Source organism: Helianthus annuus, chromosome 3, assembly GCF_002127325.2.
Source record: "Helianthus annuus cultivar XRQ/B chromosome 3, HanXRQr2.0-SUNRISE, whole genome shotgun sequence".
Taxonomy (NCBI): Eukaryota; Viridiplantae; Streptophyta; class Magnoliopsida; order Asterales; family Asteraceae; genus Helianthus; species Helianthus annuus.
Genome location: NC_035435.2, coordinates 162,967,891 through 163,039,643, shown reverse-complemented (window position 1 = coordinate 163,039,643; position 71,753 = coordinate 162,967,891). Strand labels below are relative to the sequence as shown.

Below are 71,753 nucleotides of genomic sequence, written 5' to 3'. Positions count from 1 at the left end.
AATACCAAAGAATCTAAGTTTACGTCTAACATCTTCTCTTTGTTTGAAATATGTACTCGCATTCTAAATGCCTGAAATTCTCAAAACAAAAGTCAGCGACTCACACGAAAGTGATGCCGAAAGTGTGTATCATCATACCAAGGGTTTTGAGCAAAATAATCAGCCATCAAACGTTGATGAGCACCCAACCAATCCCGTTCAAGGGGTCCTTGCCGTGTGCGTGGCTGGGACGATTCATCTTTGTCTCTTAAAAGTCGAACCGCCTCCTTAGCCGTTGTGATAATCAAGCCGTCGAACATTCCCACGTCAGAGCTTGATGAGTCTGATGACGAGTCAAAAGACATTTTTTTACAAAAAAAGTAGAGAAGATTTAAGCGTTTGATGGTTTAAAATGTTTTGTGAGTTGTGATTGGGTTATATGTGATTTGGTTGAATGATTTTAAGGTTTGTTTTTTTTTTTTCTTTTATAAAAATGAATGTTGCCAATGATCAAATTCATAATCAATCCATCTTTCCCATGCATGGTGCTTGCTAACATCACAATGATTTCAACGTTGACGCCCTGGGAGTAGTGTTGGGGGCGCCATTGTGCTTACTTGGCATGAGACGATAACCCACACAACCCGGTCTAAGTGGTCATAGAGTAAATTTAAAAACATCAAATTATCCTTATATTAAAAAACCAACGAAATAAACAGTAATAAATAATAATAAATATTAAAAAGAGGAATGAATTAACACTAATAAAAATAGAAATGAATTAATAGTATCGGGTACCGGTATCGGTATCAAATTTACCAACCTGAATGTATTTTCGGTATCCGTTCGGCACTGGTATTCATCGGGTTATACCCTTAAATACCGGTGCCGTACCAGTACCGACCGTATCAAGCCGTACTGTACCAGGTATATTCGGTACCGGTACCCACTTTTGGGGATTTCGGTAATGGTATTTTCGGTACCGGTTGGTACCGAGCTCATCAAATCCTGTAGCAACGTAGCAATGCAAGTAATTGCACATTTTAGATTATTTTTCATACACACAGTAAGTAAACTGTGTTTCGTTTGAATGAGGTTCTATATACACAACAACTTATTTTGCCTTTATTTTTTGTCTTTTTACGTAATTAATGAATTGTAGCATGTAAAATAAACTTGGATATTTAGGTAGCGTTTGGTACGAAGGAATAGAAGATGGAATGGAATGGTTCATTCTCATGGAATGAAAAGAAACATGTTTGGTTATCATAGGGTAATGGAATGGAGCATTCCAAAGGAATGTAACTCCTTCCAAATATAACAATTTTCATTCCTTGGTAAGGGGATGTTTTTTTTTCATTCCTTCAAGGAATGGAATGAAATATAAATTTATTATTATTATTATTATTATTATTAGTATTATTATATTTATGTTTATATTTATATTAATAGTAATATTAATATATATAAAAAATGTTAGTATTAATTATTTTACCATTATTATTATTATTATTATTATTATTATTATTATTAAGGCAATTATATTTTTGTCGTTTTTAATACAACTGTATTTTGTTAGTTCTTTTTTTATCAAAATGTACAAAGTAGTGATTCATTCGATTCACATATGTATAACCAAACATCACAATGGAATGGAATGATCCATTTCATTCCATTGTCCATTCCATTACCTCGTCCATTCCATTCCCTCATACATTCCATTACCCCATACCAAACAGACCCTTAGATTATTAATGAGCAAATCGTATCAAATCCTGTAATCAAATCGGTATCGTATCGGTACCACATTTACTATACCAAATCATTTTCGGTACCAATTTGGTACCCACCTTTTGGCGTTTTCAGAATCGTTACTTTCGGTTCGACACCGGTCTAGCACCATACCTATATTTATTGATTTTTACCTTCAAATACCACACCGTATTGTCCGAGCATTTTCAGTGCCGGTACCTAATTTCGATGATTTTCCGGATCGGTACTTTCGGTGCCATTACCGGTACCGAGCTCATCTATATTTTAACGTGTTAGCACCGTAATAACTGAACTGAAAACAACCGAATTTCCAACGTGTAGGACGTGTGGGTCCTATTATTATTATTATTATTATTATTATTATATATTAGGTTATTTAAAATCGCTTTTTTTTGGACGGATTGACTATATCCTTTTCACGACATTTTTATTTATGTTTTGATATTCAGTATCTGCTTGCCATTACTGACACGCATTTTGCAGTCATTGGGTCCCCGCCGCAACACGCGGACGAAAATTTAACTAGTGTTATTAATTTTAAATTGAAATATATTAAAAGTATTCATTTTATGAGATAAATATTAGAGTAATTACTAAATAATTACGAAACAAATCTGCTACCAAATTATTCATTAAATTTGGATTTTATAACTAGTGGGTAAAGTTGTAATACAAAGTCTTCTAAATCTAAAAAGTGTACAAATACACAATGGATCACAAAATATAACACAATATCGATCAATATATAATACAATGCTGTAAAATATAACACAATGTCGAGGAAAGACACCATGAGTCGCAAAAAAGACACAATACCACAAATATTGAAAAGACACAATGATATAAACAAAAATTCTAAAATCTAGAAGCTATAAATCCAAAAGTGAAAATCAAAAATCTCATATCGTAGTCGTAGAGTTCCATGAGACGATTTCAATGCCACTTGATCCTAACTTTATATTTCCTTAGTTATTCATAAAACTAATTAGGTTACTTAATTACACAATTGTAATATTCTGAATCCAAGTTAAATTAATCTCTCTATTAAGACTATACGTTGTGGGATGACATGAAGAGTGGGCATGAAGCGTCATGTGGTAGCTACGTCAGTAGTGGGCGTGGTAAAAAAGAAAGACGGGGTGGAAGAGGCTTGAAAGTGGCGTTTTAAAAAGTTAAAAAAAAATAAACATCAACCAATCAAAACCAACCTAAACAATACCCACCAATCAAGAGCCACCACGTCACCCCCTTTTTCCCCTCCATGCCGGTGAAAATCTAGGTGCCTTCCTCTCTACACCACCACCATGCCATAGCACGAGACGGTGTGCCGGCGTGATGAAGGCCTCCACGCCACTTCACACCGTGTGGTGTAAGAGATACGGATTCTTAAATAACATTCTTCTTGCAATTATATGAAAACAAAAATGAGGAAAAATAATCTTATGCGCACTAATGAATGTACGCAATCTTATTTGTAAAGATTATAATATAATTTAAACATACATCAAATGGTGTCTATTATCATTTGTAAGCAAAAATCAATCAAGGTTCAAAGCATCATTTTATATAAATTAATATTGGTTAAATTCTGACCAATTTCTAAAAATCTAACCATAGGTAGGCACTCTTATAAAACATCTACTTTAATGTTTCTAACTAATTATAGGATGCCACCAATAGGTTCAAAACCAAAATTCTGATTTGTTTGGTTAACAAAACTAACATAAAACTCCAGAAGTTGGATTTTTAATTATGAGAGTGAATGACCTAGCTGGTTTTGTTATATGTGTAAGAAACTTGGATTGATCATCAATTTTTCAGAAGTAGTTCTCTTTCTGAAGCCATCTATCTTTAAACTATTTTCTTTCTCTCCAGCCTCTGGATGTATTTTTGCAAATGCAAAATAACGTTGACAATAGTAAAAATAAAATTTTTGTACCTCTCATCCAAGTTGAACCGGCGCCACCCGTATTCGCTCTTCACCTGGATGCCGCAGAAAATAATGATGAGAGTGGGAATCCAACCTGGGTCACAAAAAACACTAAGGTAGCGTTCGTTTCATGGAATGGAATGGAATGGAATTAGGAAGTTTTTCTTTGTAAAATTGATGTTGGTTGAGGGAGGGAGGAATTTGAAATCCCATGAATTTCTTTAATCAATAAAATTTGTGTTATTTCAACATTCCTTAGAAATCCTTCACTCTAATGAAGGAATGGAATGGAATGTTGAAATAGTCACAAATTTCATTGATTAAAGAAATTCACGGGATTTCAAATTCATCCCTCCTCCAACCAAGATCAATTTTACAAAGAAAAACTTCATAATTCCATTCCATTCCATTCCATGAAACGAACGCTACCTAATTCTTTTCCCAACCACTCCACCACTGTCTCATTTCCTTGTAAAATTAAACTTATATACGAACTTTGCGACATATATTCTAAAATAACATGCATCACTTTGACAAATTGCCCACCACCAAAGCATTTGATTAATCAAAGAAACAAGACCAACCAACCAACAATCCCCACCTTGACATAAGCAAATGCACAAAAATAGGTCTAAAAAGTGGTGTGTAAACATTTATATATTAATCAAATAAAATCAAGCTGAAATATGATTAAAATTATGACAGAGAGGCATCATGACTCTCATACAGTTTCTATATATAGAGAGAGAGATATCCAAGACTTTTAGGGATAGGTATTGATGATGAATAGAAGGAACAGCTCTGGTGGAGGACAAAGTTCTTTAGGGTACTTGTTTGGTTCTGATGACTTAGGGCAACAGCAAAATGACCAATCTAAAGTCTCCTCACCGCCGGTTCTTACGCCGCCATATGGCATCGATAATGTAGACATGAAGTTGCCGGAAAAAGCCGAAACTCCTCCTACCAAGCAAGATGACACCACCTCCAAGAAATATATCTATCTCCATGGTGATAAGTCTAAAGATTTTCTGGTGACAGTAAGTTTTTGTGTTATTATCTAATTTTAAACATATTTTCTTCTCTCTCTTTTTTTTTTTTTTTGAGAATAATTAATTTTTTCGAGGATCATAGGGCCGGCCATCAACAAAAGTCAAGTCAGTTCCTGGTGGAGATTCATCTCTTGGCTACTTGTTTGGAGATAAGTAATGATCTCTATAGACTATAATCATAAACTTAACTATTTGCATCTATAAAATAAAGATACAATTAATAATGGATAGAGCTTGGAATCAATCCCAATGGATATTGATGTCACTTCCAGCAAGACTGTTGAATGGAATTGCCCAAACATATAATATCTTATTGTAGCAACTATGAGAAGGATGTGTTTGATATAATTTCATGTTTTATTTACAGGTGTTTAGGGTTTTAAGGGTGTGCTTCTTGTTATTTGTGTACTATTATCATCCAATGTGTTGCAATTTCTTGGATTTTGGAACTGTTCTTATGTTGCTTCATCAGAGTGCACTTTTATTTGATGCAGTGATAATTTTTACCGAAATATTAATACTGACTCCGACAAGAAGTGTTTAGTAATATTCCATGCTTATGGGTTGAAAGACTCGAAATGAAATTATGTCTTCATGATATAGTATATGTTACACACTCATATGTGAAAAGTTTGCATCTTGTACTGATTAAATATGTATCGGCCAGTACCATTAATATGGATGAAAAGGAGATCGTTGATGATGATCAAACATATATCTTCCTAGCTAGGCCCCTTCCCTTAATTCTACTATTGCATTCACGCAAATTAAGAAGAACTAAATTACACCAAAGTGTCCAAAAGATACCATAAAATTGTACAATAAAATTGGGGCTAATTAGCCCCATCCGTCTTCTGGCCCGATGATTTAATGAGTGCTATTACTACGTTCTTATCATGAATGGCTCTAGACATATCCAAAAGCCATTAATTTCTTATATATGTGGATATATGATCATACTAATTAGCTATAGAAAGATTTTAACTAACTTTCAATATTGGACGTAATTCAATCTCAAAGTGACCGTTGCCTAGTAGCCGTTTGAAGTTGTTATCGGATGAGAATAAATTGCACAGTCAAGCTTCATTCCTGATAATGTGGCTTGATCCACTTTTTACGTATTAGTTGTTATCTTTTGTTTGTTTACGTTTACTAGCCGTTGCATGTATTCCCCTTTATAAAGGGTTGATGAATGATCAATAAAATCATCCGAATTTGTGCAATCAACGATTAGATTTCCTGTTTTGCTCTATCATTTGGTATCAGAGCCAACCAGGTTCTGATCAATACTCTCAATTATCTTTCTCTCTTTCAATTCGCTTTTCATCCAATGGCCTGGAACAACACAAACCCTAATTCCATGAATGCAACGCTTCCGATCTTCAAAGGTGAAGGTTACGAATTTTGGAAGATCCGAATGAAGACTATTCTTATGTCACAAGATCTCTGGGAATTTGTGGAAACCGGTTTCAATGCAGCAGACACTGATCGAATGAGACTCCGAGATAATAAGAGAAAAGATGCACGTACACTTTCTCTTATTCAATCTGGTGTCCATGATGAATTGTTCTCTCGAATTGCAGGTGCAACGACAGCCAAACAAGCATGGACTCTGTTACAGAATGAGTATGAAGGAGACACAAAGGTCCAGATGGTGAAGCTACAGGGGCTGCGGAGAGATTTTGAAACCATACATATGAAAGAAGGGGAACCAGTGGGAGATTTTCTATCAAAGGTAATGAAGATTGTCAATCAACAAAGGGCTTATGGTGAAACTGTATCCGATCAGAAAGTTGTAGAGAAAGTATTGAGGAGTTTGCCAGTCAAGTGGGATCACATTGTGGCTGCCATTGAAGAATCAAAGGATCTAAGTGTGCTGACCTTTGATCAGTTGATGGGGTCGTTGCAGTCACATGAAGCAAGAGTTAATAGAGGAACTGAAAATGTTGCTGAAGAACAGGTGTTACAAGCCAAAGAGGATGATGCTGCTGGCCTGTTTATGAGAGGCAGAGGACGAGGACCTCCAAGAGGTAGAGGCCGTGGTCGAGGAAGAACAAATGGTCGAGGAAAAGCAGGTATTCAATGTTATAACTGCAACAAATTTGGCCATCTCAGTAGAGATTGCTGGAATGAACCACAAGCATCTCCTGCCATAGGAGACAACACTGACGAAGAAGAAGGGCAACTGTTTATGGCTGTGGAAGATGATGAAGAAGTTGTATTGGTAACAACAAAAGATGATGTCAATCCTTCTCACATCTGGTTTCTTGATAGTGGTTGCTCAAACCATATGACAGGTCAGTTATCATTATTTAAGAAACTAGATAAAACTAAAACCGTAGCTGTGAGAATGGGAAATGGTAAGAGAATTATGGTTGAAGGGAAAGGCACTATAAGGCTTGAAGTAGCAGGTGGTAAGTTTAAGACATTAGATGATGTTTATTATGCGCCTGATCTTGGTTATAACTTGCTGAGTGTTGGGCAACTGATGAAAACAAGGCATAAGTTAGTATTTGATGAAGGTGCATGCACAATTACTAAGAAACAAACTGGTGAAACGGTGTGTATGATCCCTGTTGCCAGCAATAATACGTTTCCCCTTGATGTTTCCAATGCTAATAATGTAGCCTTTGCCACCATTGTTGATGAGTCATACATGTGGCATTTAAGATTTGGGCACCTTAATGAACGAAGCTTGCAAAGCTTGAGCACCAATCAACTAGTTTATGGACTGCCCAAAATCAGAAGCTGGAATGTTTGTGAAAGTTGTGTTAGTGGAAAAATAACAAGAGCCCCCTTCTCGTCGCAAGGAACTAGAACCTCTGAACTGCTTGACTTAATCCATGCGGATATATGTGGGCCTATGTCAACAAAATCCTTGGGTGGAAGCCGGTATTTCTTATTGTTCATTGACGATGTAAGCAGGATGACTTGGGTTTACTTTTTGCACAGAAAAGATGAAGTGTTTGACAAGTTTAAAGTCTTCAAGGCCAAAGTTGAAAATGAAACAAATCGGAAGATCAAGGCATTCCGAAGTGATCGAGGTGGAGAATTTTGTTCAAATGAGTTTATGGCGTTTTGTGAGCAAGAAGGAATAAGGAGGGATTTGACACCTCCCTACACACCTGAACATAATGGAGTTTCTGAGAGAAAGAACAGAACTATAGGAGAAATGGCTCTAAGCATGCTGCATGAGAAGAATCTGAGTAATGTATTCTGGAGTGAAGCCGTTGCTACAGCCGTTTATCTCAGAAACTTGTCACCTACGAAGGCCCTTGATGAAGCTACACCCTTTCAGGTATGGTATAATCGAATTCCTTCAGTTCATCACTTAAAGGTGTTTGGGTGTGTTGCATACAGCCAAGTTCCCAAGCAGCAAAGAAGAAAGATGGAAGAAAAGGCGTGCAAATGTATTTTCATTGGTTACTCCCCAAACTCTAAAGCCTACAGGCTGTATGATCCAGTAAAAAGAAGAGTTGTGACAAGCAGAAATGTAGTATTTGATGAACATGCAAAGTGGACTGATAATCAAGAAGATAAGCATGGATTGCCAGCTGAATTAGTTACCATTTGGGAGCCTGAAGACAATGAAGACACTAATGAAGGTAGCAGTAACAGTTCAGTTCATGAAGATGGTGAAGTCAACAATGATCAAAGTGAGGCCAACTCCAGCAACAACAACAACAATCCAAGAATCAAGTCATTGAACCAGGTTTATCAAGAAACAGTTCCGCTTAATAGTGATCAAGTGCAGCAGCTGTATGAATGTCAATTAGTTTTATCATCAATGGAGCCAAGATCATATGAAGAAGCCGCTAAAAATCAGCAGTGGAGAATGGCTATGGTACAAGAATTGAAGTCTTTGGAAGAACATAAGACCTGGTCTCTAGTTGAACTGCCTCGTGATCAACAGGCCATTGGTCTCAAGTGGGTGTTTAGGGTAAAGATGGATGCAAGTGGTGAAATCAAGAAGTATAAAGCCAGGATTGTAGCAAAGGGGTATGCCCAGGAATATGGCATCAACTATGAGGAGACTTTTGCTCCTGTGGCAAGATTCGAAACAATTAGAATGATTCTTTCATTGGCAGCTCAACAAAAGTGGGCTATCTTTCAACTTGATGTCAAGTCTGCATTTTTGAATGGGCCATTACAAGAGGAAGTTTATGTGACACAACCACCAGGATTTGAAGTTAAAGGAGAAGAGCATAAGGTTTACCGGCTGCACAAGGCCCTCTATGGTCTGAAACAATCGCCAAGGGCCTGGTATGAATGTATCAACTCGTATCTGAATGATAATTCATATTTGAGACTCACAAGTGAGCCTACTGTTTATACAAAGAAAACTGATGAAGGCAATATTATTATCATTTGCATTTATGTTGATGATATAATATACACCAGCTCCTCTCAACATTTGATAGAAGAATTCAGAATGAAGATGATTCAGGAATTTGATATGACTGATTTAGGGAAGTTAGCTTACTTCCTTGGGTTAGAAATCAGTTAAACAGTGAACGGTGTCTTCGTGTCACAAAAGAAATATGCTACAGATCTTCTCAAGAAATTTGGCATGTGGGGATGCAAGGGTGTTGTAACACCGATGAATAAAGGCGAAAAATTACAAGGAAGTGATTCAGGCAAGGTTAATGGGACTGAGTTCAGAAGCTTAGTGGGAGGATTGCTATACTTGACACACACAAGGCCTGAATTGGCATTTGCAGTTGGGTTTATTGCAAGATACATGCAATGTCCAACTTCAATACACTATGGAGCTGCAAGAAGAATTCTAAGGTATGTGGCAGCAACACTTGAGTACGGCATATGGTATGAAGGAGGTGTAGCTGTCAAGGTAATTGGCTATTCATATAGTGATTGGGCTAGGTCTGATGATGATAGAAAAAGTATATCGGCCTATGTGTTTTCAATTGGTAGTAGTGTAGTATCCTGGAGCTCAAAGAAACAGCAAGTTGTGGCCCTTTCATCAACCGAAGCTGAGTATATCTCAGCAACTGGAGCAGCATGTCAAGCAGTCTGGATGAGGCAACTACTAAATGAGCTGGGCTATAAACAAGAAGAGGCAACTGAGATCTATTGTGACAATGAATCAGCCATCTTCATGTCTAAGAATGTAGCATTCCATAGCCGGAGTAAACACATTGATATCAAGTTTCATTACATTAAAAGTATGGTGGATTCAAAACAGATAAAGCTAAAGCCCTGCAAGACTGAGGATCAAATTGCTGACTTGCTGACAAAGCCTCTTGGACCGGACCAGTTCAGTTATTTTAGGGAAGCTCTCGGAGTCAGAAAGATTGAATTAAAGGAGGGTATTGGACGTAATTCAATCTCAAAGTGACCGTTGCCTAGTAGCCGTTTGAAGTTGTTATCGGATGAGAATAAATTGCACAGTCAAGCTTCATTCCTAATAATGTGGCTTGATCCACTTTTTACGTATTAGTTGTTATCTTTTGTTTGTTTACGTTTACTAGCCGTTGCATGTATTCCCCTTTATAAAGGGTTGATGAATGATCAATAAAATCATCCGAATTTGTGCAATCAACGATTAGATTTCCTGTTTTGCTCTATGATTCAATAGTTACTACTTACTAGAGCTACAAAGGAACCGAACGAACACGAACGAAACCTAGTTTGTGTCCATTAATCGTTAAGGAAATAAATATACCAAACACGTACCGATTGAGATTTTTTATTCGTGTCCATTCATTGAGGAAATGAACGTGTTGTTCGTTAATTTTAGCTAACAAACACAAACAAGCGCCTATGATCACAAATGAACATATATTAAAAGGCGTGTAATATACGATACACTAATAATTATTATATATTAAGTAAATTGTCATTTTAGTCCCCGAGGTTTGTCTCGAATTGCCACTTCAGTCCAAATAGGTTTTTTCTCCTCTGCGTCCATGAGTTTTCATTTTTTTGCCATTTTGGTCCAACCCATTAACTTGGTTAAAAATGTCAATTAACTCACACTAAATAGTTTGGTAGTTGCCATTTTCATCCAAAAACTTTTTTTAACTGAAAAAAAGGGTTTTGGATGAAAATGGCAACTATCAAGCTATTTATTGTGAGTTAACTGCCATTTTTTTCATGAAGTTAATGCATTGGGCCAAAATGGCAAAAAATGAAAAAGTCAGAGACCTAGAGGAGAAAAAAACTATTTGGACTAAAGTGATAATTTGGGACAAACCTTAGGGACTAAAATGACAATTTACTCTTATATATTTTATTAGTGGAAATTTTGAAGTCTAGCTTTAAATAAAATGAAATAAATAAAAACGCTAATGAACTATCAAATACAAACAAAAACGAACACAAACGCACATGTTACCGAACGTCCCCAACATAAATGAACGAACATGGCCTCCGTTCATGTTCGCTCATTCAACTAAACGAATGAATACTTTCATCCATTATCAAACGAATGAACGCAAATGAACTTCAAACCAAACGATTTACGAACTATTAGCTGAACGTTCGATTTGTTTGCAGCCCTAGTTACTACATATGCAATCATATATGAATCATATATAATTGTTTGCCACCCATTTAATAATGTATTCCTGCCATGGTAATTTACTGGCCACATCTGTATCAACATGGGTGTATTAGCAAATGTGTCCCGAACTACATTATATAATATGATTATAATGTAATTCGGGACACATATGTCGACGCTAAAACCAATAGCGGCGATGAAAATGGCTTTTAGCGGCGACATATGGCGCCGCTAAAGGTACCCGTTTGATTGCTTATTGGCCGTTGGATGAAGACCTGATAGTTTCTCTTTACAATTAGAATTAAATGCTTTCTCTTCAATTATACACATGTTTATGAAAAATATGTACAATAACAGTGTATCTTGGTTGTTGTGTATAAAAACAAACAGTCACAATACACATGTGTATAAAAACAATTACTCAACTAACAATAATTATACACATGTGTATAAAAAACAAACACTCACTATACACATGTGTATAAAACCCAAATTGTTTAGTCATCAACAAAAAGTCTTTATACACATGTGCATAAAACACAAATTGCTAAGCGAACAACAATTATACACATGTGTATAAAATATAAACAATCATTATACACCATCGACACCTTTAATTTTTTAAATAAAGAAAACTATAGCAAGACCATAAAATGTTACGGTCATTAAAAAATATAAACGCATGAGAAGGTTATGTTCATTACAAAAGTATGGGGTAGTTTATTTAAAAGTCAAAAAACAATTAAGAAACTAATATTTTTTACTTCCTGAAATACCCTTTTGAATAAAAAAATAAAAAGAAAAGGTCAACAAGATGAGTGGTTAAAATTGGTTCATTTAATTCACAAATAGGGGTTCACAAATGAACATAATCCTGTATATATTTGCTTATTAGTGAATTTTGTTCGTAAAAATATCGAAGAATTTAAGCAAATGCTTATTTGTGTTAGGGGTGAGCAGAAAACAGAAATAACCGAAAAAACCGAACCGAAACAAAAACCGACGGTTCGGTTTTCGGATTTTTAATAACCGAAAATTTCGGTTCGGTTTTCGGATAATTATTTTCAATAACCGAAAATAACCGACCGAATCGATAAGTTTTAATAGTATACCAAATCTATATATTTTTATGTTTGAGTTGTTTAAGTGTTTACCCATGTTACTAAGAATTATTAATTTTATTCTTGTTTGTTAAATATTTATAATAAGAACATTACCATGTTTATGTATCATTAAAATTATCCATTGTTTACAAGACTAACAAAGTTTAATATAAAAATTAAATGGTTTTCAAAGTGTTATAAAAGAAAACGTCTTAACAAAACTTTAGAGAAACATTAAAATAGATTACAAGGTTATGTTTATGTGAATAATATTAATTTAAAAGACTAATTATATTAACTTAAATGTAAACATTTAAAAAAGATTCTTAAAATTTTGAATTATACTTTTAAGTTTTGAATCTTACATAATTTGTTTCAAAAACCGAAAAACCGAACCAAACCGTTGCTAAAACCGAAATAACCGAAACCGAAAAAACCAAAACCGAATTGAACCGAACCATGCATACCCCTAATTTGTTCAGTACCTAGTGTTATATATAACTTTACCTAAATTACATGTGATCCATTATAATATGGTCAAACCAAACTAGCATGGTACAACCTAATAATAAACAATTCTTTAATTATCCTTTAAAACAACATCCATAATCTTGGCACAATGTCCACCACCAAAACACTTAAACCAAAGAAGCAAAAGCAGCCAACCAACAAATCCCCACCACCAACTAAACAAACACAAAAATGGAGTAAAAGTAGAAAGCATTGATAAATATGAAATATTTCCGCATTATAAATTTCCAACATTCTTCTACATAAAGTAGTTGTATTAGAGACTTAGGGGAGTTTTCAAAATAATTTTAATATTATACTTATATATTGTTATGCATAAAGGAGTTGTACTAAAGGCTTAGAGAAGTTTTCAAAATAAATTTGATATTATTCTTTTAACTAAAAAATATTTGGTTTTTTTTACTTTTAATCCAACAGTACTCATCTTTTGCAAATTTAATCTCACAACTTTTTTACTTTCACCTTTGGCCCTTCTACTTTTCATGTTTTGCAAATTTTTTGTTTATGTTTCGCTTGAAATTTTGCGAGTTCACACGACGTAACATGCGTATATGGTTCATCGTTTTTACGTTTTCTTCTAAATTTTGCGACTTAACACGATGCAACGTGCGTATATGGTTCAACGTTTTTACGTTTTCTTCTAAATTTTGCGACTTAACACGACGCAACGTGCGTGTGTGTGTAGTTCAACGTTTTTACGTCGTCTTTTTTTTCCTGTTTGACAAGTTCGTTGCAATGCGCGGGTTCTAAATTGACTTAGTTATTACTTTCCATACTTTACATTTCGGTCTAATTTCTTCATATTAACATGCGGTAACTTCAGTGTTGGTGGTCGTTGTCGGTGGTGTGGCATTGGTGCTATTTCTCACGGTTTTACACCCCCACTGGAACGCCGGGTGCTTAATACTAGCTTAAAATTAAAAAATAATCAAAATAAATAAAAAGGACAATTTGTAGAAGGTGAGTCCCTCATCTATAGCTTCTATATATGACTCACTAGGTTAGAACCCCGTGTATTACACGGGTTGAATAAATGTAATTTTATATACCAAATAATATAAAAATATATATATCTCTAAAAATCTCGTTTATTACACGGGTTGAATAAATGTAATTTTTTATATCAAATAATAAAACAATATATATTTAAAAATCTCGTTTATTAAATGGGTTGAATAAATGTAATTTTATATATTAAATAATAAAAAATGTTGTATTTTTAAGAAACTCATGTGTTATACGGGTTGAGCACATGTAATTTTATATACCAAACAATTAAAATTTAGCGTACATCTTTTGTTAATTTCAGGATAAATAATTTTGAAATCTGATAAATATTTTAAAATATTAGATTATCTTCTATACGAATTGTTTAAATTTATATTAAATTTAATTTTATAATTATCTTTTAATTGATATTAATTATCTATAAAAAATAGATGGCTTCAATGAATGACATGTGTCCTCCCAATGGTTTCTTTTATTATATAGTATAGATGTATAGTATAGATGAACCGTACAACAGGAAATATTCTAGGGTACTTAGTTTGGTTTTGAAGATTTAGGACAACATGGCAAAATGATTAATATAAAGTAGAGAATATGTCGGTTTGTATGCCACCATTAGGCACCGATGACTTAGGATAGAGGTCACCAGAAAAGCCCCAATTTCGCCTAGAAAGATGACTCCGACTCTCTCAAGATATATAGATATATATCATGGAGATGGTGATGCATAGATTTTCTGTAAGTCTCCTTTTCGATGATTATAAGGTCGACTATCAACTAGGGTAGAGATTCATCTCTTGGCTACTTGTTTGGGGATACTTGATGATCTTTTTATAATTTATAACCTAACTATACACATTTTCATGAATATAAAGGGGAGAGAATTTGTATCCAATCAAAGCTTAGATCAAATTAGCCTAAACGATGTACTGACTTACAGTTCTTCAAAGGGGTAGGATAGTTCTTCACCTAAGGGGTCTTTGGAAGGTTATGATAGTTCATATGTGCTAGTAGTCACTAATCAAAGTTCTAATGATGAGTCACCTAAGGGGTCTTTGGAAGGTTATGATAGTCCAGATGTGCTAGTAGTCATTAATCAAAGTTCTAATGATGAGTGGATACTACACTCTCGATGCTCTTATCATATGATTCCTCGTTAGGAGTTCTTTAAAGATTTGAAGTAAAGAATAGTGTTATCTCATTTAAGCTGGAGAATGAAAAAAAGTATCAGATTGGATAAGGTAAAATACATTCCTGACTAATCTAAGAATATTATCTCTTTGGGTACATTTGAGAGTAAGGTTACAATGTTAATTTAAAAAATGGAAGGGTCGAGGTTGTTAAGGGTTCCATGGTAGTTATATCAGGAACAAGAAAGGGTAACAATACTTATGTTCTAAATTGTAAAATAGAACAGGAAAATGTGGATGTGGTTGTGGCTCTTGGGGTAAAGGAAAATAGTGCAATAATGTGGCATAAAAGACTAGGGCATATAAGTAGTCAAAGATTGGCAGTTTATGTAAAACGACAAGTTATAGTTGACCTAGTAGATGGTGTTATGGATTTATGCAAAAATTAAATTATGGGAAAGTCACACATGGTGAAGTTTGCCAAGGGGGTTCATGTCACAAAAGGGTTCTTAGAGTACATTTATGCAAACTTGTGTGTGTGGGGGGGGGGGGGGGGGGCGCTCCAAGACCACAACCTCATGTGGAGCTCTATACTTCTATCTATAGTGGATGATTATTCAAGGAGTGTCTAGGTATATGTTCTTAAACATAAACATGACACATTTGCTAAGTTTCGGGAATGGAAGATTATGGTTTAAAATCAGACATGTAAAAAAGTTAGGAAGTTGAGAAGAGACACTGAACTAAAGTTTTGTACTAGAGAGTTTGATCAATTTTGTAAAGCAAATGGGATTTTGAGGTAGTTGATTGTACCAGAGACACCTCAACAAAATGGGTTGGTAGAGAGGATACTCTACTCAATTAGGTGAGATGTATGTTACATAGTTTAGGACTGCCTTAAAAGCTTTTGAGGTTCAAGGGCAGAAGTAGAAAGTGTGTTTGTTGCTAAGATCTCTATATGGCTTAAAGGCGTCACTAAGACAATGGTGTCTCTGGTTTGATGAGTACTTTGTTTCTCATGGGTTTTAGGGGAGCAAGTTTGATATTTGTGTTTATTTTATGGAGTCTGGAAGTAAACAATATGTCTATCTACTATTAAATGTAGATGATGGAGTTTAATATGAAAGAAATTGGTAACTAGGCACAAAGAAGAGGTTCTTTAAAAGTTGACTTAGGGTGCCCATGTTAGAAAAGTTCTTCATAACTATGTTATGTTATGGATAAGAGTAAAATATTTTCTACTCCATTAGCACAACACTTTAAACTATCTGATAAGGATTTTGCTCAATCAGAGAAAGATATAGCTTGTATGCAGAAGGTACCATATGCAAATGTTGTAGAGAGTTGATTTATCTTATGGAGTGTACCAGACCTGATATAGGGTATGATGTAAGTCTGGTAAGTAGGTACATTGTTTGTCACACCCCAACCAATCGCGGAAACATCAAGGCGAGACGTAATAGATTGTTCAAAAGCATCATAACACTAGATTGCGACAATAATTAAAATTCAAAATTTCATTTCCATATTATTGAATAGTACAATACATTGTTTGGAAAAGAAAATACGACAATTTGCAAGTTTCAAGACTAAAACATAAAGAAATGCATAAATAACTTTGGTGAGTATCTATGTAACGCTTCACGTTTCTGTACTTTCCTTATTTAGAAAGTTGTATTTACATTTCCATTTTTTAGAAACTTGTATTCGTATTTCATTTCCAAATTTGTAATCCGAGGTCTTGATCATAATGGGAATACAATTATTATCCACATTTGTTTATGCATACATACACAATGTTAATCAATCACAATTGTGCATCTCAACGAATCATGCTTGGCGTCTTATAAACGCAACTGAATCACACTTAGTATATATATGTATATACGCTCGGAATATTATTTATACACATCATACATACATCATGCTCATTATATGGCCATTCATACCCTAAAATGTCCCAAAAACACTTAACATGTAAGTTTATTAAATAATATAACCAAACCACCAACAATTAAGGTTTAAGAATAAAAAATTTTCTTCTGACATGTCTTACGGACCGCAAGTCAATAGGTCTTACGGTCTGCAAGAGGCTTCAGCACGGCAGAATCATGACCAGCTCGCGATTTCAGCCATTAAACTCACTTTTCAACCACTTAACCCCCACCTAACTCTATAATAACTCAAACCCTAATTACCCAACTATATATAGGCCTCATCCCCAACTCATAAACACTTTCCCACACTTAAAAACACTCTCAAATCCCTCTAATTCTCTCAAGAAATGCCAAATTTGGGCAGAATACCTTTGAGCATAAAAATTGAGTTCTAACTCACTTCTCTTCATCTCCTTGGACAACCCTTGAGGATGTTACCCAAGGTTTACCATGATAAAACAAGCTTGGTACATCACTCATATGAGGCTCCAAAGTGGATTTTATTTTTTATTTTATAAAACTTTTACAAACTTGTCTTTGTTCATGCTTATCTTATGGAATTCCTGCACCACACTTGGTCCCAACTAAACTCATGTTGTGGAGCTTGTGTCACACCCCGATATTTACAGCTCAGCTTGGTGGGCCCGGTGGGGAGTATTGTAACGTAAGATTGGTATTGTCATAGTCAAACATACACAGAATAGCACATCGGAAGTCTTGGAATATAAAATATTATTACAAACCCAAATGTCTGAAAATACCGAAAGGATAATTACATACGAGTTTGCAAAATTAAATCCACAGGCGGATCTTTATAAAATGTACAAAATGAAGTTTAGCAGACTTTAGGGCATCCTAAGGATTTGCAAGATCCTTTATTAACACCAAGAAGCTCCCAGCCAATTACGAGTAGTACCTACCACTTAGCCTTTTTAAAATACGTCAGTTTACACTGGTAAAAACAATTAACTGACTCTTTTGAAAACATTTATGAAAATTGATTTAAATGCACAAGGCACAAAGAATCTTTTATAACTTGGGGTAATTATATAAAATAATCTTGTATACAGATTTACATATTTGTCGTACGTTCAGGGCCTGGGATAGAAGCCGAGTCATGATTAATAGACACACCACTAATATAATCCCACAAGGAGTTATCCTCACGAGTGGTTATATCTTATATCTTAATTCCCTTTTTGGGGAAAAGAAACAATATCGCAACTGTCAGGTGTATGCCTAGACCCCGTGCTTAGGTCATGGCCATTTGCATTTAAATGATGCCAAGGATATCCAGGACACGGTCGTTAACCCCCAAATGTTTATATATAAAAAAAACAGATTAAAACGGGTTATCTTAATGATTTAACCACTAATCGATTAAAAATACCCGACCAAGTGGTAATAATTTACCGTATCCCAAGCCCGTATAAGGGAAAATAAGTTAAAAGTATTTACCTGAGCTTAAAATGCAAGTTTTGTACACTCAGTCGTATAATCTACTCAAACAAGTGCAAGTAGCTTTTACCAGGGCTCCTAATCTGGAGCGAAGGTTTTATTAACCTACTAGATTACTAACGGGTCTTATTCAAGTTACAAACTTTGACCGATTAGTTTAAAGAAAGCTTTACGGCACGAAACGCTGGATTAAGCGATGACCGGATTGGAATGTAATTTAGACCCGACAAGTATGGAGACTTGTATTATATGGGTAAACTAATTACATTCTGGAATTTGAAGTTAAAATGATAAGGTTTGACCCGTTTCGGCTAATTTATGCAAACTAGTTACATAAACCGTACCGAACGCGTATATGCATAACGGGTAACCGGATGAGTCATGTACAAGTTCCATAAGTTATTATGCTTCAAATATGTAATGATATCAGTAGGATATCAACAATTATGCCCAAAAAGATTTTAAAACCAATTTAAGTCCCGTAAGGGTATTTTGGTCATTTCAAAGTTTATAAAAGAGGTTTAATAGTAAACTGAGGTTCTGGTCTGAAACCTTTAGTAAAAATATTTATTTTACCATGTTACATTAGTAAGATATCATACATATGTGAGGTTTACCATTTATGGCCAAACTATGCACCGTAGGGGCATTTTGGTCATTTCACATATGCTTTTAAGGTCAAATTTGGAAGTCTGAGTTCAAGACTTATACTTACTGTTAAAGTATTAAAATTTATTTTTAAAATCAGTAGGTAACAAGTCTTAGGTGTTAAATATGGTTTTAAATCATATTATGCACCTAATTATCGTAAAAGTCGGTAATTGACGATATTTGAGATGTTCATGAAATCCTGAGATTTTGATCAGCCTTTAATGTTTCAAATATTTTATTTAACATATATTATCAGTAGGAAAAGGTTTGACATGTTAATCATATGTTAAACTCATTTTATTAGCAAAAAGGGTATTATCGTTATTTATCGAATTATACGAGAACTCAATGATATGGTCAGTTTATAATCTAAACCAAAAATCCCTAAAAATAATATCAAAATAGTAGGTAATGAGTTTGGTGCCAAAATTTGGGTTTAAACATGATTTATGCACAAAAGCGTAATTTAATTAATAAAAAGCTAAGTTTTACGATATCTTGTATAACTTTAGTTTGAGAACAGAAAATGATGTCAAATTTATTTGACATGCTTATATATCAGTAACAAAGCTATTTGTATACTCATATATCCAAAAATCTCGTTTTTATACTATAAGGGCATAATGGTCAAAGTTAAGCATAATAACGGAACATGTGCAAAAGCTCAGATTTCTAATATGATCGTGTAATATAACCTTATAGGGTTATGCTACATTAAATTACGATCATATTGGAACCTTAAATCAACAACAAACTAATCTAATTCGGTTCATAATCAAAAGTCAACGCAGAAGTCAAACTTCGCGACTTTCGGTTGCGAACCGACCCTAAAACTGGAATTGACGAGCCAAACACGTTTGCACATGTTCTAATAATTATTACCAAGTTGTTTAAGTGATAAAACGTATTTTAGAACATTTCTAAACTCATATTGCAATTATTTTGAAAACTGACCCGTTGACTTTTTAAAACAATATTACGTAGACTCGTCAATTGACCAAGCAAACGTGATTCTTAGGAGGTGCCCTTTTGAGGGTTTATCACCTACCTAATTACGATCACGTAACCATGTTCGTTGCGAACAATGGCTTGACCATTTATGGTCTAGCTAAAAGTCAAAGTGTTTATCATAAACGCTTGACTTTTCGGCTTTAAAAGCCAAACACAATAACTAGTCACAAAAGGACACTTACAAATGGTCCTATGGACTGAATAGAACTCAAAAGAGGTTCCAAAATGTTCAGGATCCTCTAGGATTGAGAGAGAGAGAAAGAAAGGAATGAGATGCAAGATGATCAAATGAATTCTATGGCCTATTTATAGTTTTTGTGATTAAAAAGGATCTTGCCATGTGTTTAGGAAATTGATGAGATCATTCCATGTGTCTCTACAGCTGTTATATCCAGTATACCAGCACAAGGTTTGCTAAAAAATGGTTTTTAGAATACAACAAGAGCTGAAACCATCAAATAAAAACAATATGCTGCTGTCTTGCTCGCTGGCGGCCCGCGAAGAGCACAGGTCCAGCGGTCGCGGCCCGCGACCTAGGTCGGGCCCAGTTTCAAAGTTTGGCAGATTTGCATGATTGGTCCCTGTCTTCATCTATGTGCTTATTTAACTTATATAAACGACATAAACTGTCCCTCTAACTTCTAAATCAGATGTATTCATGTTAGAACAACTTTTGAAGGTTGACAAGAACAGTCCTTTACACCTTTACTTGTTATTTAACTTTCAAACTTTACATTATTGACACAATATTTTCTAGTTTATTATGTCATGTTAATACAAGGTACAAAGACCTCTAGTGATCATTCTTAGGCATCTCGAGAGCTCGACCGAGCATTGCGAAGTTCTCGGTTTGTTTAAAAAGATCCTCCAAGGCGTAGTTTCGCTTATTGTCGCTTTTAGTCCTCTAATCGCACAAAGTAGTGCGTAATATCGTTTAATGATATTACGACGCTCTCGTTCGCTTAAATGGTCACCCAAAGGCATAGATTTAAAAGTTGACGCTTTTGGTCCCTTTAACGCGCAAATTTGCGCGCATTATCATTCTATTGCGTCAAGGCCCTATGTTATCCATAAGGCATTCTCAAGAGTATTATCAAATATCACGATTCTTCGGGTTCGTTAGAAGGTCACTCGGAGGTATAATTAAACATGTTGACGCTTTTAACCCCTTTAACTTGTAAACTTGCGCGTAATTTCACTTATTGGTGTAAAAGCCCTTAATGGCCAATATTAGGCATTCTCGAGAGTGTAACCAATAATCATGAAGCTCTCGGTTTGTTAAAAGGTCACTCAGAGGTAAGAATTAACATGTTGACGCTTTTAACCCTTCGACGCGCAAACTTTCAAATAATTACACAAACGGCTCCTCTCGACCAACAAGTGGCTCATTTGTGAATATGAATACCGTGTATTGTTATTCAGAGGCTTAGTTTAAGCATGTTAACACTTTTAGTCCTTCTATATTCAAAGTTTTTGATTTTTCGCAAAATTAGTCCCTCATAGTCAACATTTGACTTCATTAGGGTTTAGTACACGTGTCAACACATCGTTGGTCACGATTTTACGAGGTGTTACATCCTCACCCCCTTAAAAGAAATCTCGACCTCGAGATTTGCTCAAAAAGATGGAAGTACTTTCTGTCGTATAATGGACTTAACTTCCACAATATATTTGGGACCTCTATGGGCACCCCAGTCGACCTTTATAATAGGTACATGTTTTCTTTCGGAGCTTCTAATCCTGTCGATCCTTAATCGATACTGGTTTCTCAACAAACCATAAGTTTTCATTAATTTGCATGTCATTATGTGGTAATGCTATTGACCTATTGGCGAGACATATCCTTAAATCACCAGTGTGAAACACATTGTGATTACCATCTAGCTCCTTAGGTAAGTTTCAGCTTATAGGCTACCAATCCTGACATATTCGATTTTCTCGAATGGTCCAATATATTTAGAGTCTAACTTGTCCGTTATATCAAAATGCAGTACAACTTTCTAGGGTGGTACTTTCTGTTGAATCTTGTTCCTTATTGAGAACTCAAAAGGTTTGCGACTCTTATTATCATGGATTTTCTGTCAATTACTGGCAGCTTTCAGATAATCACGGATTCGTGTGATCTTATCCGTAGTCTCCAAGGTAATTTCCGATCCTGATAATTGGATTTACTAAACTTATGTCCATCAAACGGACGTTTGACATCTTATCTATACAAGGTCTCCAAAGGAGCATCCTTGATGCTTATATACTAATTATTAGTTATAGGAAAGCTTATTTAAGGCGAGATAGTCATTCCAACTACTGCTTAATCCAATCTTTAAAGCATAGCTAACCTCACGGTTAGTCGAACAAGTCGACGATCCTGGGTAGCTGATAGCGATTCTTAATTGTTGCCTAATTAAGGTTGCGGAGCTCTCAGAATGATGAGTTAGGCTTTATGAACCTTTCTCTTAATACTCATTTGATTGGGGTTTCAATCCTTTTATTACTGTCGGTACTTAACCAATATGGAGATTTTTCAATAGATGCAGCCCTAAGTGGGATATTAATCTTTAACTCTACTTGTCTCTCAGGAGGTAAACATGGTAGTTCTACGGAGAAGACAATCGAGATACACAGAGATGACAGAGATATTCTAAATCTCAGGTTTCAGTTCATCTATAGTTATCCGTGCCACATAAATGATACATTTTCCTTACTAGTGCAAGGATGCCTTAAGTAGTAACACTTAATTGGACCTTTCTATACTGGATACCTTCTTTGAATATCATTAGCTGACTTTAGTACAATATAACCATTGGGATATCTTAGTGGTTCCATGCATTAAACCTCCATACTGATAAGGCATGTAAGCAATCTATGGGACACACTAGGATACGCCAATCCTCATATGGCGCTTTTATCAAGCATAGTCTGGCATTCGCAGTTGATAGAAATCAATGAGATAACAAAATAAAATAACATATATTGTCATACTCTATCTGGAGATAGAGTACTCCAGATTTTTTGAATGAAGATTTCCGACAAGAATAGAAGAAATGGTTCCTATGATTTTCGTCGGTAAGTTTTACCTTATACTTAATATCCGGAGTTCTTATGGGAAAAAAATTTCTAAAAGTTTGCTAAGCTTATGATATATGGAAGACTTAGTAGTACCTGGATCAAAACAGAAATTCTTAGTAATAGAATTATTGATAAATGATAAGGGACGTACCTGGTGTCTTTATTGATACGAACCGCCTCTGGCATTTATCGGGAGGGTTTAAGCGCCTCCATTCTTAGTCCCTTTATACTTAGCTATACCATATTTGACAGTTTTACGGCAGCTAGTCCTGATGTGGCCCTTCTCGCCACAGCCAAAACATACTGCATTCTCTAAGTTTCTACATTCATGGGACTGATGACCAGTTCTTTTACAGACGCCACGCCGCTTTAGCCTTTGTTCCAATCGATTTTGTATAGCTCGAAAGCTCGCCACAAGGACTTTTAAATATGGAACATAAGTCCGTCAAGAAGGACATAAAAATGTAGTACATAGGCTTGTCACAAAGGACATATAATAGCCATATGGCACGAAGGCCTTGTGGTAGAGGACATATAGGATATGGCATAAAACGCTTGTCACAGAGGACATATAGGATATGGCACAAAGGGCCTGTCACACAGGACATTAATATATAAGCCGCAATCTTATTTACTCAGGGATTTTAAGGTTTAAACTTAGTTCTTTAATTTTGGGCAGAGAGTCATAGGCTACATCTGTCATTTCTTTTTAAAGACGATTTATTTTGCCACATAGGCAAATCATTGGACATCACTAATGGATGTTTATACATATATTTATATAATTATTGTAATTAAGGACATTAGTCATGATCTTATCGATCTTATAGACTATAAGGCTTGGGCATTGCCTATCACCTTGGATGGTAAACCATAACGGTCACATTTGTCAATGTCACTAAAGAACAATATAGTATATAGCCCGCAGGCGAAACATCACTAAAGGATGTTAAATAATGTGATCATCATATTAGATGATATTAGTCATGATCATATTGATCTTTTAGACTTTGAGAATTGAACATAGTCCAGCATTTTTAGACAGGGGGCCGTAGACCACAACTGTCGTTGTCTTATTGGACAACAAGTTTAGCCCGTAGGCACTTCATCACTTAACGGATGTTTATATTATGATCATCACATTGATGATACTTGCCATGATCTAACTCGATCATATAAGCTTTAAGGCTTGGACATAGTCTAAATACCTTGACGGCTGGTGTGGTTTCTTAAGTCACACTGCCAGAAGTGTTAACATGTTCATAGATGTTAACAAGGATTAATTGTCTTAAGAGGGTTTTACAAGTGATAGAACCATCCAAGCTTTCAACCTTCAATGTTGAAAGACTTGTGTTTTGGTTAGGTGTGAACAATGGAAGCCTTGGCTTTCCAACTATGATTCCACAACCTCACTTAGTTAGTTAGTCCGTTTTCTTTACCCCTTAAGTCATCAAGTAAACTTTCTAGCAACAAAGTGTCCAAACTACGCCAAGTCTCCAAACATTTGCCATGATTGGAATGCAGTAGTCTAGTTTGAGTTTCACTTGGTTTCTTGATGATTTCGATGATTAGTTACTTGTTCATTCTTTATTTACTTCATGACCAACCGAAATCATCAACTAAGTTGATGATTTTGTGCTTCGGTGAATCATATAATGAGGTTTAATGGATGAATATCATCCTACCTCCTTGCTTGACATACTTGATAATACTTGACTATGAGACAAATATATGTATGTATATATATATATATAAGATACTTCTAACAACCAAATCCTAAACGCTAACCGATTCATGGATAGATGTCAAGGGTTATGGTTATAATATCTTGAATTAAATTCCTCATATTTGGACTTCCAATAGGCGAACTTGTGCCTATGAAAAACACCTAATCATGGTGTTCAAATTTGGATATTTGTCAAGATAGTTTTTATGTATTTTCATACTAAGTAATCATCTTGTATTTTCATTCTGACTCCAAAATCCGTCGAACTCATACGCCTCGTTTATCCTTGTAGGATAATCTGACGGTTCCTCTAAACACTCCGACGCATCAACTCACGTACGTGGGATTTACTATGCAAACTATGGGTATACTCGATCCCATTTTCCTTTTTACACACTTTGGGTGCAACATGTACAATATATTACAAAACGCCTACTGACGACTAAACTTGTTTACATATGCACTTTATCCTTAAAAACATGATATTTGTTACATTCTTGTTATTACATGCCATGCTTATACTTGTGTTCTATATGCTCATTAACTTTGCAAGCCTATCTTAACAATTATAGCGCTATAAGATTAAAGCACCTCCCGTTTTCTTATGGTATTGTTAAGTAAACTATTTTACGGCCTTGTCGTCTCGGCGACAAGGATATGCACGATTGCGGTACACTTTGGTTTGACTTATAGTTAACAAGTGCTAGTATGTTAAATAACAATGTATGCAAATTGCCATGTTGGATATGAGATAACTTTTAGACACGATTATACTCGCCAACTTTTGTTGATTTTATTTTAATATATGTTGTATGAAACTAGTTGATGACGATTGAAGAAACGATATTTAGGGTGGACTAGAAACACACCTAAACCTTTAATTTATGTTATTGTTTCATGTTGTTTTGCTTATATGCGTCATGTTGTACTTTCCTTTCACAAAACGATGTATTTTCCATTTTAGTATGAATGAAATTTGAATTATTTAATTATTGTCACAAATAGCAAGTTATGATGTCTCGAGCAATCATGTTTTCGTCTCACTCAAATGTTTCCACCATCGGTTAGGGTGTGACAATCTAATCTATCCTAAGTAGTTTTCTTGTAAATGCATCATTAACATGTCTGCAACATGCATAATATATTCGTCAACAAATATTATGTCGGTGAGCATACTAGTTTGTCTACATAGAATGAGTATGAATAAAGTATTAAATCCACATGTTTAAAGTTATACTAATCATGTAATCATACTAGCATGCAATGGCTAAAAATCAATCCAAAGTTTCCCTTAGCGTAACCTTATCACTGAAGTGAATAAGACCGTAAGGATTGAATACTTAACAATGACCCATCAAAAGAGGCGGTGTGCTACTCCTATAGTGCTATACATGTTAAGGGAGACTTTTTAAAGTTAATGAAAGATAGCATGACATAAGATTGTTGTAGCATGTATGACGATTTAGCATAACAAGTAAGCATGTTAAAGGATTGAGCGTTTACATAAGATTGATTGTATGTGTGTGATTGTGTATTTACTTACGGATACATGTTGCAACCCAAATAGTGTTTAAAGTGTAAAATGGGTCAAGTATGAACTCACGGTTTGCGAAGATTTTCCACAAAGTGTGAGCGAGCGGATTTGAAGAATGGAACACCGAAGTTACCCTAAAATGGTAAACAAAGGTGTATGAGTATTTGGACTTGGAGATTGGGAACGTAAACGAAAGTTACAAATATAAAATTACCTGAAAATATATCATGCCTTAGACACTTATTCGGACACTATTATTTGTTTATGTTTTCCATGAGTCCCATTACTCATTAGAAATCCGAACTAAGGAATCCAAGACCTTGGATATTCTCCACCTTAACATAATTTCAACCTTGGTTTGGTTGATATCATAGTTGAGTTTTTGGAGTATGTATTATATAGGTATATATATTATTAGATATATTGTCAAGTATGTCAAGTATTTGTTAAGCATTAGAGGTTGGATAAATCCATTAACCTCAAGAATTCACCAATACACAAATCATCAACGTGGATGATTCGGACGATCATAAATACAAGTATGAATACATAAATAAACTATCTAATTCACTAAGTAACCAAGTAAGAATAACTAGACGAGTGCTTCCAACATGGCGTGGTTGGAGACTTGGTGTAGTCTTGCTCACTTTAGTGCGTGGAGATTACTTAGAGCATTACAAGAAAAAGAAATGGAGGTATATAAACCTCATGTTTCTGGAACAAAACCTTAACACAAACCATTCAACATAGAAGTTAATTGGTGGCTCGGTTTAGTTTGCAAAAGTTCCAAGAACAAAGCTAAAGAAAGACAAGTTCATAAAGTTTAACAAAAATTCCAAACTTGGACCTCAAAATGGTGCTATACCATCTTTGTTTACCTTCGTAAACATGTGGTAACACTCCTAGAGGTTATCTAAGGAAGGGAAAGGAAGAAAACAAGAAGAAAAAGTACAAGAACAAGCTCAAAACACTGTTTTGAAGCTTGAACAATCTGTTCAAAGTTGCAAAAACTTGAAGATTGAGACAGACTGGAAGTAATTAGATGGTGTTGAATGCGTTTAGGAGATGTAGGAGTGTTGTATTTATAAGTGGGGATTACGGTTTTGGAGTAAATGAAGGTGGTTGGGAGTTAGGATGAGGGAAAAGTGTTCAAAACACAAAATTCGCGAGTTTATACATCAGATGGGCTCCATACGGACCGCAAGGACATTTCATACGGTCTAGAAATCCAAAAATTCAAGTTTAGTCCCTTGTGTTGCTTGGTTTGTTATCTTATGCCTAAAACTTGGTGTTTAAACATGTTTTTATGGTTTTAAGGTGTATGCAAGCATGTATAATAATAAAACATGTATGGATACCATTCTGAGAAAATTATAAACTCGATGTATTGTTCAGTTTTTGAATATAAAACACGTATTCGTGAATGTTTATGTATTATGCACGTATGATTTAAAAAAGGATGATATAAAATATACTTTCCATTATGATCAAGTTTCGGAATTACAAGGATTGAAAATAAAACACGAATTACAAATAAATGAAAAAGAATTGGAAAAGAGTACGAAACGTTACATTGCTAATCACGGTAAGGTGTATTGGGATGTTGTCAAATGAATACTAAGGTATCTTAATGGGTCAAAGGATGTTGGTTTAGTGTTTGGAAGAAGTTTTGGTGATAATATGGTTCTAGGATAAGTTGATGTTAACTTTGCTAAAAATGTTGATAAGGATATACTTATGACATGTTATGCATTTACAGTTTATGGTTCACTTGTAAGTTTGAAGGCTTCTTTACAACACATACTAGTTCTGTCTACAATTGAAGCAAAGTATATAGTACTTACTGAAGTTGAGAAAGAATGTATGTTGTTAAAGGGGTTAAGGAAAAACTTGGAGTTGACTTGGTATTAGCAGTAGTTCTTTGTGATAACCAAGGTGAAGTTTAGTTAACCAAGAATCAGTGTATCATGACAGAACTAAGCACATTAATGTCAAGTTACACTTTACCAGAGATGTGGTTTTTTCAGCAGAGGTTAGTTTGGAGAATACTACAGATAGTTGAAAAGGCTGATACTCTCGAGAATACTGCAGACATGTTCACTAAGGTGTTACCTTGTCCTAAATTTAAGTTTTGTTTGAGTCGAAGGTTGGTTGACTTTATAGCACAAAGGTGTGTTAGAGTTTGTTATTGTGTTTATAAAGTCAAGAGATCTATTTCTATTATATTCCATATTCTGGGAGGGGTAGATATTAAACCATTCAGAAATGGTTGTTAGTATGTTGATAAGAGTTAGTTAACAATTGTTTTCTTCATTCATTATTGTAATCGTTTTCTTCATATTCATTGTAATTCGTTCGATCATCATTAAAGAGTTAATCGTTTGAGTTGGATCCTTGATTCATCTTTGTTTCTGTTTCTCTGGTGTTGTGATTAGTTTCCATTTCAATAGTATCGGTATTCGTTTTTATGGTTTTTAATCGATGTATAATATGCATGTCGACATTCATTTTTTTGTATTACATGATACTACTTTTGTGCAACTAAACCATTGTATATAAAAAAATATTTTGTAAAACCGATTCAAACTGATACCATCCAAACAACGTACTCATTTGTATGGTTTTGTGTTTTGGTAGGTCAAGTAAAGTATACTTTGTTTTTTTACTAGTGGTACCGAAGCGGTAACTTACCCAACATAACTTTGTAAATCACAATTCTAATACTATTGTAAAGATTATTTTATGTGTTGTACACATATCTAATTTCCACCGCATTTTGGTATCGTAGGTTGTACTGAGTGATGGTACCATGACGAATGTAACTAATACGTACCGAACAACATTAATACTGAGATCGTTATTCATTTTTATGGTTTTGATAGATGTAAAACATGACCTTATTTTTCGGTTTACATCATACAACTTTTTGTGTAATGAAACCATTGTAAATAAACTTTTTTTTTTGTGTTTCGTAAACTACACAAAATACCGATACCGTAACGAATCGAACATCATAAGAACTAAACATCATTCGCAATTCAAATAAACACAAAGAAAATACATTTATACATAGAGAAAGATCATCGTTAATTAAGTATATGTTGTTTTCTATATATAACAATGATCCAAACACATAGAGGTCTTTAACAAAGTTGTGTTACGTAACATTCTCAAACTTCTTAGAAGGACATGAGTGGTCATGACACATGTTAGAAAAGGGTGCGATGCATGACTAGTTAGTGTTTGAATGTGAACAACCTTAAGGTAGCCAAATGTTACCAGTTTAGCATAAGATGATGAACATGATTGGTATTGCATCGTAAATTCATGTATTTCTAACACCTAGCGATAAAGGGTATGATCTTTGTCTAGTTATGTGCTCATTATGAAGAACTAAGTCGTCTCCTCCTTTTAATGTGTTTAAACTAGCATCATTTTCATCTAACACGATTACCTAGGGTTGGTTGTGTTTTTTGCCATGTTAATGCCTTGGAAAGCTTCATTTAAAAGGAAGAGGTGGCGTGGAGAGCTTAACAACACATAAATCGACCACTGCATATATACTAACTACTTTTACATTAAACATTTTGTTAGCGTTCATGTCTTTTCGCCTTCATGTTGATAGCCTACACAAGTTGTTTTATCCGTATTAACTTCTTGACCAATTTCAACAATATAATGCAACATAAGTAGCCTCCGGTACTTGTTTTCAATACATTTTTTTCTCGATGGCGAGAGGTGTTGTGAGAGAAGACCAGAAGTAATGACTTTAGTAGGAGTTTATACATCACAAATTAATCCATTTAGAGACTTAGTAAAGAATTTATAATGCGATGCTTGATAATTCTCGAATCCTCTGTCAATTATATCATCGTTATACACTCTATTTTGTATCTTTAAACAATGTATTGTCTAGAATCAACAGTATAAAGTATAAAGAATTAACTAGAATGCATCATGTAGTATCAACAAGAATATACATAAAACTAACTCTAAAATAATCTAGATTAAAGTACATAAATGGTCCATGTGGTTTGTTAAGAACTAACTCTAAAATAATCTAGATTAAAGTACATAAATGGTCCATATTGTTTGTTAAAAATTTCCTCTAACTTTTTTTCAGTTGGATTAAGTCACCGTGGTTGACGTATTCTCATTTCTAGTCCAAATGGCTGATGAAATTAGTTTTATTCCTGTTAAAGTAATGTAAAATAACCATTTTACAATTTCTCATAAAAAACAAACTATAAGGACTATCCGTGTAATTTACAAGGATTATTATTATTATTATTGTTATTATTTATCAATATAATAATTGTTTTATTATATATATACATACACATTAAAAAAACAAAATTCATGAATATTATTATTATTTATTTATTTAATTTTCATTTTCACCGCTTTGGTATATATAATAATATATGCTTTTAACCTATTTGATTTTTATAAATTTAGTTTTAATTTTATAACTTGTTCTTGTTAGTCTTCTTAAAAAAAAGATATTGAATACGTAGCTAGGTGTATTTTTTTCTCAACATTTTGGTATAAATTTTGTTAAAAACAAAGTTTGTTCAAAACAGATACAATACCATGACGAACATCAGTGCTGGCTCCGTTAAAAACGTGTCACGCCACTCAAAATGTTACATAAGACATAAGTCCCGAGTGAAATTGAATTAAAAATCGACTACAAAGGCTCAAACGTACATTAATGTTTTTGTGTTCATGCCCTATACCACCCCTCATTATTATGAGTGTCCTTAAACTGCATCAGAAGGACTACAAATGCCCTTTCGATCTGTTTTAGAGCCAATTTTTTATTTATTATTTTTTTCTACTATACACACACAAATCATGACCTTCTTCTCCATTATGCACTCAGGTTTGACCCCCACTCTTCTCTCTATCTATATATAAAACTGATCATAAACCCTAATTCTAAAATTCATAAAATTTCAAAAGCTGCAACTGTTAGACGATCAATGGCGAGTATATGTAGTTCACTATCGATCAAGAGTGGGGTTTCCTTATGGTGTCCTCGATCTCCATCTCTTGATTCTCACCATTCTTCAGTTGTTACTTCCAGAAGCTTCCACCAGAGGAGAAACTACGTCGTTTCTGCATCTTCTTCTTTTGCTAATGATAATCGAGAGTGAGTTCTTTCTTGTAAAAATTTGATTTTTCTTTTTTGAGTTTTGTCAAAAAAAAAAAAAAAAAAAAAAAAAAACTGTTTTGAGATTGGATAGGTTGCAGGTTTGTGATAGTTGGAGGTGGAAATGCTGCTGGATATGCAGCTAGGACTTTCGTCGAACACGGAATGGCTGATGGGAAGCTGTGTATTGTTTCCAAAGAGGTAGTCTTAGTTAATTAGGGTTTATGGGTGTTTAAAGGTGGAAACTTGAATAATGAATTCAGATCAAGGATTATAATTACATAATTCTGGTAGTTATTATAGTTTGCTGTTCTGTTTTTGAGTTGCAAAGTGAAGGATTGTTATGGTATCAATGCAGGCGTATGCTCCGTATGAACGCCCTGCTTTGACGAAAGGCTATTTGTTTCCGTTAGATAAGAAGCCAGCTCGTTTGCCGGTAAGCCAGTTTGCTTGATCTGATACCATTGGGGGAGTTATTGTTACTTAAGCAGTTAAGCGTAATACGTTTGTAACTGAAAATGAATCGATATTTGATGAACTAAATTGACATTGCGAATGATAATGTTGAGTTTTATTATTGCTTTTGTGTTGCATATGATCGTGTCGATACAATTAGAGATGTGTATCCGTTTTAGGTTGCATTTATTTACATTATGCAAATATGTCATCTGTATTTGTTTTTTTTTCACCGTTTATATTCTATTAGGGCTTTCACACTTGTGTCGGCTCAGGAGGTGAGAGGCAGACATCTGATTGGTACAAGGAGAAAGGGATTGAGGTATATTATTTTTTGGACTCTTGTCTTCATGCGGATAAATAGAATTTCTGTTTCAAGCTGGTCATTATTCTGCTATGAATTTGGATCGACTTTATTTAGGGTATGTTTGGCATGGAGCTTTTAGGAGCTTCAAGCTTTAAGCTTTTAAGAAAAAGCTCCTACTTAATAAAAAGTCTTGTTTGGTTGAAGGAGCTTTAAGCTTTTAGGTTAGGAGCTTGAAGCTTTTGGTTGAACGCTACTACTAGTAGCGTTTAGAAGGAGCTACAAGCTTTTAGGGAAAAATGACTATTTTAACCTCTCAAAATAAGAAACTTTTTAATGCACCAACTTTCTAAATTTTTAGTTATGTCCATTTTGGTAATTTTATACATTTTATTAAAAGCTCCAGCTACTCTACCAAACACCAAATATATCTAAAAAGCTACAGCTACTAGCTACCAGCTACAGCTAACAGCTTTCAGCCACCAGCTACCAGCTTGCAGCTTTCAGCTACCAGCCACCAGCTACTTTTGCCAAACATACCCTTAGTTGACTGTAACATTAGAAGATTAAAGTGTAATTCCCGAGCTTACTGCAGATGATTTATGAAGATCCAGTGACAGCAATTGATGCAGAGAAACGAACATTGACAACAAATTCAGGAAAATTGCTCAAATTTGGATCCCTCATAATTGCCACAGGGTGCACTGCATCTAGGTAATTCTTTCTGCATTCTTGTAAGTTGTGAATCTTGTTCGTTTATACGCATCAATGTGATATACGTTTGCTCAGATTTCCAGAGAAAATCGGTGGAAACTTACGTGGTGTTCACTATATTCGAGATGTTGCTGATGCTGATTCATTAGTATCATCACTAGTAAGTGTTCCTTAATATTTATAATAATTTGTCCTATATGGCTATATGCCTATACCTAACTAGTTTTTAGGAACTCTGTACCGATTTATTTTAATGGATACAATTTGCTAGGCTAAAGCACAAAAAGTAGTAGTGGTTGGTGGTGGTTATATCGGCATGGAAGTTGCCGCTGCTGCTGTTGGATGGAACCTTGACACAACTGTAAGATTTTACTCACATTCAACATTTTATTTAAAATAATAATCTTTAATAAATGAGCTTCTAACTTCCGTAGTTTATTTTCCAACAATAATAGGTCATATTTCCCGAAACTCATCTTCTTCCAAGGCTATTCACTCCTTCACTTGCCCAAAAATACGAAGAACTTTATCAAGAGAACGGCGTTAAGTTCATCAAGGTTCTTTTTCTCCCTACGCATTAATACTCTGCACACAACTACACAAGCCCGCACGCACATTCAACATAATCGTGGTTAACAATAGTTTTCTTTCACAGGGTGCTTCTATAAAGAGCTTGGAAGCTGGTCCTGATGGAAATGTTACTGGTGTAAAACTTGAAAACGGATCTACAATTGAAGCAGATTTGGTAACTTAATTACAACATTTTTGCACACTAACCTTTTAGCATAATTTATACTTTTCTTTTCAATTTTTTCCAGGTCGTTATCGGTATTGGAGCAAAACCGGCTGTCAGTCCTTTTGATAAAGCCGTTAGCTTAAATACAACCGTTGGTGGGATAGAGGTTAGCAACTTAGCATAATCAATTTTTTTGTAAATAATCATTTATTCAAGTAAAAAGCCTTTAAAATTCATAATTTATGTATCTTCAGGTTGACGGCCTGTTTCGAAGCAGTCTTCCCGGGATTTTCGCTGTTGGTGATGTGGCAGCGTTCCCATTAAAAGTGTGTTTTTTTATTTATTTTTCTCGAAACTCGTCAGCTACCGCCGTACATTGTTGGCACTTACATTAACATTATATGATTGTTTGTGACGAACAGATGTACAATAAGATTTCACGTGTAGAACATGTTGATCATGCTCGTCGTTCTGCTCAGCATTGTGTAAAAGCATTACTAACCGCACAAACTCACACGTATGATTATCTCCCGTATTTCTACTCGAGAGTTTTCGAATATGAAGGTAGTTCAAGGAAAGTATGGTGGCAATTTTTTGGGGATAACGGTAAGCACATGTCAAAAAAAACTGTATTTTTCTACGTACCAAGGTGAATTTCCTTAAAAAGGTTATTAACTTAGCACCCGTCTTGAACAGTTGGAGAGGCAATTCAAATCGGGAACTTTGATCCAAAAATTGCTACATTTTGGTTGGACTCTGGTAAATTAAAGGGTGTGCTTCTTGAAAGCGGATCTCCGGAGGTATGTGAATTGAAGTTGTTAAGCATTCTTTTAGCTTGATTTATTTCCAGTTACGTTATATTCTGCTTTGTGTGTGTGATTATAGGAGTTCCAACTGCTACCTAAACTAGCGAAGAGTCAACCATCTATCGACAAAGTCAAACTTCAGAGTGCAGCTTCAGTTGAGGAAGCCCTTGAAATTGCCAGTGCTTCTATGTAGGTTGCAACTCACCTTGTTTATCGTATGCGTTTTGGAACTGCTTATTTATTTATTATAATTTGAAGTCGTAATAACCAGAATTTAAAGAGTGGTTGAATTGTCGCCTTTGGATGAATCAGTTTGCAACAAGACTTATTTTCATATTACAACTTTCTATTAATCAGGTTTTGTTTGTTTGATTTACAGACTAGAGACTGCATGATATACATATAGGGAAAAAGGCAGAGGATGTATTACTATTATACATTTTCCTCGAGGTACAACGTGTAATGCAGAAGGTGCGACATGCGCATCTTCTCAGTTTCGTATTCCCGACAGCCTAAATAAATAAGAGTCCCTTTTCTGGCCTCTGTTTGACAAGGTCCAAGTTACCAGTTTAGCCATTGGCCTACTTTCTAGTTGATTGCCATTGGATTGTTTAATGGTGGCTGTAAATGAAATCTTGCAATAAAAGTGTTGTTTTACTTGACTTTATTTGTGTACATCTTATTGTTTTAACATGTATGCTTGTTTTAACTACCGAAAAACGCACGTAGCCATCTTGACGAATCACCACCACTTAGCGCAATCAAATCCATCGGTAGAGGATGTTAAATACGGTTTGAAGGATGTAAGCATTTGTATTATTTGTCACGTAACTTTTTCTCTAAATTGCCGACCCATCAACGTGTTTTAAATTGGCAACCCGTTTAACCCACTTCACTCGGAACCATTTACAACCCACGAACATGTTTTAACCTACCAGCTGTTTAGATAAACAGGTTACGCCTCTCCGTGCGGGGTTACATGTTAGTTTTAGTACAAATAAAGATATGGGTTGTTTTCGGGTTCATTAATTCAACCCGCCAACCTTGCTCAATTGTAATCCCTGTTTTAACATATTCCAAGTCCTTCAATAATGTAACTTAATACATTACCATAATCCACAATGAGAACATAACCTTACCAACTTTTATAGAACAAGCTTTCATGCATTAAGAGCAGAGAGCAAATAACAAACATTACACCAAAAAGTAGTAAAAATCAATTATTGTTGTTTACATCTACTTTTGAATCTTGATACAGAGATGCGAACATAGCAAATATAATTCTTACGGTCAACCAACCTGTGTTTCTAACGACTTCATTTCTTCATCAATAGCACAACTGTGTGAGCAGCAATACTTCTATTTTCTCCAAGACTGTCTACCTTCTCATGTGTTTTAGCTTTCAGGTTCACAACAGAAGGGTCTGCACCTAGAAGCAAAGATAAATTGTCTCGAATCGCCTCTTTATGAGGGCTTAGCTTTGGTCTTTGAAGAATCAAAGTGGCATCTAAGTTTCCTAGCTCATAACCAGCCTCATCCATCAGCCTCACCTGATATTCAATTCAGCGTGAGTGTGACAATAAACTCAAATTTGAGATGCAAACAAGTGGCTAAAGGGGCGATGTAGCATGATATAATGGTTAAAAAGGCAATGATAAATCTTACAGCTTCTTTGATGAAAACAGATGATGCTGCCCCTTTCCATTTCGGATCTGAGTCTGGAAAGATCTGCCCGATGTCGGGTAGACCCAAAGCACCCAAAATAGCATCCACAACACAATGCAAAAGCACATCACCTACAACACACCAATCAATCAAGATAAGAACATCACTTCATCAGACATTCATAATCGTTAGCATAATCGAAGTATTGACGTTCAAGTACTACTGTCACATTGAGCAATTTTGTCTAAACTTGCACTTTTCGTTTCTTAAGGTAAAGGAAGACTGCAGCAATTCTATCATATATTCCATACTTATTCCCCCTATGATCGTAACTTTCACACTCAAATGCTTGTTGTTCGGAAAGCTACATTTTATCAACTTCCACACAAAATACATAACTATTCTAAGAAATGTACTTAAATCTAGGGGTATTCAACATATTGGACTCGAAAAACTCAAATTTCAAATCGAATTCAAATCCGATTTTGGTTATTGAATACTCGAACTTCAATCCGACTTCAGCAATCAAATACGAATTTATGATTTTCGATTTGACTCGAAATATAATATCCAGTCCGATGATCAACCCAATAAGCACTTACCTTAAATTCACTAAATGTCTAAAATTCAAAATCCCTAATCTAGTAATCAGCTCTAAGCCTCTAATCTCTAACCGCTCTTTGCCCTACTCAAAACTCAAAATCCACATTGCCGCTTCCACAATTCCACTTCGAATTCAGTTTTCAAATATTCAAATTAGGTTCAAAATCAATCCAGCTTCAAAACTTCGATTCTAATCCAGTAATCAAATTTTGAATCGAATTCGAATCCAGAAATCCAATTTTGAACCGAATTCGAATCCAGCTTCAATTCAATTTTCGAATAATCCTATTCAAGTATTCAACATTCGATTAGTTGAACACTGCTACCTAAATCCACTCTTTGCATGCTCACTATAAACAATTATTTACACAGTTAATAGATATTTCCACAAACAAAACACCAAAATAACTCAACGAAGTGGCGTAATTCGAATCAATAACGGCAAACAGTTACAAAACATACAGAATTCTAAGCAAACATCAAAATTAACCACCGAATTATCGATAACCTAATTCAGAATAACAATAGTAACAAACAAATTCAACTATTAAAGTAACGAAATAACAAATTACCATCGGAATGAGCTTCGCAACCTCTCTCATGAGGAATATTGATGCCTCCAATGATGAGAGGATATCCAGGCTCCAATCTATGAAGATCGAAGCCATGACCGACTCGGAACGGGAGAATCTTCGCCGGAGTTTTCGCAACCGCCGATTTCTCAACTTCAACGGCGTTTGCAGCAGCCGCAACCACCACCGGACGTTGTACGGACCGGAGAGAGATAGGTGAGCGTCTGGTGGTGGAGCAGGGGAGGACAGCGGTTGAAGGAAGTGGAGTTGGTTGATGTTTGGAGGATATTCCGGTGTGGAACGGAGTGGTGCAAAACGACGACGTAGTAGCCATGGCTGGTATGAGAGAGAGAGAGAGAGAGAGAGAGAGAGAGAGAGAGGGAGGGAGAGAGTTGAAATTGTTTTTGGAGTTGTGGAGGAAGTTATTACTGAGAGGTGGAATATGGTAGGTGCTGGTGCAGGTATCTCGCACAAGTTCCACGACATTTTTGAAATAATCGTCTTTAAAATATTTGTATTTATTAAAAGTCCATATACTACCACAGCTTCCTGTTGTTGACTGGTTTTAGTAAGACCAAAGGGTGTGTCATTGCTTGTCATTAGGGGTGTGCATAGGTCGGTTTAATTCGGTTTTTACTATTAACCATAACCGCTAGTTTGGTTATGGAGTTTTGGTAATCATAACCATAATCAAACTTCGGTTACGATTAATCGGTTATGGTTTGGTTTTGGTTAATTTCGGTTAAGTAACCAAACAAGGTTTGAAATAAATATGGTTGTGCACGATTTGAACTTAGCTTGAGCCTATTTTATAAGATAACGGAGACTAAACTTATTGGTTAAACTACCGATTTAGGATTTTTTTTAATAAGGTAATTCTCAAACAAAAACAATTATGGCCATAACACCTTAGTTCTTTATCAAAACAAATGACATCTACATCAAGATCATTTTGTTACTAACATAGTTTTATCTTAGTAAAAACCCTCTATATCGTTTTGTAAAATACAAATCAATTATATAAAGCTAACATCACAAGTTCGGTTCGGTTTCGGTTATGTCGGTTAACCAAAGCTTCATAACCATAACCATAACCGATTGAGCGGTTATACAAAGTTTCATAACCATAACCATTGGTTATATTGGGTATCGGTTATTAGTGGTTCGGTTATGGTTCGGTTATCGGTTATGGTGGTTAATTTGCTCACCCCTACTTGTCATATGATAGATGCGGGTTCTATTAGTACATTTTCAAAAAAAGTGGGATGTGAAATGGTCATGGCCAGGCCAACGTTGGAGTGCCATGTGTCATTCATTTTATTATATAAAAAACACAATTTATATTAAAATATATTACATTAATTAAAAAAAAATTACATAAAAGACAACCCTAAAAACTAAAAAAAACTACTTGTTAAATCCTAAATAAACTACTTATTAAATCCTAAAAAATAAAAAAAAACTACTTATTAAATCCTAACAAATAAAAAAAAACTACAGAGTATGATAAATATTAAAGTGGGCAACCCACTTAAAATCCGTATTCCCATCGTGTTTGTACCCGATCTTCGCGATTTTGAGTCGATCATCATGGGTCAAGTCGTAGGGACACGGTCGAAGCAAGTTTTAAAACGATCCAACTTCAGTTTGAGCTCACGCCATTTGTGTTGAAACGCGTTGATATTGTTGATTTGTGTTGTGACACCCCATCATCTAAAGCTGTATGGACTTTTTATTTCAAAGAATTAGTTTTTTTTTTTATTTATAACTGCAATTCCTAGATCTTCTGGGTTATATAAGTCACAAGTTGCATATTACATGATTTGAAACTCTAACTACGGGTGTAAACAAGCCGAGTCGTTTGTGACTCGTGAACTACTCGAAACTGACTCATTAAAAAGTCAAAGTCAAAGCTGATGCTTAAACGAGCTAAAGCTCTTTTAAGTTAAAACTCGGGATAGTCTTGGCTCATCTCGTTTATACCCATATCCGGATATCCCCAACTTTTTAGTTGAGCACACCACTTTTTTAACAGATCAATAGATATTTTTTTTTTGAAAGATCAACAAAATTTATTCATACCATCTGGATAACCAACTGTTAGCCAGAAATGTATCACCAAAAGTTCATACACCCATGTAAACTATCATACCCCAAGACTAATTAAATCGAAATTACACCAGTTTTCCCATGAAATATTAGCGTTTTTAACTCTACTTTTCAGCCACATATACCCGAACATCTTGATTTCTTCCTTCATCCTATTAACATAGGGCTGCTTTCCTTCAAATACCGCCTCGTTTCGGCTTCTCCAGATCACCCATATGGTCGCTTGTGTTACCAAGTTAACCGTTTTTTTCCACCTATGTGATCCTCTGTTGCATTTATGTATATTTGCCAAGTCTTTCAACTCCAAAACAAGAACCTGTTTTATTCTGCACCACCGAGTTATGAACTCCCAAATTTGCTCCGCAATACGGCATGAGGCGAAAAGATGCAAAGCAGACTCTTCCTCATCACCGCACATTTTACAACGATTATCTTCTATTATGACATTTCTTCTATTCAAAGCCGCCTTGGTCGGAAGCTTATCTTGAATTAGTCTCCAAACTAAAAAATTTACCTTGATGGGGGACCAATTATTCCATTCAAAATCCAGCCGAAGATCTGAAAACATTAAACGGTGCGTCTTCTCCTTTACACTGCTCACCGAGAAGCTACCGGAGCTGTCCAAGATCCAAGCCCATTTGTCCGCACCCAAACCGAATTCATATCGAACAATAGCATCAGATAGGATGTTTAACTCGGATATCTCGGCAGCCACCGAAGGTAGCCTGATCCACAGAAACTTCAGCTCCAAACCATTTGGACCATCCACCACCCGCTCCTTGATTAAAACATTTTTGTATCTCTCCAACTGAAACAGGGCCGGGAACTTCTCGCATAAAGGCTCCTCAAACAACCATCTTTCTTTCCAGAAAAACATTTCCCTGTCGCTTCCCGGAGACCCACGAAACAGAGATTCCAAACAAAAACCCATTGTATTGAAATCAATTTTTAAATTGTGTATTTGTTTCCATGGGCCCGCCATTGACATTTTTGCTGGAATAAAGCTCCACGTTCTTGAATTGTTATGCACCTCCCATACCACTTTTTTCCAAAGACTATCTCTTTCCACCTTAAACCTCCACCACCACTTAGACAACATTGCTAAATTTACCGCTCGTAATGATCCAAACCCCATTCCCCCGAGGTCTTTTGGCGTCATCATACTCTTCCATGCAACCCACTTCATTTTTTCTTGTTCAGGATTCGATCCCCACAAAAAATCTCTACGTAATTTTTCTAACTTTTTTATCACCCCTAGTGGTGCCTTATATAAAGAAAAGTAATACGTAGGCAAGGCATTAAGAACGGAACTCACCAACGTAATTCGGCCACCCAAAGAAATCGTTTTTGCCTTCCAAAGTGACAACCTTTTTTGAAATGTTTCCACCACCGGATCCCAATTCTTGATCAAATTCATATTTGCCCCTACTTGTAACCCCAAATATTTGAAAGGGAACGTTCCTCTTGTGCATCCCAACATATTTGCCATCAATTGAACGTGAGAATCCTCAATTCCAACCCCATACAAACTGCTTTTTTTCAGGTTCACTTTTAAACCCGAGCTCAAATAAAAGCATCTAAGTATACGTTTCAAATTCAACAAGTTATTAAAGGACCACTTACCCACAAAAATCACATCGTCTGCGTAAAGAAAATGTGAGATTTGGCCTCCGGTTGGCGACAAGCTTAAACCTTGGATCACTCCGATATCACACGCCTTTTTCATTACTCCGGTAAGCGCTTCCATTGCAAGTACGAATAAAAAAGGGGATAGCGGGTCCCCCTGTCTTAATCCTCTCGAGCATGTAAATTCTTGTGTTGGAGAACCATTAACCAATACCGAAGCCCGAGCCGATGTTACAATAGACATAACCCACCTTCGCCACTTTACAGGAAAATTCATTTGACAAAGCATAGAATTAAGAAAATCCCAACTCAATGAATCATACGCTTTCTCAATATCGACTTTCAAAATCATACCTTCACTTTTATTCCTTTTCAGCCAAGGAATAATTTCATTCAAAATTATGACTCCATCGATAATACTCCTCCCTGCCAAAAAACCTGTCTGTTCCTCCGAGACTAATTTATGAATGACCGCCTTCAATCTATTGACAAGTACCTTTGATACTACTTTGTTTATACATCCAATTAAGCTGATCGGTCGATATTCGTGGAGTCCACCTGGGTCTGACCGCTTTGGGATGAGAGCTAAAAATGATGACATACACCCATTATTTAACTGTTCGGCCGAATAAAAATGCTGAAAAAGCCTCATGAAATCACCTTCAAGTTCGTCCCAAAATTTTTTAATAAATCTGAGATTTATTCCATCAGGGCCAGGAGCCCGGTCTCCATCACACTCCCAAACTGCACTTTTTATTTCATTTAAAGTAAAAGGACTTTCCAAAGCCTCGGCTTCCACGTTTGACACACTCGATAAAAATGGGCACTGTAACACCGGTCTTGAAACTAATGGTTCTTCAAATTTTTCAGCAAAGAACGAGAAAGCATGGTCTTTTACCAAGGGTGGACTTGTAACCCATACACCGTCGATATGTAAACCATGGATCCTATTGTTTGTTGTATTTGCGTTCATAACCCCATGAAAGTATTTCGTATTTTCGTCACCCTCCTTTGCCCAACGAACTCTTGATTTTTGTTGCATATCCATGGCTTTCAATCTATCCGTCTCTAATACCTGTGACTTACACTCTACCCTCTCCTCCAATTCCGCCTGATCTAGGGACCTTTGTTCCGCCGCCAATTCAAGTTCTTCTAACCTTTTTAATTTTGTATTGTATGAACTCTCCATATCCGCTTTCCTAACAAATACCCATTCCTTTAAACGCCTCTTTACCCACTTTAACTTTACATCCAAAGCCAAATCAGGTAGTCCTTCAAACTGAAATATCCCCAGCAAGTGAATCACCTGCTCGGTTGCCCCTGGAATTTCGAACCATGAGTTGAACATCCTAGACGGGATCTTGCCATAATCCGTCTGGGTTGTGGATAATAGAATTGGACAATGGTCAGAAGCTAATTTTGATAAAGCCATACACGAAGCCAAAGGCCACTTACTCATAAAATCTCGGCTCACAAGAAATCTATCCAACTTACTCATCTTAGTACCATTATCCGACATGTAGGTATATTGCCTTCCACCCATTTGGTACTCTACTAGGTCCGCCTCCGTTATGAAATGATTAAAAAATTGTGCATTTATAGCAATGAACTCAGAATTTAGCCTTTCTTCCGGACACCGTACATCATTAAAATCCCCCAAAAATACCCACATCCCACTGGTTGACCTTCTTAACTGTAACAGTTCAGTCCACAGATCACGTCTATCCCCCGGATCATTCTGCGCGTAAACATTAACTACGACAATTGTTTCCCCGGTCATTTCGATATTTCCCATTATTGCCAGATAATTTCTATTTTTAACTACCCCAGATCTAGTAAAAACCGACGGATCCCATATAGTCAGGAGACCCCCCGATCTACCCGACGACTCTACAGCTTCAAATTCTAGAATCGATCTACCCCAAAATCGATTAACCATAAACTTAATGTTACCTGGCATTTTTGTTTCCTGAATAGCTACGAAGTGTGCTCCGTGAGTTGTCTTCAAACCCCTCACCCAATCCACCTTTCTGGAGTCTCGAACTCCCCTTAAGTTTACTGACAGATAATTCATGATGATACGTTTTGACCGCCTTCTTCCCTAATTACCTTTTCCATTTGTTCCTTTGCTTCAAATAGTCCGAATCCCAATTTCGTTCCTAACCGTATCGTCTCCAGCAACTCATTCTCCAAACCTGTGACTTCCTCCTCATCTCGGTTAGCAAACTCTTTAGCACCAGACGATGCTTGACTATTATTATTATGAACCCTGGATTCGTTTGGCTCAACCTGTGTTTCTTGGTTTTTTTCTCCCAAATTTTCGGTTCCAGTGCCCTGATCCCCGCTGCTTTGGCTTGTGTTGTGATTAATATCCTGTACGTTTGACATATTATCCCTAGCAGGACTGTTTAGGTCTAACCCATTGGGTAATTGAAACCTTTGGGCCCAATCCTCTTCCCCTACTTTTTCTTGAGAACTTGGGCTTCTCATGTGCCTTGGTCTTTTTCTTGATTTGGACTGGCCCATATTATCACTGCACCCCATGTGAAAAGGATTCCCAATTTTTTGAGCTCCAACATTTCTGGTCCCACTTCCATTAATGTCTGCCGTCACCCTAGGGGCAACCAACTCAGCCTCCATGTCATTTGATTCCTTATGCAGACCATTTGTATTCCCATGCAAACTCCCATTTACTGGCTTTTCAACTGTCGCCACCTCCTGCCTATTCGTCTTCCCCGGTTGAAATTCCGGCGGAACCTGAACTTCTGGCCTAATCTCTCCGTCTTCCATATCATTATTTTCCCCGGCCACCGATTCATCTGATCCTTCCGAATCTGAACAATTCGACTGACCATCTGATGTGAGATCTTCCAAAACTTGATTCATAGAAATCATAGGTACCTCAGAGACCCAGACATGGAATGTCCGGTCCTCCCAAAACACTTGGACAGACTCGTCAATGCGTCTCCCAACCTCCGTTATGATGCCGCATACTGACTCGTGGTTCATCGGAGTGTCCCAAGAAAAATCTGAATTGATCACAAGTCTCCCAAACATACCTGCTATCGTATTGTAAAACTTTTCATCCCTAAGTTGTAACGGGACGTCTGTAATCTTGACCCATGTCAACTTACCATATTCAACCTCCTGTCCTTCCCATAAAACAGCCGATGTAAAAAGCTGTCTCCATAAATCTTCTTTATCCCTTATGAATTGCATGGCGTCCCTCTTTTCTTTGAAGATGATTAGAAATTTTAAGCCTCCGATATAACTAACCGCATTTTCTTTGTAACCTCCATCATCCAACACACTCCTCATTCTTTTAATTACATCCATGCTTAAAGCCTCCGCTATTACTGATCTCATTATGCAATGGCTGGGATATAATGCAGACTTACCCTTGTATTCCAATCTTTTTCCGGTATGAGTTGCATCCTGTTTTACGTTAGGCCTAATCGACGATCCTGCCAACGATTCTTTGAATGATACTCCTTTCCTTACGTAAGCCTGACCAGGGAATTTACCCGGTTCGGGCTGAGTTTTATGAGATGCCGGAACGTAATTTTTCGTATGAGCTTGCTGGTTAAACCGCTTATTGCCCTTCCCAAATTTTGCCGGAAAAACCTTCAACCTTGCTTCGTAAATGGTTATCGTATTCATGCCCTCCAGCACCCTCTCCATGTTCTCCACCCCTTGAAGTCTAACGAAGCCAAAAAAATTGCCTCTGGTATCTCTCTTCTTTGCGACATACGCGTCCTTCACTACCCCATGAGGTTGGAAAGCCTTCCATAACAGAGACTTAGAGATTTCCCCCGGAAGATTACCCACATAAAACGTCGTTACATTATACTCCTGTCCGCCATTATTGTAAAAACTTCCCATCTTCCAGAAAAACTCCGGTGACCTTACGAATACACTCCCCTAACTCCTCCGACACAAACAAACGAAACAATGGCGACTTGACCCTAAGAGTGTTAATGGGATTCGAATCGGTCTAGCTAAACTATACTCAGATAGCCGCGACCAATATCAGACCTACTAAGCCCCAAAGAAATCAAGAACCACTGTGGGAAAGGAGGGTAGAGGAGGGTACGATCCAGATGTTGAGAAGAAAAAGAAAAAGAAAAAAGACGGCCGAGTGGGGGAGACGCAAGGTCGAGATAGGATACAAGGTACAAAACCGCTACTTCCGGGAGGAGAGCGGGACCACGTACGCTATTTCAACGGCAAACTCCGGCGACACTCCGGCGACGCTTACTCTTTTCTTGAAGTGGCAACAACCTCTAACTTCTCATAATATCACATTTTGACCAATTATTTTGTTAAATTTTTTGTGCTTGGTCTAATGGGTTTGGCCCATCTTAAGTTGGTACATTATGGTTTATTGACTTTGTTCATGAGAAGCTTTGCCCTTTGAAACAAAAATTAAGTAAAACACATTTTATAATAACAAGACTTAAAACCTTCTAGTTCCTTGTACCTAAGCCAAATGATTGCATACCACATTTAAGATTTAACACTAACTACTCTTGCTTTCTAATTTTTACATATAACAACATTAGCTCAAACTGTTCTCAACATCTCATAATTCCAAAAATCACGGAGGGCATATCTGTAATTCCAAAATATAATAGAAACTATAAGCAACAAAACTAAACTGTGCAATCAAAGAATCAATTTGTGTTCTTTATAAGCACTAACGATTGTGGCGAAATGCCAGCAGTTCCCTTAGCACATCGACATGGAGGCAGAGGCTAGTTTTGGCTGTAACATATCTTCCGTGTTGATCGTTTGCCAAGTTTAGAGATGGAATATTGACCAAAAGCAGACTCGAGTCGAGGGAAATTGTCCGATTATAATTGGAATGTTCCCAACTCCTGCCCATGCCTTTTGAGTAACACTTTCCTTCCACCATCCCATTCTAGCCTGTATGAGAGATCAAGGTTATGAAGCAACGCTTTCAATCTGTCTATTTCGCTCAAATCCCGGGAATTATCCTGTCAAATAAAAGAATCATACATATGAGTACTCTCTATTCATCCCAAAAATTGCCCAATCAGCTATGCAGTTAATATCAGTGTCAAATATCGGTACCGATATTATCAGTGATATTGACCGATATTTGACCGATATAACCGATATATCACCGATATTTGACCGATATAACCGATATATCACTGATATTTGACCGATATAACCGATATATCACTGATATATCACTGAATTATTGGTGTTAAGTTGCTATATATATAAATTCTGCATTATATTAAAATTATCGATATCCCACCGATATCTCACCGAGATAACCTATATTTCAAATATTGGTCCTTGACCGATATCCGATATTTTACCGCATTAACTGCATAGCCAATCAGTATTAAGATATGTAGCAGGTTAAAACGGGTAACTCCTGGCACAAATCAAGATATGTCAAATGGGATTGGGTCTAACACCAAACACTTTTTTCTATTGTTTTATTATTAAATTATGTGTTACATATGATTACAAAACTATATTATTACACAAACAATCTAAAACGTTTTTTAAAAGCGATCTAGAAGGTTTTGGGCATTTGAACGGTTTCCTTTTATTACATGAACATGAATACAGAACTATTTTTTTCAGACAACTTTAAACCTACTCGACCCATAGTTATCAAAGGCGCGAAGCGCACTCTAGGCGCATAGGCACTGATTAGGGCCTAGGCGATAGGCGCAAATAAAGCGTGCGCCCGAGAAAAAAAAAAGCGATAAGGTAGTAGATAATTCAAAAAATAAAAAACAGCTATTTATAATTTATATATGTATTTATAATGTTAATTTTATACCTTTTATGTATAAATTAAAAAGTTTAAGGACCAAATGTAAACTACTGAAAGTACAGGGGGTTAAATGTTTAAATACACAAACAAGTTTTACACTTTTTAAGTAAAAAAATACAAGTTTTAGGGACTGAATATAAACTAGGGAAAGATAGAGGGGTTAAATGTTTAAATACCTAAACTTATTTAAAACCCTAAAAGCCTAACACACTCATGAACGCAGCCGCTCTCTTCTTCTTCCCCCTTCTTCCTGGTTTCCAGCTGAAAGCAGCACCGTCGCCGGAATTAAATACGCATGGGATGAAATAAGCTGCGCTATTATTACCTAGGAACTATAAGCGCAGTAAATGCGAGTCGCCCAGAAAAAGCGCCTAGGCGCCAAAAGCGCTCGCTTTTGATAACTATGACTCGACCAATTTGTGTTTCTTCTTATTAATTAAAATATTTTAGCTTAACCCACTTGACCTGTTAAGAGACTAAAAGAGCTAGAAAAGATAACCCAAATCAATCCATTTGTTCCATAAAAGGTGACAAACTCGAACGTTTTGAGTTCAGCAGATTTCTATTTCATTTTTAAGTCTGGGTCGGACCTCAAAAGGAAGTTTTTTAAAGGTGCTAAGCATGCGATGCACCTTAAATTACAAAAATACCCTAGTCAGCAACAAATTACCTGTGAAAAATGCTTCCCGTTACCCATTACGCTTGCCATAACACTAGACCTTGTGGAAGTAGGAGAGAATCCCTCCCATGGAGGAACGAAAATCAATTTAGTACACTGAACAGGAACAAGATTCCTACTAAGCTTTTCCCACCACACGGATCCTAATGACCACCATCTGATCATTAAACCGTGCTCAGAGAATGCTATCAAACCCTGTTAATCAAAAAAAAAAAAAAAAATACAGTTCAGAAAATGTAACTTTTCACAAAACATTATGCAAGATCATGTATAGCACATGTAATACAGTTCACAAAACATTATATAGTTGCTTGTGAAATAAGTAACAGAAAAAGTACCTCTCCGTCAGGTGAAAAACTCAAGACCGAAATTGCAGTATTTACAGTCGTTTCAGAAACTCCGCCAAGCAAAGTTGGAAGTCCCGGAGGTCCACTAGCATCCAAGATCTTTATCTTTGTCATACTATATTAAAAATAAAATACAGTTCATCCATACAATGAAAATGAAGATATGCATATGTATAATTACTTGTAAATGTAATGCAGTCATTCGGTCTTATTTTGTCATTTGTCAAACCTTTGCATTTCATATACACGGATGATGGATTTGTTAATATGTCCAATTGCATCCCCAACAGCCAATCGGGTAGAAGAATCATTTAAGGCTACCATGGGGAAAACACGCACGAGTTCCTTTAACGTCGCCATTGAATTTTGTAAGCAAATTCTACGCATGGCCAAGTTGCCAGGATCCATTGTCTGTAAAACAAAATTCACCACCTGCAACCTGGCTAATTGTTAAAATTACTATACCTGAATTTAGAAAACACAAATACGGATAACGAGATGATTTACAAACCTTATCAAGGTAAGGAGCCAAATTTCTAGGAGAACCACGGGTTACTCTGATGAGAGTCATGAGTGACACAATGTGAACTGGTGAATCAGAAGCAGTTGACCATATTTGTCTTTCAATCACGTTTAAAAACGATGGAACGTCTGCCATTGCTAAACTAGGTAAAAGAATTACAACCAGAGATTCTCGTATCTCAACAGATGTAACGGAGTTATGTTCGATTTGAAAGAATATATCTGAAATTAATTGAGGTATTTCAGAACTTATTATTGCGCTCCATGTGCTTTCCATACCTTCTGCGAGAATCTCAGCTGCAGTGGAACTATATTTTTCATTCATGGCCATAACTAACTTTAATAACGGATGTACGCATAGGATCGCAAGAGTTGACTTTACAAGACTCGGATACCAAACAGCCAAAGCGGCACCGACAACAATATGAGAAGTCATTGCATCTTGACTTGTTCCCCAAACGCAAGATATCCAATCTTGACGTTCAAATGATTCTAACCATGCTACCATTTCAGAATCATCCTTTTCATATTTCAAATCTTCTGGAAGTTTCTCCTCCAATTCTGAATTTAACGATAGATTATTATTATTATTGTCTGCACGTAGGGGACGAGGAATGGCTCTTGAAGCAGCACAGTGGAACAGTGAACGTGCAGCCATTCGGACCTGTTCATTCTGGTCTTGCCAAAAGCTGATTAAAAGCTGTATTCAAATAAATATATTAGAAATAATGCATCGTAACTAAATATTGGAAAATGTATCATACTATCATGAATTTCACCCAAAGTCATGTGTAAAACATTATACATATTACGATTAGCAAAGTTTGTGAATAATTTTTGTGTTTTGACCCTTTTTTTTTCTTTTTTGTCTTTTATTCCTTTATTTTTCTTTTTTATCTTTTGGTTCTTTTTGTTTTTTATACTTTTACCCCTCATATTTCAGTATTGATACTTATAACCCCTTAACTTTCTAAAGACTTTGTAATCGAGTTTTACGTGTTTATTTTTATGTACGTGTGGGTATAAATTCAAGTTGATTTACGTTTCAACGTATTTTTTTCTGGAAATAAGTCGGGTCAAGTATAATATGTTTGTGTGCTTATTTTTTATATATGTTTTCGTGCTTATTTTTATATACGTTTTCGTGCTTAGTTTTATGTACGTTTTCAGTTGGTGTACGTTTTAACGTAAAAATTTTACGGAACGCCACGGAAACGTACAGGGCAATTTACTAGTTACCTACATTTACGACTACAGGAAATCAAGAAGTTACCTGGAGCAAAGGTGGCTTAATGTCTGGAAATTTCTCTGCAAACTTGCGAGTGTAAAAAGCTGCTAAAGCACTGCAAAACAAGAAAAAAAATCCTTGAATCATATAAAACTATCAATATTCACAGTTCACACTCCTAATAACTTTGGTGGCAAGAGTACAATTGAATACGGGTTTGTTTTCCTACTCTGTTTTGGTATGCATTTTTGATTTACTTTCCGAAATTACAGGTAACCCCTCACGTCTTGCCAAATTGCACAAACCACCACCGAGTCTTATAAATGATATTAAGATCCTAGAAAAATTATTTCTTCGTATTTCTCTATTACAAAATATTGTGTTACCTGCTTGCTGCAGAGCATGAATGAGACAAGCTAACCATGTGTTGGGCAAAGGACACCATAGTTAATGATCTAATAGCACAGAACTCAGACGATGATCTCCATAGCTGAAACATTAGTATTAATATATTAAACTTGAATAATGAAGATGTTAAAGTAACATGTTATTGTAAAGAAAGAAATATGGCACCTCGAGTGTTGCACTTGGACCAGGAAAAGTCAACGTGAGAGACCCTCTGTCTCCAAGCAAACCGGAAGCTACAAAGAAATTCTTAGGTTTCTTAAGCTTCATCTCAGAGGTCAACAGTTTGTCCAGCTCATGATCAACATTCCACAAGTGCAAAACAGACAAACTGAACCGAAATAAACATCCTTCTAATGATTGAGCCCAATCAGTGTATTCTGTAGCATCTGGTGAGGTTTCTTGTAACCCATCTCCACCATCAGCATTCAACGAGTACGGTCCGGGCCCTTCAGCAACCCGTTCTTTGAAAAGGTTGCTCATTCGGTCTAACCCGTTTCTCGAGGTCTGAACCTCATTTGTATCATTTGGACTTTCGAAAGAGTCAACTCTAGGTGACATCAATAATGTCATATCAAAAGTGAGTGTTGCTATTCCAGGAAACGGGCAAGAACATGTAATTGGATGTGCGTTGTGCGAGAAATCTTGAGCGTTTGGATGAGATTGTGAAACTCCTGTATCGTCAGTTATTGGCATAATCAAAGAAGAAACAGATGTGTTTCGCTCATTTGAACTTAGAGAAACATTATTCTTATTCCCGCTTGTACAGAAATGGTCAAACATCGACTGAGCAGCACTACCACGAAGAACACGCTCACGGGCACCTGATTTTATATCCCAAATGTACAACACATCAGATGAATCAGATGTTGCTGAATGATTCAGAGAGAAACACGCAAGATAACCTCGTGTACTATCCCATACGACTTTTGAAGGTATAAACGGGTGGCCCGGAAACATTCTCTCGACCCGTAGAGTGTCAAGTGAAGCTAAAGCGACACACGAATCATCTCCAACAGATAAAAAGCAATCACTCCATGGATAATCAGTGTGGACCGGGGGTAGGATGAGCTGGCGAACAGGTTGTACATGATGGTGCATCACAGATACAAGATTACCGGAATTAAGATCCCATATACGTATTGTGCAATCCTTACTTCCTGATATTAAATATATGTTGGAGTTAAATCCTGTGGATGTACGAACCATCTGGTGTGCAGCCAGACATAGGATAGCATCCGTGTGGCCCGAAAGATACTGCTTCCGTGCACATGAATCTGCCTCTTGATCTTCCATTCTTTCAGAGAACATATTGAACCGTAAAACTTGAATTTCTCCACTATCATATCCGTAAACTATTGCATACGGTGAAGAGTCGTTTTCGGAAATAACCATTGAAGAAGTGACCACAGATTCCCTCCTGAAAAGACCATTTTGTCCTTCACTTGTATCCACAAACCACTCATCAAAATAGCTTCCTTTTCCAACCAATTTGCATTCTTGATGACACTTTTCATCATTATTACTCAATTCCCATATTGTCACCAACGGTTTCCAATGGCTTGGTTCTCCAGTGTTTACAGAAACCGATTCAATACGGACAATATTTTGATTTATTAGAACAAAAGAAAATGATAGTTCAACATTACGATGAAGTGAAACAGCAGGGACCGAGCATAGACTGGTGTGTTTAAATGTTTTTCCCGAATATGATACAGTATACATAATTAAATAACCTTTGATGTTCCACACAGCAAATGTTTCTTCAAATATGTTAATGCTTTCATCACCACTTGGCGTCGTCCTACGGTAATCACTTCCAAGAAACATGCACCCTGCCACATCATCATCCAAGAGTGAAATCTCTCCAATCTTAGCACTACCGTCCACCAGCTTAAATACGCAATGGCTCTTGTACAGAATGACTAAAACCTGCCCGGAAGCAGCAAACGAAATCGGAACTTCTCCTTCGCTTGAATCTTGAATCCAATCTGATGCTTCCAGGTGGCAAGAGTTCTTTTGCGAGTCATCTAACATATCTTCGTTTCGATTGGTATCTTTTAACAGTGATACACATTGAAAATTACCAAATGAGTCAGCTATTAGCACTGATTCCTTCTCCATATCACCAACAGGTGTCACTATAGACATAAACTTGAAAGGCCCGATAGATAAAGTACCACGAAACACGGTTTGCACTATGGTCAAGGTATATGAATCAATAACTACAACTGTGCATTTTGAATGTTTGTTGGACTGTGGTTCACCGTGTTCAACAGAATCAAGTGACTGATGGTCTAACAAATTAACTGAATCAATGAACCGACATGCGACACATACGTATCTTTTATTTTCGGGCAATGACTGAACCATGTATGGACTCCCGACCCAAGCTGGCATTTTCCTTCTTCGGCTGCAATGTCCGGTGTCTCTGCCCCAAACGCATAATACACCATCTGTACATGCGCTTATTAGAGAACCGCAGTTAGCTGAACAAGAGTTCGGTGCCACATTACTTGAGTCGCTCGTCTTTTCATCTCCTAGAGTTGATGCAGGGAAACAGATACCCAAGTCAGAAATCGGTGCAGTATGACCACATAAGATAGCAACTGGTCTTATATCCTGACAATAGAGATATTCATCAACATGATTGATTGATTTCCAACTGAAAACAATTTCAAGGAAGCCACAACTTGGATTTTCCCCAATGTGTAAATATGGATCACTAACTTATTACAATGGCCACTGTGAAAACCTAACAACGATCACAATTATTTCAATAGATAATGTAATCTCGATCTTCTGACATTGAACTCATGGAGCATGCAGATAGTTACAACAATATGCAAACAAAACCTAACTAAAGAAATACTGCACTGAATTGTAAAAAAATACTGCACTAAAGAAAACCTAACTGAAGAAATAATGCACTAAACAAAACCTAACTGAAGATATACGGCACCTATCTGAAAAAATGCTGCACTATACAAAACCTAATTGGTAAAATACTGCACTAAACAAACACTAATTGAGGAAATGCTGCACTAAACAAAACCTAATTGAGGAAATACTGAACTAAACAAAATCTGAAGAAATACTGCACTAAACAAAGCCTAACTGTATAAATAATGCACTAAATAAAATCTAACTGAAGATAAACTGCACCTAACTGAAGAAATACTGCACTAAACAAAGCCTAATTGAAGATATACAGCAGTATACAAAACCTAATTGAAGATATACAGCACTAAACAAAACCAAAATGAAGAAATCTGCACCTAACTTAAGATATAATGCACTAAACAAAACCTAACTGAACAAATACTGCACCTAACTGAAGAAACACTGAACTAAACGAAACCTAATTGAGGAAATACAGCACTAAACAAGATCTAATTGAGGAAGTACTGCACTAAACAAAACCTAATTGAAATTAATGTTCAATTGCAACACTTGCGTATGTATATGAGTTGAGAAATTGAAGTTTGAACTTACGTGATCGGAGTTAGTGGAGGATAGATTCCACCAGAAGATGGTGCCATCGGATCCGCCGGTGTACAGAGTGGCAGGGCGGTCAAGTATGGCGGTGGCGGTAACTTTGTGAACCGGTGGTGATTCTGACCATATGCAAGCAACAGATCGACACTTCATCGGAGAATAACTTCTTCAGGCGTACAGTTAACGGATCACACAGAATGTTGATCAATAGATATCGGGGCACCGGATTTCTGATTTCGCATTCGATTAAGGGGGTGTTTGGGCTAGCTTTTATTTTTTTTGGCTTGGCTTATGCTTATTTTCTTTTATTTAATAAACTATTTTTAAATATTTGGATTAGCTTATATTATATTAAAGTAGTTTATGCTTATTTTCTTTCATTTGATAAACTATTTTTAAATGTTTGGATTAGCTTATATTCTACAAGTTGATAATTAATAATTAATCTTTAGTTATTTGTTAAGTTATTTTGTATTTTGGGAAGGGGTATAATATCATTGTGTGTAATGAGTAAAAAACCATCTTCTTCAAATAAGCTTATTCAAATAAGCTAAAAAACCATATTCCCGTAAGCTTCTTAAAATTAGCTTATGGGCATGTTTGGGTAAGCTTTTTGAAACAACTTATTGACTTATTGGCTTTTTGAAAAGTCATAAGCTCTAAAATGATGTTTGGCAAAGAGGGTGTATGTGAGGGGGAAAAGCCAATAAGTCAATAAGTCATAAAATCCTGACTTTTCCAAGAAGCCAATAAGTCAATAAGTTGTTTCAATAAGCTTACCCAAACATGCCCTATATAAGCTAATAAGCATAAGCTTAAAAAGCTAAACCAAACACCCATTAGTGCTTATTTTGTAAAAATAAGCTAAAAAAGCTATAAGCTTAAATAAAAAAGCTAGGCCAAACACCCCCTAAGAAAATATATAAAAAGCCAGAAAATAAAAGTGAAGATGTCCATGAAAATAAAACACAAAAACGTATTATTTGACATGACTCGTTTTTAAAAGAATACGTTGAAACATAAATCAACTTAAATTTATATTGATACGTACAAAAACGTAAAAACTTAGACTAACTAAAAACGTCCAAAAAGATAAGCATAAAAACGTAATATATTTGACATCACTCATGAAACGTAAATTAACTTGAATCATACCGTCTAATGAAAGCGTGTTATATTTGACTCGGCTTATTTCCAAACAAAATGTAGACCAATCGAAAATGTCCATAAAGATAAGCATGAAAATGTATTGTATTTGACATGACTCGTTTCCGAGAAAAAATTATTTCGAAATGTAAAAAAAAAATTGAATTTATATCAATACATATATAAAAATAAGTTTGGAAATTCTCGAGGGGGTCAAAATGACATTTTACAAAGTTAAGGAGGTGTAAACGTCAATGTTGAAAGTTGAGGGAAGAGATTCACATAAAGACAAAAATAAATAAACTTTGATTGTAGCTAACATGTTGTTTTTAAATAATAATAATAATAATAATAATAATAATAATAATAATAATAATAATAATAATAATAATAATAATAATAGGCACCTTTGACAAGAACTTATTCAAAATAGATATTGAGTTTTGCGTTTACCAAAGTAATCGTTAAAACTTAAAAGCGAAGGCGGAGCCGGCTGGTGCTTTTGCCAAAAGCGGAGGCTGAGCCAACAAAATTCACCAAAAGAGCGGGCTCAGACGGCACTCTTCACCAAATGTATGGTGAAAATGTAGACTAAATCCTAGTCGTTTCAGCCAGCGAAGCTGATATGGCAGTTTCTGATTTGAGGAAATGAAAGGTGATTACTTTGGTTAAGCCTAAATCTCCGTATCCATTTTAGCACGAGGGGGGTGTCACACCAACTAAAGGAAGAATGAACGTGACATGCAAGGATATACTGAAGGGTTGCAGGTTGTGGGGTGGCGTCGCGGATGCCGGATAATACTTCATATGGGTCAAAAAGAATTTAAAACACTTTCCCTCATCACATTTGGACAAGAGAAACAAGATATGTTCCAAGCCTAATATGCATGTTTAGAATCATGCTATGTATAGACGTAAAAAAGTTTGATATTATTCGTAAAACTCAAAAGTACTATTCGTAAACTTGATATTATTCGTAAAACCCAAACCACTATCCTCTTATTTACTTTAATTTATCTTCGTTTAAAGAAAAAGAAATTGATTACTTGAAAAATGGAAAGGAGGACCATGGTTTAATCCATGCAAACCATGGTGGATTAGGGAGGGGGGGATATAGCCTTCCATTCATGTTCCTAACCCCCCCCCCCCCTCCCTAAGTATCTGTCACGAGCTTTTGTAAATCAGATGTTGGTCTAACCACCATACGTAACCACATTGAAGGGACTCTAGATGGTGCATATCCACCGGCAATTAGAATTACAATTTGTCCCATAAATTTTACTAAAGAAAACTGGCTTAAAAAGATGATCACATTGAAAAGGCACCAAAAGGGATGTCCTTAAACAACAGTTCAAGAATCAGATGTAACTTGTCGTTTTACATAACAAAAACCTTGGATGCAAATGCAGATATAGCAGGTAACTCGAGCTTCAGCGGTTGTACCTTTGCAATAACAGCATCGTCCCTAAAACCCTTTTCTGCCAACGATCTTGAGTTTAGCAGAAGAAGATAATACACAAAGCGTATGATCTTTAAAAAACATAACAATCATCTCTTTCCTCCCTGAAATTAAACATGATCAAGGATATGCATCAGATCGTCACTCAACAGAAATCAATCAACAATATATAATGATTGCCTGAAGCCCTAGAAGTAGTTACCTTGTGAGGTGGAGTTCCGGGTCTCAACATATTGTTGCCAAAGTCAAACCTTCCTTTCTTTTCAGAAGCCTTGAGAATTTGAAATGAACAGGTCAACGTATCATCCACGCTCATCATTGCACCGGCATTATCAAACTCACCACAGTAATTTGGTGCAGAAAATATAGTTACAAGCTGGCGGTTTGCAAAGAACTCATACCCATCTTCCACAACCTTCAAAGCATCAAAAGAATGAGTAAAGACCATTAACTTCATGTAATCAGAAGGACCAATTGCTACGTTAAGAACACAAATCATATTTGCTAATAAAACCATACTATAAAAAATAAAAGAGTAAAATGCCATTTTCGTCCCTGAGGTTTGGCCGGTTTTTCGACTTTTGTCCAAAGGTTTGTGTTTTCGCGTCTGGATCCAAAAGGTTTGAAAACTTGCCATTTTCAACCGGCTCGTTAACTCTATCCATGTTTCTTCGTTAAGTCAGGGGTATTTTCGTTTTTTTGTTAACTTAAAAAGCAATTCGGACTTTTTCACTTCATATACAAGTATTGAAAAGACTGAATTAACGAAAATACCCCTGACTTAACGAAGAAAAATGAATTAACGAGCCGGATGAAAATGGCAAAATTTCAAAACAAACCTTTGGACGAAAGTCGCAGAACTGGCCAAACCTCGGGGACAAAACTGGCCAAAATAAAAACATGTACCTGGTGAGCTCGGCAGATAAGATCAAGATCATGTTTCTCAAGAAACTCGGAAACCTTATCAGCTCCAAACGTATAGGAAACGCCCCTGTCATTCTCTCCCCATCCTTCTGTATCTCTATCAGGGTCAGCCCATAATAGATCACAAAGAAGACCCTGATCCGGGACGTCAATGGGTCGGGCTATATTTCGGATCTGGTCCAAGTTCTTCAAGTCAGGGGACAATCCTCCATGCATGCAAAGAATCTTATCATCGATAAGAGCAGAAACGGGCAGGCAGTTGAAACAATCGGTGAATGTTTTCCAAAGACGGACGTTAAACCTTCTTTTGCATTCATCGTAGAACCCGTATATGCGATTGATGGATGCACATTCGTGGTTTCCCCTGAGAAGAAAGAAGTTTTCTTTGTATTTTATCTTGTATGCAAGCAGAAGGCATATTGTTTCTATGCTCTGTTTACCACGGTCAACGTAGTCTCCTAAAAATAGGTAGTTTGACTCTGGAGGGTGTCCACCGTACTCAAACAAACGTAAGAGGTCAGAATACTGTCCGTGAATGTCACCTGACAAAAATTGAAAATCATGAAAAATGACTAGTATGTCTCATAGAAGCCACTGGACTGGTAGGGAGTAGCATCAAACTAAAGCACCAGTATCAACAGCATAAATATGATAATAAGAAAAAGATGGAATAATAGATGTTAATTGAACAGAATGAATCGAGAACTGTTGAATGTATAGTAACTACAGATCATGATTCATGGTGTGCCTTACCAACAAGAACATAATAAATCTTAACATCTTCACGCGACTCATGTACCACTTTCATCCTAGATTTAACTTTTAATCTCAATAAAACTTCTTTGAAGTTACTAGTGATTATTTGAATTTTCTGAAACAAGGGCCAGAATTAGGTCATCAAACTGGATTCATATACAAAAGATAATAATTCTCCACCATCACTCCTTTTGTCTGATAAACATGTGAAATTAGTAATTAAGAGCACAAGAAAGACTGCAATAACTAAATCGGCAATACTTTTGTTCAAAGCAGAAACAAACATATTCTTTTTTATTAAGTATACTTATAACCACAACTTCATACAATAACACATCAAAATAATGGACAATACTAAGGTATTTCGATTCTCACGCATGATGCGTCTGATTGGCAATATAATCAACTGTCATTTCCAGACTGATGCTGATTAATTTCAGTTTTAAAATCTAGCAAGTTTCTACTGGTTATAAAGAACCCTCCTCATATAGCACAGTAGTGTAGGGATCAATCTACGTTTCGATATTTCAAAACACAAGTCGTAATCCAAGTAAACCTCTACCCACATATGCTAATGCCACAATGTTTTCTTCCTTGTGACCACATATCAGGCCAAATATCATGAGGCAAGATACACTGTATCAGTAAATAAATATATGTAAACAAACACCCCCTCTGAATAAATAATAAAATGCACAAATATGTCTTCAAAAAATCTTACAAAATATCATACAACATCAACCATACATACCAGTTTTTCCTATCAAATTCAAACTCATACAATCAAACAAAATATAATAGCAAACAAAGAACAATAAGTACATAAGTATAACTGATAAAATCTGTATTCAGGTGAAGTAATTTCGTTACCGCATATCTTAATCGGAGCTTCAAGCTCCAGCAAATTAGGCTGACCGAGAAAAACCTCCTTAGCAGCAGTACAAAGCTGGCGAATCTCCGGCTCCGTGATCTGCGCCTGCTTCGGCACGCGTCCACTCTTAGCATCGATAAGCTTTCTGATTATCTCGTCAAGTATCACCTCCTCCATTAACCACTTCTTCTCCTATAAATCCGTTTTTTGTTACAAATTCGAAACCCTAGCTCTGTTACTTATCTGTGCTTGTATATATAAGGTATTAATTAATTCATTGATTGAGCGTGTGTTCGTAAAACGGTGCGTATCTGTTTTTATTTTCTGGTGATGGTGTGGTTGGGGGAGGTGCGTGAGTGTATCTATGGCAGATTACGGCGGTTGTGCGACGGAGTGCAGTGGAGTGAAATGGGGCTGGTTGTATAAGTAGACTAGAGAGACCTAGTAATAGAAAAAAAAAAAGTGAGGAAAAAACCCTATCTAGAAACGAGTTGTGTGAGTCATGGTGTGCTACCATCATACTTTCAAAATCAGCTTTTTAATATGCTTTAAATATCAATTTATCATAAGGTTGTAAATGAATCGAACGTTCAGCGAATAGTTCAGAAAGTTTCAGCGTTGCTCCCGCCGTCATTCACCTTTAACCTCCATCGCTTTGTGCACTTTACTGAAACAATACATAAATACTTCTATGGCTGCACTTTAGTGAAATAGTGCATAGAGACTCGCATTTGTGTATTGTGTCAATTCAGATTCGTTTCATTAAGTCACTGATAATTTCAACCTAAACTTAGTATTAACGGGCAAATAATTCCAGCCAAACTCACTGTTAATAGGGTTACTCTTGGGCTAAAGAGATTGTAACCACTAAAGATTTTACACTATAAATACAAGGGATGTTTGGCTTGTTCAAAACACAAGAAATATATGTTTCAACAACAAAACCCTAGAGAATTCCTGTTTTCTCTACTATTCGTGCTTTTGTTTTAGGTATAGTTTCAGGTGTTCGGTTTGTTCCAGTAGTGCATTCTACTTAGGCTGTTGTATACTGGAATAGCGGTGTGCACGATTCGTTTCGCTTTTTGGGTAAAACCAAAACCGTAACCGAAAGTTCGGTTATCAGTTTTTGAAAAACGTTCGGTTTCGGTTTTTTTGTTTCGGTTATTTCGGTTTTAGCAACGGTTCGGTTTTTTGGTTTTTGAAACAAATTACGTAAGATTCAAAAAATTAAAAATATAATTCAAAGCTTAAAAATCTTTCTTAAATGCTTACATTTAAGTTAATATATTAACTCTTTTTAATTAATATCGTTCACATAAACCTAACCTTCTAATCTAGTTTAATGTTTCCTTAAAATTTTTGTTGAAACATTTTCTCTTATAATACTTCGAAAACCATTTATTTTTTATGTTAAATTTTGTTATTTCTTGTAAACAATGGATAATTTGTTTCATAACTTAAACAAGAATTTTCATAACTTCATTGTTTATCTTATCAAACCTGTATAACTCTATTACGAATGCATGTTCCACTTTGCGGTATTCACAAAAACAGATTGGCAAATCTTCATTCGCAATACCCACACAAACTGACTAACACATGCAAACATTGTAATATAGTTTTATGAAAGTTCACACATCGCCATACACCTTACTGGGCGCAGGCACTAAAGTACTTTCCTATTTCGCGCCTTTAAAACGGCCTACACTTAACGCTATTTATTTGCAAACTAACAAGCACAATAAATAACTCTGTCTTGCGATCTTGCGCCTTACATTGGCCAAATCAAAAGACCAAGTTAAACATTTCCTTTGCCCTATGGGCAGGAAGATATGTTAACTTCTACTCATTAAAGCCTCGGCAGTGGCGTACACTATGCTACATTATTATTTACATGCGCCTTTTTATGGCCTAAATAATAAAGGAGTTCGATTCACTCGCGCTTACACAAAGCAGACAATAAATACATTTAACTTAAATGCTTTAAAGCCAAAAAAGTCATATATTCATCACACTTACGCACCGGCTGGATATACAGAGCCGCCCAATGGGCTTCCAACCCTAGGCACAGGCCTAGGGCCACCCAAAATGAAAGGCCTCTAAATTTTTTGATGGTTCATTCTATACTAGGCTCATTTTTTTTATTTTATGCTAAACAGAAATAAGAAGCCCAAACAAATAAAGGAGGAGGGTTTTGTTACTAAATATGTTGAAAATGATAATTTTGCAAAAGGGCCACCACTTCGTAGTTCGATTAGGGCCTCCGAAGACGTAGGAACGGCTCTGTGGATATACAGGGGGCAACTTGTCATATTTACAAAAAACAAAAATTATGCAAGGAAAAAAAAGTAGACAAGGCACGCAGACCCAACTTAGTCTTAGTCTTCGTCTTCGTTTTCCCCTTCAGCACCTTCCTTAGGCTCGAACAAGCCTCGTAGACGGTCGATATAGTCGCCCACTGCTAGGCATTCTTTAACCTGAACAAGTACGGGGACCACCAAAGCATCATAGGCATCGGTTGCGGCTTTCAGCTCGGCTTCAGTGTCGACCGCGCGCAGGGGAGATTGCTCATCAGTAAACTTCTTATCAGAAACGACATTCACATGAGTTAGACATTCAGCGTAGTCGGCCTAATACCCCGCATCCCGCGCTCGTGCCACCACATCCACAACCGCAACAGCGGTTTCTTGTGCGTCCAATATTGCATTTGCAGTCTGCACAAATAACTATAATGGTATTTCAGTATAAGGGCAAGAACATTAAAGCAAGATGGCAAAGTACTTATATGAATGGCACCGAAATCCCGCATTCAGGCGCGATCAACATTAAGATTGGTGTTCATCATTGTCACGTCATCTAGCTGGGCAACTGCCTGTCCACGCTCTTCCTCGACCTTCGTTGCCCGCGTTTCGGCCTCCACCAAGCGCCGGTTTACATCTGCCAAAGCCACCTCCTGGGCCTGCAGGTTCTTACGTGCGCTTTCCTGATTCATGAACAAGATTCAATATAAGAAGGCATTTTTCATAAGTGATTAAGTACCAAAACACGAAGTATTGGTGCGCGCAAGGTTGGCTTCCTCCAGAGCCTTGACCGCAACAGCGCGGTGAAGGTTGGCCTCCTCCAGTGCCTTGACCGTAGTAGCGCGGCTAATAACTGTCACAACCCCCGACCCCTTATCCCGGGAGCGGGCTGCCGTGAGCCAGTTTCGGTGGTATCCTGTTATTATCTAATTTGGCAGCGGAATTTTTCATCAGGACCGTAGTTAGGAAATATTTTATCAGAGTAAAATACCACATTTTCATATCCTTAAACACATGGGTAAAACCTAAGTTTTCAATACACACATTTTCATAGGGATACACCATATTTTATTGAATAAAAACATCTATTTTATTCTTAGGTAACTTTATTGCCACTTTTCCAAGCCTTCAGTGCTGTCCAGCTGGCTTCTATTTGGCTTTCACATTTTGTTACCTAAAACGCGTTTTAAAAACATTTTATCAGTGGGAAATACTGGTGAGTGAATCCCAGTTTAATCAAGTTTCAATAAAAACCATTGTACAGTATTGAGGGCGATCTCGCAATTACATTTGTTTCCAAGTTATACCAATTATCACCCGTGGTACTGTCAGACTCAACTTGTGGAAATGTTACTCCTTGACCAGGTGGTAACAAATTTTGTATACAAAACCCCAACATACCCACGATAATTGTATTCTTACAAATACTCAATAGCTGATTAATATATAATTAATCATGTGAGGTTTTGTAAAAACAGTTACAAAAAGGTTTACAAAAGCGGATCAACTCACATTGTTGTCTTAGATTATCCGTAAGGGTTTCCTGATGACAATCTATAAATTACACAAATGCATGCATGTTAGTATAATAACCCAATTTAACATTAGTAATACCCTCCCCGAGACGACATTCCAACGACTACGTTGGGCAGAACCACGACAGCCGTTACGGAACCCTAGATCAATCGGGCAGAGTATCTAATACGTCTCTAGGGGTTATGATACTTACATCGTAGCAGAACCTCGCTATTTAGGGGGTATAATACCCGCTTATATTGCCTAATATTCATATTTGAGAGAGAGATTTCGATTTTGAAGGATTTCTAACTGAAACCCGATGGCCTCTATATATAGTGCCACATTTCAACTTTTACGCGGCCCGCGTAAGTGTAGACAAGGGTCTACGCGGCCCGCGTTAGACCTGGTCAACGTTGTAGCTTAGCTGGGTCAGCGACTAGACCTGCCGGGTGTTGGGCCACGTGGCCGCACCGGGCTGCGCCACCTTTTAAGTTAACGCAGCCCGCGTAAGTGTAAGCAAAGGCTTACGCGGCCCGCCTAAACCCCAAAAATCAGTTTTATTTATTTTTAATAATATTTAAGGTATTCAGGGCCCGTTTTCACGTATGGGGTGTATTTTAGGACATATTGGGATGTTTTTAATATTTTTAGAGTGTCGGAAAATTTATGAGGATGTCGGTTTACGTTAGGGTTGTTATATCCTCCCCACCTTGTTTTAGAGCTCGTCCTCGAGATCTACTGGAACAAGTGTGGATATTTTCTTTGCATTTCTGATTCAAGCTCCCATGTATACCCAGGTCCTCTTTTGGAGTCCCACTTCACTTTGACCAAAACTAATCTCATGTGCTTGAGATTCTTAATTTTCCTGTCTTCAATTTGTAGAGGCCTTTCTACAAATTTGAGTTGCTCATTTACCTCTATATCCTTAAGAGGTATTACAAATGATTCATCAGCTAGGCATTTCTTGAGATTGGATACATGGAGTACATCCTGTATTCCTGCCATTTCTTCTGGCAGTTGTAGCTGATAGGCTACAGGTCCTATTCTTCTAATAATCTTAAAAGGTCCAACATACCTGGGACTTAGCATTCCTCGTTTGATGAATCTTACCACTCCTTTCCAAGGAGAGACTTTTAATAATACCTTGTCACCTACCTGGAATTCTAATGGCTTATGTCTGTTATCAGCGTAGCTCTTCTGTCGATCACGTGCTGTTTTCAGTCGTTCCTTGACTTGAATGATCTTGTCGATTGTTTCCTGCACTATCTCAGGTCCAGATAGTTGCGTTTCCCCAATTTCTGCCCAACAGACTGGGGTTCGGCACTTTCATCCATAAAGTGCTTCGAATGGTGCAGCATTGATACTTGTGTGATAACTGTTATTATAAGAGAATTCTATTAAAGGTAAGTGATCGTCCCAATTACCTCCAAAATCAATTACACAAGCTCTAACCATGTCCTCTATTGTCTGAATTGTCCTTTCGCTTTGTCCGTCCGTTTGAGGATGGTAAGCTGTGCTTAGATTCAACTTGGTTCCCATTGCTTTTTGGAAACTTGCCCAAAAATGAGAGGTAAAACGACTATCCCTATCAAAAACAATTGATAAAGGTATTCCATGTGATGAAACTATTTCGTTTACATATAATTTGGCTAATTGTTCCATGCTGAAAGTTTCCTTCATTGGTAGGAAATGAGCTGACTTAGTTAGCCTGTCTACAATCACCCAGATTATATCATTACCTTTTCTTGTTTTGGGTAATTTGGTAACAAAATACATTGTTATCAATTCCCATTTCCAAACTGGCATTTCTAGCTGTTGCAGCAATCCTGAGAGTTTCTGATGTTCAGCTTTAACTTGTGAACAAGTTAAACATTTAGAAACATAAGCTGCTATATCCTTTTTCATTCTTATCCACCAGAAATTTTTCCTTAAATCCTGGTACATCTTATCACTTCCTGTGTGCATTGTATATTTAGATTTATGGGCTTCTTCTAATATACGGTGACGTAAATTTCCTAATTTAGGTATCCACTTTCTCTTTTTTATGGAATCTCCAAATTCCATATGTTCCTTGTTCTAATTCCTTAATCATTCCTTTTAATTTTTTAGTATCATCCTTGATTACTGATTCTTGTGCTTTTCTAATCTGCTCATTTAAATCTACCTGTAGATTTAATTTAAGAGAACGTACCCTTTTTGGCCTTTCATGATATTTTCGACTTAAAGCATCAACCACTACATTGGCTTTCCCCGCATGATACTGGATATCACAATCATAATCACTAAGAATCTCCATCCAGCGTCTTTGTCTCATATTCAACTCTTTTTGCCCAAAAACATACCTTAAACTTTTATGATCAGTGAATATGGTAAACTTACTACCATAAAGGTAATGTCTCCAAATCTTAAGGGCAAAAATTATGGCTCCTAAATATAGATCATGGGTGGAATAATTCTCTTCATGATTCTTAAGTTGTCTAGAGGCATAAGCTATAACCTTTTGACGTTGCATCAACACACATCCATAACCTAACTTAGAAGCGTCACAAAAGACTACAAAGTCTTTAGTTTCTTCTGGTAACGCTAGTATAGGTGCATGGGTTGGTCTTTGCTTAAGGATTCTAAAGGCTTCTTCTTGTTTTGATCCCCATTCAAACTTAATGGATTTACAGGTTAACTTAGTTAAGGGAATGTCTATTCTAGAAAAATCTCGAATGAATCTTCTATAATAACCGGCGAATCCTAAGAAACTTCTAACCTCGGTTGGCGATTCAGGGGTTTTCCATTTGGTAATTGCTTCGATCTTTGTTGGATCCACATGAATTCCTTCATGATTAACTAAGTTTCCAAGAAATTGAACCTGTTCTAACCAAAATTCGCACTTTGAAAACTTAGCGTAAAGCTTTTCCTTTCTTAATAGATTTAAAAGTGCATGCAAATGCTTTGCATGATCCTATTTACTCTTCGAGTAAATGAGAATATCATCAATAAAAACAATTATGAATTTATCCAAATATGGCTTACATATTCGGTTCATCATGTCCATAAATGCAGCTGGGGCATTGGTTAAACCAAATGGCATGACAGTAAATTCATAATGACCATACCTTGTTCTGAATGCGGTTTTAGGAATGTCCTCTTCCTGTACCTTTAGTTGATGATATCCTGATCTTAAATCGATTTTAGAGAAAAATCGAGCTCCTTGCAGTTGATCGAACAGATCATCAATCCTTGGTAATGGGTACCGATTCTTAATCGTGACTTTGTTCAATTCACGGTAGTCAATGCACATACGCATTGATCTGTCCTTCTTTTTGACAAATAAAATCGGTGCTCCCCATGGCGATGAGCTTGGCTTTATAAATCCTTTCTTCAACAATTCGTCTAACTGTTTCTTCAGCTCCTGCATTTCGGGTGCCGAACGATAAGGTGCTTTGGCAATCGGTGCTGTTCCTGGTAGCAGATGGATTCTGAATTCAACTTCCCTATCTGGCGGTAGCCCTGACAATTCTTCTGGAAAGACATCTGAAAACTGGGACACTACTGGAATGTCTTTTAATTCTTTTCATTTAGTGTTAGTGATTATAGAAATCAAATACACTATAGATCCTTTTCTTATATAACTTGCAGTTTTCATCACAGAGATGAATTTTGTGGATCTAGATGGTTTATCTCCTTTAATTGTGATCTTTTTACCCCTTGGTGAATTTACTTGGATTGACTTTTGATCACATAAAATACTGGCTTTATTGGCTATTAACCAATCTATTCCTAATACAATATCAAATCCTGCCAGATTCATTGGGTAAAGGTTTGCAATAAATTTTTGATTAAAAATTTCTATTCTTGCTCCCTGCAAGATTTCAGAAATCCTAACGGTTTCTCCATTTGCTGTCTCTACCAGACATTCTTGTGGTAGTTTAGTTAATGATTGATTTAGAAGTTTGCAAAACGAAGTACTAATAAAACTTTGGTTTGCACCAGAGTCAAATAATACTTTAGCAAAAATATCATTAACTAAAAACGTACCAGCTATGACGTCTGGAATCATCTTGGCTTCATCTGCAGTTAGAACAAATGCTCTAGCATTTTTAATGTTCTTGTTGTTTGCAGGTGGAGCTAACTTCGGACAATTTGGCTTGATGTGACCTTTTTCTCCACAGTTGAAGCACAGTCCATTACTGGATTTCCTCTTGCAATCTTCTTCCTTGTGTCCTGGTGCCTTGCAGAAATTGCAGTGAATGGAGCATCTTCCAGAATGCTTCTTTCTGCAGGTTTTGCAGTATGGTGCAGAGGTAGAACCTACATTCCTACGTTTGGAATTCCCAGAACGGAATTCTTGAGTAAGCCTTTGAGTTAGGTTTCTCCTCTGATCTTCTTCTCTAGTATGCACTAGTTCATCAGTCAAGGTATTGGCTAGTTCTACAGCTTCTTCTATGGTTTGAGGTCTAGCTGCCTTGACTACATGCCTAATCTCCCCGATTAATCCCCAGATGTATTGAGAGATTAATACCGGTTCAGGTGATGCAAGGGTTGGTACTATTCTAGCATATTCAAAGAATGTAGTAGTGTACCCCTTACTATCTACCCCGGTCATTCTAAGGTTCAGAAATTTATTTGTTATCTGTTCCTTTTCATTGGGAGGGCAGAATTTCCTTTCTACCATATTTTTAAATTCCTCCCATTCCATGATGTAAATCCTATCACTTCCTCTTGACTGGAGGATAGTGTTCACCATTCTAGGGTTGAGTTCTTAAACAGATTTGAGGCAAACATTATCTTATCTTCATCAGCGCACTTGCTTATTTTTAGAACAGCCTAAGTCTTCTCTATCCAGCGTAGAGCTGCAATGGGTCCTTCATTGCCCGAGAATTCTATTGGTTTGCAGGATCAGAATTCTTTGTAAGAACAACCATAAGGCATGGTTCTTCTTCTTTTGCGAATGGGCACTTGAAGTACAGGTCCATTGTTCACGCTGTGTTCTGGTTCAGTTGGTCGCTTACTGCTATGCTTACTTTTATTTTCAGCTTCCTTAACATTTTGGATAATAAATGGCATCGCATCTATGATTCCTTGTGCCACTATGTGTTGGATGGCACTATTATCCACTTGATTTCCATTGTTATTGTTGTTCGGATTCTCACTATTCAGATTATCGTTATTCGAGTGGTTGTCATTCTGGTTTTCTTGATTCACTTCATTGTACATCTGAATTTTAAACATTTACCACATATTAATATCACCAATAAAATTTGAATATAGCCAATCACATGACACACACTTTGGTCAAAAGCGTCGAGCATTGCGACTTTACTCTATCCATATACTATGCATCTATTACACACCAGTACTGAAATAAAAATTACAATACCGACTGAAATTAAAAACTACACTACTAGTAGTAGGCATCCGTGTTTTTTTTTTCAAACACATATATTATATATTATTATATTATATTATTATTATTTCTACCGTTTCCACCATCATTTCAAGGATATGGATTCATCCAAAAATCCATATTGCGCTCATCGTATTTCCATACGATACGCTCTCCCACCTGTCTCATTCGTTCACTACTTTCTAAAATTTCCTCATCGAAAGTCCTAAGTTCTTGTACGTTGTCTGCACTCATTGGGGGTGCAGGTTCTAGGACTGGGTTTGGAATCTGGGGTGCGGGTTCCTGGTACGGGGCCTGGTATGGGTAAGGATTCTCTAAAATCTCCCTAATGAATGCATCGTTATCGTAATAGGGATCTAGAGGATCTAACCCTGGGTAGGCTCCTAGATTGGGCATGGGCAAATCTTCATGCATCGGGTAGCGTTGCACATAGTCCCTGTTATCGTCCCACCATGGGTTTAAAGGATTTGGTGCAGGTACCCTAGGTATTTCCTCCGGATTGAAATCATGCATTTCTACTTGGTTTTCAGGGTTTTCTATCTCCATGGGTTGGTCAGGAATTGGTGGTTGTGGTTGTGGTGCTAACATTTGCTCCAGGTTTAGGTCAGCTGCAGTGGTTGCTAAAATATGTATATTGGCTATACCCCTATTAAGCATATCCTGGGCATAAGCATCGGTTTCTCTTTTAGCTACTGCTAACACTCTCTGTTCTTGCAACTTTTTCATACGCTTTCTACGCTTATGTGCTCCCCTACTGAACCACCCCCTCTTTTTCTGAGAAAATGGCTCTTCAGATTGAGCCTTAAACACAAATATTCCTTCTTCCGTATCAGCAGAGTACCCCGAGAGGGCAGCTGAGAAGAGGCACCTTCACTTCTAGGTGAACCAGAAAATTGACGGTACGCATCAGATGGTCCTTGGTCGCTCATGCTGAAAACTAACAAATAGTCAGATAACACATAACAAGAAAATACAATTATGCACGTATCCCATGATTTATTTCCTAACACTTTAAATTTTGGTGTTAGCAGAACACTTCTATGGCTGAATCAGTGGCTTAGCTCTGATACCACCTTCTGTCACAACCCCCGACCCCTTATCCCGGGAGCGGGCGGCCGTGAGCCAGTTTCGGTGGTATCCTGTTATTGTCTAATTTGGCAGCGGAATTTTTCATGAGGACCGTAGTTAGGAAATATTTTATCAGAGTAAAATACCACATTTTCATATCCTTAAACACATGGGTAAAACCCAAGTTTTCAATACACACATTTTCATAGGGATACACCCTATTTTATTGAATAAAAACATCTATTTTATTCTTAGGTAACTTTATTGCCACTTTTCCAAGCCTTCGGTGCTGTCCAACTGGCTTCTATTTGGCTTTCACATTTTGTTACCTGAAACGCGTTTTAAAAACATTTTGTCAGTGGGAAATACTGGTGAGTGAATCCCAGTTTAATCAAGTTTCAATAAAAACCATTGTACAGTATTGAGGGCGATCTCGCAATTACATTTGTTTCCAAGTTATAGCAATTATCACCCGTGGTACTGTCAGACTCAACTTATGGAAATGTTACTCCTTGACCAGGTGGTAACAAATTTTGTATACAAAACCCCAACATACCCACGATAATTGTATTCTTACAAATACTCAATAGCTGCTTAATATATAATTAATCATGTGAGGTTTTGTAAAAACAGTTACAAAAAGGTTTACAAAAGCGGATCAACTCACATTGCTGTCTTAGATTATCCGTAAGGGTTTCCTGATGATAATTGTATAATAACCCAATTTAACATTACTAATACCCTCCCCGAGACGACATTCCAACGACTACGTCGGGAAGAACCACGACAGTTGTTACGGAACCCTAGATCAATCGGGTAGAGTATCTAACACGTCTTCAGGGGTTATGATACTTGCATCGTAGCAGAACGTCGCTATTTAGGGGGTATAATACCCGCTTATGTTGTCTAATATTCATATTTGAGAGAGAGATTTCGAATTTGAACGATTTCTGACTGAAACCCGATGGCCTCTATATATAGTGCCACATTTCAACTTTTACGCGGCCTGCGTAAGTGTAGACAAGGGTCTACATGGCCCGCGTTAGACCTGGTCAACGTTGTAGCTTAGCTGGGTCAGCGACTAGACCTGCCGGGTGTTGGGCCACGTGGCCGCACCGGGTTGCGCCACCTTTTAAGTTAACGCGGCCCGCGTAAGTGTAAGCGCAGGCTTACGCGGCCCGCCTAAACCCCAAAAATCAGTTTTTATTTATTTTTAATAATATTTAAGGTATTCGGGGCCCGTTTTGACGTATGGGGTGTATTTTAGGACATATTGGGATATTTTAAATATTTTTAGAGTGTCAGAAAATTTATGAGGGTGTCGGTTTACGTTAGGGTTGTTATAATAACGGCTTCCTCCATCGCCGCACAGCTGCGGCCTCCCTCTTCTCAATGCTGGCATTCGCCACCTTTAGGTTCACAATTTCTTGGCGAAGACGGTAAAATTTTTCATTCTCATGCGTGCAAGCCTCGTTCCAAATCTTGCGCTCTTATGATAAAAGTGTTGTTAAGGACCGAACCCGTTTATGAGCGACGACCGCGGCCCACTCCTTCGTTCTCTTGTATGCCCCAAAGTCGGACTGCTCCTTGGCCAGGCGCTTTTCAGCTGCTTTGACGTTTCCCATTGTTGCAGCAACTTCAGATTTAAACCGTTGGTTGTAACAACTGTCACTAAAATCCCTAATTAGGATAGTAATTAGCTATTAAGAAAACCCTAATTGAGACACCCAAGTGATTCTACGCAAACCCTAAAATTTCCAGAACAATCAGAATCAGGATCAGGGCCCCTAAAACTCAGGGGGGGATAAACCCTAGCCAACGATTATCCTCATAACTAATTATAAAATTCGAAAATTTAAAAACTGTCGACACAGCAAGCCTACATGCATGAAGGGCTACTCTATGAAAGTAGGGTGGTCACTCGCGTAGCGCGACGCCTATAGGGGTACCCCCTCGCGCTACGCGACGGTGTCAAATTTCCAGTATAAATAGAGGAGTTTGGCACTTGATTTCCTGCGTTGGTTCGACAGTAAAATTCAATTTGTACACTCAGATATCGTCGAAATACTACAAAAACCCACATAATCTCGAAATTCTGCCGCAATACCAGGGTAATTACTCGATCGCTATTACGATTCAGTTTCCGAGCGATCAATATATCCAAAGAATGTTTAAGTGCCGCCCACATTGGGCTATGCTTTGTCGTTGTCGATAAATTCGATAATGAGTTGAAGCATTGTACTTTGTCGTTGTCGATAATTCGATAATGAGTTGAAGTACTATACTTTGTCGTTTGTCATTTTGATAAATGAGTTGAAGTATTGCACTTGGTCATTCATTGCGAGTATTTGATCTCGGGAAATTATCGTAACTGCTGTATTGATCACTAATCCTGTTTTGTGTGCGTTATTGTTAAATTAGAAATAATCAAGGCTAATCAGTAGGCTTATACACTGCTCGTTAAATCTGCAATGTGAGTCATTCTTCTTTTTATCAACTGTTTTACAATACTCCAAATTATTTTCAAAGTGTTATAATTACAGGGACTAAGTCGTGGATATCTTGATTTATTGGTTAGTGGGGTATTGTGCACATTACTATTTCTCCCAGTTAGGTTCATTGACCTACTAGGGAGAAACGTCACTATTAGAGTTCATT

At 36.6% G+C, this 71,753-nt stretch overlaps 5 protein-coding genes across 11 annotated transcripts; 2 read left to right on the top strand and 3 right to left on the bottom strand.

Annotated features, from left to right (window-relative positions):
• The first annotated feature begins 4,394 nt into the window (after window positions 1–4,394).
• Window positions 4,395–5,249, top strand: LOC110928215 (protein SPIRAL1-like 5). Its single transcript, XM_022171350.2, has 3 exons — window positions 4,395–4,719; window positions 4,814–4,884; window positions 5,099–5,249. Exons 1-3 carry the CDS (start codon window positions 4,462–4,464, stop codon window positions 5,112–5,114), a joined length of 345 nt encoding a protein of 114 aa, XP_022027042.1. The 5' UTR covers window positions 4,395–4,461; the 3' UTR covers window positions 5,115–5,249.
• A 25,922-nt stretch (window positions 5,250–31,171) lies between these two features.
• On the top strand, window positions 31,172–35,247 carry LOC110930440 (monodehydroascorbate reductase, chloroplastic/mitochondrial). 5 transcript variants are annotated; one of them, XM_022173742.2, is made up of 16 exons: window positions 31,172–31,294; window positions 31,375–31,564; window positions 31,666–31,765; window positions 31,923–32,000; window positions 32,271–32,342; window positions 32,920–33,038; window positions 33,114–33,198; window positions 33,310–33,399; window positions 33,494–33,595; window positions 33,694–33,783; window positions 33,857–33,940; window positions 34,029–34,100; window positions 34,197–34,380; window positions 34,471–34,574; window positions 34,660–34,795; window positions 34,960–35,247. In XM_022173742.2, exons 1-15 carry the CDS (start codon window positions 31,198–31,200, stop codon window positions 34,771–34,773), a joined length of 1,581 nt encoding a protein of 526 aa, XP_022029434.1. In that variant the 5' UTR covers window positions 31,172–31,197; the 3' UTR covers window positions 34,774–34,795; window positions 34,960–35,247. The 5 variants fall into 5 exon arrangements, with proteins under 5 accessions (XP_022029434.1, XP_022029432.1, XP_022029433.1 ...); XM_022173740.2 differs by having other exon boundaries at window positions 31,173–31,294; window positions 34,660–34,769; XM_022173741.2 differs by having other exon boundaries at window positions 31,173–31,294; window positions 34,660–34,773.
• A 455-nt stretch (window positions 35,248–35,702) lies between these two features.
• Window positions 35,703–37,900, bottom strand: LOC110930441 (2-C-methyl-D-erythritol 2,4-cyclodiphosphate synthase, chloroplastic). The gene is made up of 3 exons (XM_022173744.2): window positions 37,421–37,900; window positions 36,246–36,376; window positions 35,703–36,130 (listed from the first exon to the last, which is right to left on the bottom strand). The coding sequence occupies exons 1-3, from the start codon at window positions 37,752–37,754 to the stop codon at window positions 35,897–35,899; spliced, it is 699 nt and encodes a 232-aa protein (XP_022029436.1). The 5' UTR covers window positions 37,755–37,900; the 3' UTR covers window positions 35,703–35,896.
• Window positions 37,901–45,645: 7,745 nt separating this feature from the next.
• On the bottom strand, window positions 45,646–53,928 carry LOC110930443. Of its 3 annotated transcripts, none has more exons than XR_002587833.2 (9): window positions 53,653–53,928; window positions 50,326–52,779; window positions 50,139–50,242; window positions 49,798–49,867; window positions 48,514–49,224; window positions 48,232–48,441; window positions 47,994–48,117; window positions 47,647–47,850; window positions 45,646–46,152 (listed from the first exon to the last, which is right to left on the bottom strand). XR_002587833.2 is itself a non-coding variant. In XM_022173745.2 (9 exons), the coding sequence occupies exons 1-9, from the start codon at window positions 53,806–53,808 to the stop codon at window positions 46,009–46,011; spliced, it is 4,170 nt and encodes a 1,389-aa protein (XP_022029437.1). In that variant the 5' UTR covers window positions 53,809–53,926; the 3' UTR covers window positions 45,646–46,008. The 3 variants fall into 3 exon arrangements, 2 of the variants coding, with proteins under 2 accessions (XP_022029437.1, XP_035843569.1); XM_022173745.2 differs by having other exon boundaries at window positions 48,232–48,434; window positions 53,653–53,926; XM_035987676.1 differs by having other exon boundaries at window positions 48,232–48,434; window positions 50,326–52,697; window positions 53,653–53,831.
• Window positions 53,929–56,008: 2,080 nt separating this feature from the next.
• LOC110930444 (serine/threonine-protein phosphatase PP1) lies at window positions 56,009–59,323 on the bottom strand. The gene is made up of 4 exons (XM_022173746.2): window positions 58,811–59,323; window positions 57,167–57,726; window positions 56,463–56,675; window positions 56,009–56,364 (listed from the first exon to the last, which is right to left on the bottom strand). Exons 1-4 carry the CDS (start codon window positions 58,986–58,988, stop codon window positions 56,350–56,352), a joined length of 966 nt encoding a protein of 321 aa, XP_022029438.1. The 5' UTR covers window positions 58,989–59,323; the 3' UTR covers window positions 56,009–56,349.
• Window positions 59,324–71,753: the final 12,430 nt, after the last annotated feature.

What these genes read in the sequence shown, in the direction of transcription:
- LOC110928215 (XM_022171350.2), top strand. Translation starts at nt 4,462, where the DNA reads ATGATGAATAGAAGGAACAGCTCTGGTGGAGGACAAAGTTCTTTAGGG. An exon ending in CTAAAGATTTTCTGGTGACA is followed by an intron (nt 4,720 to 4,813) that starts GTAAGTTTTTGT and finishes CGAGGATCATAG; the next exon opens with GGCCGGCCATCAACAAAAGT.
- LOC110930440 (XM_022173740.2), top strand. Translation starts at nt 31,198, where the DNA reads ATGCCCTTTCGATCTGTTTTAGAGCCAATTTTTTATTTATTATTTTTT. An exon ending in ATTCATTAGTATCATCACTA is followed by an intron (nt 33,199 to 33,309) that starts GTAAGTGTTCCT and finishes ACAATTTGCTAG; the next exon opens with GCTAAAGCACAAAAAGTAGT. An exon ending in GATGGAACCTTGACACAACT is followed by an intron (nt 33,400 to 33,493) that starts GTAAGATTTTAC and finishes CAACAATAATAG; the next exon opens with GTCATATTTCCCGAAACTCA.
- LOC110930441 (XM_022173744.2), bottom strand. Translation starts at nt 37,754, where the DNA reads ATGGCTACTACGTCGTCGTTTTGCACCACTCCGTTCCACACCGGAATA. An exon ending in TTGCGAAGCTCATTCCGATG is followed by an intron (nt 36,377 to 37,420) that starts GTAATTTGTTAT and finishes GGTGTGTTGTAG; the next exon opens with GTGATGTGCTTTTGCATTGT. An exon ending in CTGTTTTCATCAAAGAAGCT is followed by an intron (nt 36,131 to 36,245) that starts GTAAGATTTATC and finishes ATTGAATATCAG; the next exon opens with GTGAGGCTGATGGATGAGGC.
- LOC110930443 (XM_022173745.2), bottom strand. Translation starts at nt 53,808, where the DNA reads ATGAAGTGTCGATCTGTTGCTTGCATATGGTCAGAATCACCACCGGTT. An exon ending in CGTGTATATGAAATGCAAAG is followed by an intron (nt 48,118 to 48,231) that starts GTTTGACAAATG and finishes TTTTTAATATAG; the next exon opens with TATGACAAAGATAAAGATCT. An exon ending in ACGGGAAGCATTTTTCACAG is followed by an intron (nt 46,153 to 47,646) that starts GTAATTTGTTGC and finishes TTTATTTGACAG; the next exon opens with GATAATTCCCGGGATTTGAG.
- LOC110930444 (XM_022173746.2), bottom strand. Translation starts at nt 58,988, where the DNA reads ATGGAGGAGGTGATACTTGACGAGATAATCAGAAAGCTTATCGATGCT. An exon ending in AGCTCCGATTAAGATATGCG is followed by an intron (nt 57,727 to 58,810) that starts GTAACGAAATTA and finishes AATTTTTGTCAG; the next exon opens with GTGACATTCACGGACAGTAT. An exon ending in TTATCTGCCGAGCTCACCAG is followed by an intron (nt 56,676 to 57,166) that starts GTACATGTTTTT and finishes GATGCTTTGAAG; the next exon opens with GTTGTGGAAGATGGGTATGA.